We start from the raw sequence: 51838 nt of genomic DNA, 5'->3' as shown, positions 1-51838 counted from the left end.
CATCATCGCCATCACCATCATCATTATCATCCTAAAAACTACTTGATCAATACACTCCCCTCTTTGTAGCTCTTTTCATCACCACCATCATCATCATGGTGGACATCGTCACCATCATCGTCTTTTTTGTCCTTGTCGCCCGTGTAGCCGCTGTCATGACGTGACACGATGGCATAAGTCAGGTTGAGTAAGTATGGACAGTTTAAAGCTGTTTGTTTGTTTGTGTATGTGCGTGCGTGCATGTGGATGTATGTGTGTGTATTGTATATATACATATATATATATATATATATATATATATATATATATATATATATTTATGTGTGTGAGCGTATGTGTGTGATCGTGTGTGTGTGTGCGTGCGTGTGTGTGTATGTGTGTTTGTTTTCGCAAAAACTAAAATTAAATTAAATAAAACCAAAATAATACAGAGTATAAACTTAAGTTAATAAAACATTGAATAATAATAATAATAACAACAACAACAACATTAAAGCCTTATAATAATAAACGTATTGTTATTTATCTGGTGGTTTTTTTGTGTGTGGAGATGTTCCCTTCGGAAACAGCTCTTATGTGCTATCAAAAATGAAACACACTTAACAACAACAATTATAATGAATAAAATTAATAAAAATAATAATTTTTTAGATATATAGTTACCCTTGTTATGATTTATATTATTGTTATGAAATTGTTATTATGATTGACATTGTTGTCGTTCAAATCCGGTGAATAATTCAAAAGCAGTAAGTAGGTCGGACTACTAAGCGACTAACAGTTAATCTTAAAAATTTATTTATACAAATTTTTCCATCTGTGTGTGTGTGTGTGCTGTACGTGTGTGTTTGTGTGTGTGTGTGTACTGTACGTACATGTGTATGTGTGTTTGTATGTAAGAGCGCATATGTGTGTTTCTCTTTGTGTTTGTATGTAATTGCGTGTATGTGTGTGTGTGTGTATGTGTGTGTGTGTGTGTGTGTTTGTAAGAGCTTGTATGTGTGTGTCTTTTTGTGTTTGTATGTAAGTGCCGGTATGTGTATGTTTATATATAAGTGCATGTGTGTTTGTGCTTGTGTGTGTGTTTGTGTTTGTATGTAAGTGTGTGGTCTGTGTGTTTGTTTGTGAGTGCATGTATGTATGTTTGTACGTATGTGTTTGTGTATTCATAAATGTTATCAGATTAATAATGTGTGTGTGTGTGTGTTTGCACATGTTATTTGGTTATTGGTTTTTATTAAAGTCTAAAAAAAATGAGTTATGCCGGGATAGGGATATGTTTTTTTCATCATGGTTATATTTTTGGAGTGGGTGGATTGGTTCACTGCTACTAGGATTTACCGCATGAATTTGAAATGATTTTCTCAAGTTTTAACTCTACATTGTATAAACTGGAGTGAAGAATGGCATTGAAAATCTCATGGAAAGATTCATTTGTGAGTGAAAATTGTTGATAAAAATGAGAAAAATATGAACGAATCAATGAATGAAAGAAAGAAAGAACTGACAGATGGATGGAGAATGGGCGAGCGAACAAACAAAAAGTGAATGTGATGAATGTGAATGTGAAAATGAATTGAATGAACGAGCGAATGATGAATTAATAAAAAGATGGATTAATGCGTGAATGAGTGAATGCATTCTGAATAACAGACCGACCGATGGAGGCAGAGAGAGGTAGATGGATGACTTATGATGAATTAATTAAATTATCACGTGACTTACAGCGAACAACGCTGCTCAAAAAAACAATCCAATCCACTTTATTAATGTGTTTGTGAGTGTGTGTGTATGTTTGTGTGCGTTTTAGTTTGTTTGTGTGTTTGTGTGTGTGTTTGTTTGTTTATGAGCTTGTATTTGTGTGTGTATGTGTTTTTGTTTGTGTGTATGTGTTTGTTTGTGTGTGTTTTTGTGTGTGTTTTTTTGTGTGTTTTTGTGTGTGTGTGTTTGTTGGTTTGTTTGTGTGTTTGTATTTTTGTTTGTGTATGTGCTTTGTGTGTGTGTGTGTGTTTGTTTGTTTGGGTGTGTACTTGTTTGTGTGTGTGTTTGTGTGTGTATGTGTTTTTGATAATGTGTGTTTGTGCGTGCTTTTGCGAATTATATTGAAGAATATACGTTAGAAAATGCAATTTAAAAAAACGATTAAAATTTGATTTTATAAGTTTAGCAGATGATAGGATTTAGAAAGTAATGCAACAGAATAATTTTTTTTAAATTCGTTAAATATTTATTAACATTTTATATTTATATTTATTTATTTTTATTTATTGACATTTATTTTTAAAACGTCAACTGATTTTTTCATCTCATTCAGCTACAAAAATTTTTTTCCAAATGGAGAGAGGGACAAGCTTACATGAACCAATCCATGAGACAGATGACTTGCTTGGAAAGGAATAAAGATTAATCACTTAGGACCAAAATGTTAAAAGTTGAAAAAAAAATGTAAAAAAAACAGTTTATAAAAATATAAATAACATTTCGGAAGATAAAATTCAATACATTATGTCTTTTGAGGTTTCAGGTTGTCTGATTAGTGTGTGTGTGTGTGTGTGCGTGTGTGTGGGATTTTTGTATTTATGTGTACGTGTGTTTTTGTGCAAGTGTGTATATCAATTTTTAGTTTCGTTTTTTCATAGTTTGTGATATTAAAAATGATTCAACGTAATCGACTCGGAAAAATGGAAAAACTGGAATAGTAAACTGCTTATCTCTTTGCCCTGATGTTGAGAGGAAGTCTATATTGAAAGGACATTATAAATCAATATGTATTTCGTCTTTTTAGTTTCCACTCATTCCAAAAATTGTTTTTTCCATTCAATACACTAGTGTATGTTTTAATTCAGCAAAAGTTATTCAAAGCTGTTGTTTGTAATTCACAGTATCAAAACACAATGTTGTAACCTTTGTTATGGAAATCAAATTCCATAATACTACACTTTTTGATTGTTTTTATTAATTTTGGTACGACGGGCCATGTGGTGTTGACGAACTAGAAGCCACACTGAACCACACCCCACAAAACCACACCACACCGAACCACACCACACAGAACCACACAGAACCACACCACACCACACATAATCAGTTGCTGCCTTCAACGTTTACCACAGAGCCAATCAGAGCCAACCGGAAGCCATCATCATCATATCATCATCATCTCCATCATTTCACCACCACCATGGTTTGATTCTGCATAGGTCCGTCTGTAAAAAGCTTTGTGAAGGTGATATGAAACAAAACAAACCAAAGGATGATAATTTGAATTTCTGTTTTTTAGGAATGAATAGACCACAACAACATGTATATGTTTTTGTATGTGGTTTATACACTAATATACAACAAACAAACAAACAAAGAAATAAACACACAAAATAACAAACAGGCAAACAACAAAAACAAACAAACAACAAACAAATTAAGGAGACATACAAAGATACATTCTTGTCATTCATTGCACAAGAACAATTTTTAAAGCTTACAAAAAATGATCGTTCACTTCAAAATAGTGAAGCTGTATTTAACCAACTAACATTCTACGTTTCTACATAAATCCTTGTTTACATACAAAAACAAACAAACAAACAAACGAACAAACGAACGAACGAACAAACAAACAAACAAACAAACAAACAAACAAACAAACGAACGAACAAACAAACAAAAACAAACAAACGAACAAACAAAGAAATAAACACACAAAATAACAAACAGGCAAACAACAAAAACAAACAAACAACAAACAAATTAAGGAGACATACAAAGATACATTCTTGTCATTCATTGCACAAGAACAATTTTTAAAGCTTACAAAAAATGATCGTTCACTTCAAAATTGTGAAGCTGTATTTAACCAACTAACATTCTACGTTTCTACATAAATCCTTGTTTACATACAAAAACAAACAAACAAACAAACAAACAAACAAACGAACAAACGAACGAACAAACAAACAAACAAACAAACAAACAGACAAACAAACGAACGAACAAACAAACGAACGAACAAACGAACAAACAAACAAACAAACAAACGAACGAACAAACAAACAAAAACAAACAAACGAACAAAAACAAACGAACAAACAAACAAACAAACAAACGAACGAACAAACAAGCACACACTCATATATAACAAAAAACTATATTTATTCATAATTTCATATCTATGTCACGTAAGAATTGCAATAGCTTCTAGAGAGAACAAAAAAGTTACCAATGGCAGCACACCTTTTTTGTGTTCTTATCTTTGGTTTAAAATTTTTCAGCCAGAAAAATATCAAAAAAACATAAAGTTATATGGCATTGAAGAGAATTGAAAATAATTAATTACATAATTAGTATCTAGATGTTTCAAGAAAGTTGAGAATGAGTTTGCTAGTAAATTTGAGCACACAAACACACACAGTTGCACACATAAACATACACAAGTACACGCAGTTATACACACAAATGCACACAGTTACACACCCGCACACACAGTTACACGCACAAACACACACACACACACACTCACACAAACATACTCTTACAAGGGCAACATATACAGGATTACGTTCCAGCCAAAATCCTCTCGCTTTAGTTTTAAATTAAAACCTATGAACGCAATGTTATAAGAATGACAAGAAAGGTGACGGCAGAAATTTACAGAAGAAAATTCATAAAACAATCCAATAATTTTTATCTTTTTATTATTTCTAATAAAAGAAGATCCAATTTTCCAGATTCTCAAAATTTTTTTTATAACCTACACACTTTCCATACTTTATTTCATTTCTGGGGCGCGTGTGGAAGACAATAAACTATTTGCCTAATTTTATTCCTTTATTCCAATTTTCTTTTTTCATTCATTCATCATTTATCTACTTCTTTTTTTATTCATTCTTCTCCACCTATCTCTCTATCACTGCTTCATAAAATTTGGTTCTTATTACTGCTCCCTATTCGCCACATTTTTCACCTTTCTTTAACTACTCTCTCTCTCCCTGTCATCTCTTTTGTCTCTCTCTCTTTTCTCTCTCTCTCTCTTCCTCTTTCTCTCTCTCTTTCTCTCGTTCTCTTTAACCTTCTATCTCTTACTTTTACTCATTTTTATTCTCTTCTTTTTCAATTCCTTTCATTCATTTATTTATTGTCTTCCAGCTTCCATAGATGAATGTTTGAAAATATATTCAAAAGTTAAAGTCCTTAAACGTCTTTTCTGATGATAGCGATGGTGTAATGGTTAAGATGACTAGCATTGATGATGTAGTGTCCGGGTTCGAATGCAAGGAGATCCCCGCCTATCACATGCAAAAGTGTGTAATGCGCTGATTCCCGTGTATTTATGCACTGTGGGTCAGCAATAGTAATAACAATAATAATGCGCTTTTGCAACTTGCCACGGCTCTAAATAAAATGACATTATTATTATTTTTATTATATTATTATTGTTATTGTTATGTGTGAGTCAGTAATGGTAAAAATACCAATGATGATGATGATGATGAATGTGAGGATGATGGTGATGGAGAAAAAAAAGAAAGAAGGAGTAGAAGAAGAAAAAGATGATGATGATGATGGTGATGGTATCAATGATGATGATAATGTTCACGTTGACAAAAACTGTGATTACAAGACTTGATGGTGATAAATTGACGTCATTAGTTTGGGCGAGTCAGATGTAGCCACAGCAGCCAGTCTGACCGCCATCAGCATGGTCTCGTTGTTAGCAACATAATTAATGTGGCGTAATTAATTATCAAAGTGTTGTCTTCAGTTATATAAGCTATATCACACGTTTAGACTCCTAATCGTTTACTCCAACTGGTTTAGAAAATATCAATTTTGTTTCAAATTATTTTAATTTCCGTCAGCAACAACTTCCATTTTTTTCCCCGATAATAGACAATCAATAAATCGGAACGATAATTAGAGAAGAGTTTCATTTTGTTCTTCTACAAACATAGACAGACAAGTTAATGCAAAATCCTTGAACCTCATACTTACCAGCAATAAAAAACATTCCTAATCACTTTTGTAATTCTCGCTTTCCATAAGAACATTCCTGTTTGTCTAAAACATTTTCTACACAGATAAAATAATATCCCAATGTCTCGAGGCATTTATTTCATTCATCTATACCATATCTATATCATATCTATATAATTTCTATACCATATCTATATAAAATCTATGTCATATCTATATTGTATCTATATCAAATATATATTTATATAGATATATATATATATATATATATATATATATATATATATATATATATAAATCCATATCGTCGTTATGACAATTTTTATCTATAATTTATTTGTTTATTCCTAACACATTAACTTATATTATTAATTTCACAGATTTTTATTCATTGCTAATATACCCAGTATAATAATCATTATTAAATGATTGAAAATTTTCAGAATATCGTCATCACCAGAATTATCATCACCAGAATTATTTGTTCATGATTATAAACATGGTTGACGTCATCATCGTCGTCACCATCTGTTTTCAATTTAAGTTTATCTCTTTTCGTCCTTATCACCAGAGTCATCCATCATCACTGTAGTAATGACATTATCATTCATTGCCATCATCATCGTCATCCGTTAACGTTATTTTCATTGTCGTCATTCCATTGTCATCATTTCAACATCATTTTAACATAACATCCTCACTAAATATCATCATTTGCCATCCGCAGAGTGTAAAAGTCGAAGATGGAGATTTTGACTGAGTCGGAATTTTTCGAAAGACCGCAATTGAATACTTCAGATCAAATTTTTTCTCAGACTAGTTTTTACTATTTAATGAAATTAAAGATACACGAAACGAAACGAAATGAAACGAAACGAAATTTTTAACAAGAAATCAACGTTTCAATGTTATATTAGTTCTCGAAATTATATATTGACTTTGTGTCATCATTTTGTTAACGATACTGATAAAGTTTTGGGGATAATGAAAAAAGTTATTCTAGAAAAAAAGATGAAGATAATGAAGGTGATATCAATAATGATTATATTAATGCTGTTTTTGATGTTGTTGTTGATGTTGTTGATGATGATGATAGTTGTGGTGTTGATGATGGTGGTGGTGCTGATGATGATAACGATGATGATTATGTTATCAATCTTTTATAATGAGTATGACAAAGTCCAGTTCAGTTATAAATAGCGGTAGAATCTGAATCAGACCTCTTTAAATTTGAAACAAATTTGTGATGTGTACCTGCTGGCACGTCGTTGGTTGAACAGCGAGTGTGCGTGCAAACCTTTCGTGTGATGTGATGTATGACATTTTTTTTGTCAGATCTCTCATTTCGAATTTATTTTTAAATTACAAGTTTATTCATCAACAAACAAATAAAAAATTATTAGTTAAGAGATAACAGAACAGAAGAGCAATATCTCTAACTCATTCTCTAATTGGTTTTCAATTATCGCTAATTAATTTGATCAATTCTATTAATTGAACAATTTTTATCAGTAATAAAGAGCACATTCAACAGGCTGTTGTCAAAAGCGCAATAATAATGTCATTAAGATAGAGCAAGGGGAGAATAATTTTGAGAAATTGCCTGAAAGTTAATTACAAGGTGCCGTCCAAGACACGTGTATGATTAATTTAAGTAAAGGAATGAAAAATGGATAGATGGATAAAAGGATAGATAATTAGATGGATGGATGGATGGATGGATGGATGGATGGATGGATGGATGGATGGATGGATGGATGGATGGATGGATGGATGGATGGATGGATGGATGGATGGATGGATGGATGGATGGATGGATGGATGGATGGATGGATGGATGGATGGATGGATGGATGGATGGATGGATGGATGGATGGATATATGGATGGATGGATATATGGATGGATGGATATATGGATGGATGGATATATGGATGGATGGATATATGGATGGATAGATGGATGGATGGATGGATGGATGGATGGATGAATAACTCCACCAACCTTCGTATAACAGCAATATTCTGTTTTCATCGCCATCGTCACCACTTTCATCGTCGTCGTCATCATCTTCGCCATCATTTTCATCACCTTGATCTTTATTTTTATCGGCGTTCGGTGGTGGTGAGCGTGATGACGACGACGATGATGACTTCAGCGACGATGATGATGTTGATTTTAATGAGTTAATGGTGTTTGAGTTCTGGCTATGATGGAGTTTGTATGTGCTGATGCGAGCAACGAGCTTGTTTGTTTGTGATCTGAAGAGAGGGATGAATAAATTTTGTTGTTGTGGCTGTTGTTGTTGTTGTTGGCGTTGTCTGTTTCGTTGATTGTAGTTCTTGCTCAGTACAACAACATGTTCAGATGAATAATGATAAAAGTAGGAATTCTTGACTTTCATGTTGTTAGCGTTAATGTTGTTGGGGCTTGAGCTGAAACTAATTATGCGTTTATCATTATTGTTAGTGTTGTTGTTGTTGTAATTGCGGTCTATGATGTCGATAATGTTGTTGTGACAAAACAACATTTTAGTTTCATGACCATGGGTTCCTGGCTTTTGTTCTGAAAGTGATAATTTCAGCAAACAGTGATTGTTCTTTATGAACTCCGCGCTAAAATCATCATCGTCGTCATCATCGTCATAATTATCACGAAGCTTGATGTAGTTTTTAGTGTTGTTGTTGCTGCTACTGCTGATGTTAGTCCTTGCGATGATGTTGATGTTGTTTTTATATTTTTCATCTTGTCGTTCATGTTGTTGTTTGGTTTGATAATAATTTTGCAGTTGTTGTTGTTGGTGCTGTTTCGGATAGAATTGTTGTTGTTGGTAGAAGTGGTGGTGTTGCTTGCGCGGACGAACAAACACAAACCCTCCGAGGTTGATATGCTGGCCAGCGGCAACCTGTAAATATTAGAAACAATCTTTTCTCTCTAGCTGATTTATAATCTCTGCAGAATGTAATAATATATTGAGGCTAAACAGACCAACAAATATATATCATGAAAAAAAACATGATTGATAATAGTAATAATAATATATAAAAAGAACAATTATTATAAATTAATAGCAAAATTATAAAAATGATATATGTTATTATTATTAATTAAGAGCAATTTGTTAGCGCTAATTAAAACAGTTTCACGAGCGCTCAAAGAAATGTACGTGACTAAATGTGAAAAACAAAGTCCAGATCTCCTCATCGCCGGTGGAAGACCATTCCAAACAGAGGGTCCATCAACTGCAATGTCTCTTGAACCAATTTGCAAACCTGCAACTGGCACAGACTGCAAATTCAAATCATCCGACCTGAGATGAAAAGTCAATGGGGCTTGTTTTTTGGCGAATTTACTTGTCATATGTTCTGGTGGCATGCTTTCGACGTTTCTTCAGCTAAATAATTCACCGATCAAATAATTTATTTTTACTCTGTGAAATTTTTCATGGCAACAAACGCGTTATGAATATTCATAAACACGTCCAAATGGCCAAGAATATGAAATATTATAACTCACTTTCACTCTACAAAAATCTACCCGAACCAACAAGCTTAGAATTAGCGAGTGCTTCTCAGACACAATCTTCGAATGCAAAGCAGTTTCAACTCTGCTAAAAATAAAATTTCAGATATTTGTTGTTGTTGTTGGTACTGTTGCTGTTATTGTTGTTGTTATTGTTGGTACTGTTGCTGTTGACATGTCGTTGCTGCTGGTGTGTTTTGTTCATTTTTTGTTTTTACATTTTCTCGATTAGTTTATGCATTTTTTAATGAGTTTTGTTTTATACAATTTGTGACAGTAGGCATGCCATGAATCTGCAGACACACGAAGGCAATAAACCACGTATTAACTCGCGTAAACATTCCACTCTGATCATTTGTTGCAGTTTTCATTTGTGATTTTTATTTGTTTTTTTTTCTCTACGACGTTTTATTTATTGATTTTTTTTTCCATTTTTTTCTTCAACCACTAATCCGTCTATCTATCCTTGCCGATTCAATTCAGTCGTTTATTTTTGTTTTCCTTCTTGAAATCTTTTTTTTCTGCTATTATCTATTTATTTGTTATAATTTCGAAATTACAAAACATTGCAAAAAGATTACAAGTTATTACGAAACGTCACAAAAAAACATTACAAAACATTACAGAAACATTACAAAACATAATTATTTGAAGGCATGTAATGATACCAACAAACACAAACAAAACAAAAACAATATCAAAAACATCAACAACAACTAAAACGACATTAAAAACGACAACAAAAACGTCAACAAAAACGTCAACAACAAAAACAACAACAACAAAGACAACTACAAAACCCAACTCGGTGAAAGAGTGTGGGGGTATCTACTCCCCGAATACCGAATGCTCTCAATAGGGCAACATACAGGCCTACTCTCCTCTCAATTTCTTGCCAGATGTTACGACCCTCCCATCCATGCCATGTTCTCGTGACGCAAAAACACCCACTTTTAAAAAATGAAAACCATGTTGACGTCGAAATGGACTTTGTCAATAAAATCCGTCATGCCGATGTTCGAAAGCCATGCTACACTAAAAACAGCTTTAAAGTCACTACATCAAATGGCTGCCAAGTCCGTCACCAAATCGTACCACGCCACGTTCTCTTCAATGAATGGTCTCTACCAATGCTTTCAATGGATAGCTCAAAGAAAACCCTCCCTCGAGCAACAAGAAAACTCTGGCAAGACTTCGATCTGGCCATTGTATCTTCTTCGGCAGCTGCAAAGGAAAAATCCACAACGGTAACAGAAACAACTGGCCTTCCCTCCGTTCGCATGGTGAAGATGTTCCCCCACTTTTTAACCACCCTGGCAAGTCGCACGGTCTCCACTACAATAGACCGGGGGCGAAAGCCGACGCGGTTTGCTGATTGGCTCGGGTCCGGCCTGAACCGGATAGAAATTGGCTGATGGGGTAACAACAAAACAACTACAACAGCAACAGCAAAATCATCAGAAACAGTACCAAGAACAACAACACCACTACTACCACCACCAAGAACAACAACATCAACAGCAGCAGTTCCAACAACAACATCATCAACAAAAACAGCAACAAAGACAAACTAATAACATTGAACTAGCGACAAGCCGCCACTACGCAACACACCCATTGATTGATGCTTTCTATCCGTCTTACTTTGTTTATTTTTTGAAAAAAACTTTTTGAAAAAAAAGAAAAATATGGAATGATAACAATGCGATTAAAAAAAGTTATTTCAAAATTATTTGCCAACGATTTTTAATCACTTTCATCATCGTCGTCATCTTCATTATCATCGTCGTCATCGTCGTCGTCATCATCATCATTGTTATCATCATCATCACCATCATCATCATCACCATCATAAGCATCATCATCATCATCATCACCATCATCATTGTTATCATCATCATCATCACCATCATAAGCATCATCATCATCAACATCATCATCACCATCATCATCATCATCATCATCACCACGATTATCAAAATCATCACCACCATAATCGTCATCGTCGTCAACATCGTGTTCAACATTTATCCATGCACTTTCCTAACACATCCCTCAAGTTAATTTCATTTGAAATTCAATGACCAACCAGCTGACCGTGCGATGATCATACTATTTACATCTGCAATGGAGTGCTAACTGATGCTAATGAGGTCCTGTCTATCTATATATCAATCATTATCCCTCTGCATATCTATCGTTATCTTTCCATGTATCTATCTTTATCTATCTTTATTTTTACCATTCTTGATCTATCATTATCTAACTATACAATATCTATCGGTATCTATCTATAAATCTTTCCTTATCATTACACTTATCGTTGTCTCTCTTTATTTATACCATACCATTTTAAATTTATTATAATCTAGCTGTGTATCTAAGTTATCTATCTATATATTTAACCTTATCTTACTATACATCTATCTTTATCTATCTTTCTATATATCCATTAATATTTATCGGAATTACTATTATTACTGTATATCTGTATATCTATCTATATTTTCCCCATATTGAATATATCATTATCTAGCTATATATATATATATACCTAAATAACATTTTCTCTCAATATATACCATTCTAAATCGATGCAATCATAATATTTCTATAGACATTTGTTATCATCTATAAACAAAGCAATGAATATTTATTGTTTTAAAATCCGCAGTATATCTTCTTTGATATTTTGATATACAGTTTCTACCTCTCATCATTCATTTGTTCGCGTATATGTGTATTGCTATCTATTGGTAGTATTAGCGTTTTACTAAATTATATCTCAGTTATTTACTCAATGATGTACAGACAGACAAAGTTAAATTGCTTCACTCCAAGATATAAACTTGAAAATAAAATATTAACATAACACAACACATTCTTACGAATCATTCAAAATGAATTATGATTCAGATGAACGCCCGAGGTTTTGTTTTAGGCGCAAGGATGATTTAGTTTGATTGATGGTACGATAGTTGGATAGGTTAACTGTCCGCCTGTTCAATCGATTATTCATCTAATCGATTGCCCGGTTGATTTAATTGATTGCCCGGCTGATTTAATTGATTGTCCGGTTAATTAATTGATTGATCGATTGATCGAATAAATGTTTTATTAGTTATTATTTTTGAAACTTTCATGTTTGACGTTAAGTAAATTTAACTAACAAAGTCACAAAATTAATTTCATTAAACTGCTGGCTAATTTTCAATTTATATATTTATTTTTTAGCAAATAAAAAATAATAAAATTATTATTAAAATTAATTTCATTAAACTTCTGATTAATTTTCAATTTATATATTTATTTTTTTTAGCTAATAAAAAATTACTTAAATGGATCGATAACGTGAAATCAACGCGGAATTGCTAATGAAAATATGACGGAGGTACAACCTCAATCTTCCAACTGCAGAAGTTCATCTCGTTCCTGCTGGCATCAAAGAGCTGTGAAGAAGAGGATGACAATGGAAAGGATGATGACAATGATGTTGGTTGAGAGGGAGATGGAAATGGGATTACTAAGCCGCCGTCAACGTTCAGTTGTTTGCTATCGACGCTCCTGCTCGTTTTGTCATCTTTTCGCTTGGAAAAAATTAAATGCTGATTATGTTTGTTGTTGATGTTGTTTATATTGTTATTATTGTTGTTGTTGTTTTTGTTGTTGTCTGTTATAGTGTAAGGCGGATTGCTTGACGCGGATGTTGTTGTTTCAGACAACGACGACGTCCAGGATGATGATGAGGAGGATGAAAACGTTGATGAAGATGACGATGAAGACGGAGATGCACACAAATTGTCGTTGCTGATGTTGTTTGATTTGACGAGTTTGTCGTTGTTTGGCCAGAAAGACGCTAGAAATTGGATGTTTAATTAATCTGGCTATCTATTTAATGGAAGATAAAAATTTATGGCACATAAACGTTAATCAATTTTTTTAACTTTAATTTCAAGTGAAACGTGTTACAAAGTTTATGAATGCATTGCGTTGAGCTGGTCAACTGACCAATTAACCAGTCAACCATCCAACCAACCAACCAACTAGCCAACCAACCGACCAATCAACCAACCAGCCGGCCAACCAATCAACCAGCCAACCATACAACAAACCTCTAACGCAAACAAACTCCGCTTCTAAATACGGCATCAGTTCTTTCGGACAATCCTTGAGACTGCGATGCAACTCACCGTTGGGAACGGAACTTCGACAGCTCTTCCTTCCCGAACACCTGTCATGCAAAATGGCCACCACATCCGCGTAGCAACCCACTTTGCCGTGGTTCTCCCTGACGCACCTACTAAAATTCATTCTGCCGTAGCGAGCTGACGTCATAAGGATGACGTAATCCGGCTGGGGACAGCTGGCTTGGAAGGTTTCCCACTGACAGTATTCTGCACCTAAGTTTCAAACATAATGTACAAAATAAGCTTAGTAAAAATGATTTTCCGAAAATAATATTCAAGGTGAATAAACAAACAACAGTCAATAAAATTAACAATAACAATATTGAAGATTATTTTTCAAAACAGTTTGAAAGCAAAAATAACAAAAAAAAACACAAGAGCACTGGAATAACTTGTTACTCCACATCACCCATCCTCTTTTAATCTTTCACGCACATTCTCCGTGCCATCAAGCAAATTATTCTGCAAAGAATTCGTCCAGGTATGATGTCCTTACACTTTCCATTGATGAACAGGTGTTAAAAAACTATCAAAAGTCATCATCGTCGTCATCTTCATTCGCTTCATTATTACCACCATCTTCATCATCGTCTTCGTCATCAACTTTTTCGTCATTTTCGTTACCGTCTCATCGTCCATTATGCATTTAGGATCATATTTAGAATTATAATTTATAATAACGACTTCATTATTGTATCAGTTTTAACCATTTCAACCATTTCAATCATCATCTTTTTTTGATACGGGCGTTATTATTATTATTATTTTCATAATTTTCATTATTTTTATCACTATTATTACTATATTTATTATTATTACAAATCGGTGTAAACAAGTCCAGAGAGTATTAGCAGTGGAGATGTTTATTTTGATCGCCTGACCCCGAACTTACGTTGCTGGCATTCTATGTGCTGTACAATCATCTAACAAAAAATGGGTTGTGTGTATGTGGTGATTGATTGGGCTGATTGGTCGGTTGGTTGGTTGACTGAATGGTTGTGTGATTGAATGGTTGGCTTATTAAATGATTGAGTCATTGAATGATTGGTTGACTGATTAAATGATTGAGTTGTTGATTGGATGGTTGGCTTATTAAATGATTTATTAATTAAATTGTTGGTTGATTGATTAGATGGGTGAGTGTTTGAATGGTTGGTTTGTTAGCTGATTGTTTGGTCTGCTGGATGGTTGGCTGATTTTATCTTTAGTTGATTAGAGACTTTTTGATTTGATGAATATTATCTGGTCGTAGGCTAAGTGACTGAATGAGTATGATTTGTTGGTCGATTGATTTGTTGTTAAATCAGTTGGTTGGTTGGTCAGTTGGTTGGATAATAATTTGGCTGATTGAGCTGATTGATCAGTTACTTGGTTAAATGAATGAATGTTTTGTTGAAAAGTAGTTTACACATTGATAACGATTTTATTCGTTAATCACAATCACGCAAAAAGCTTTTAAAATTAAAATCTCCAATATATATATCTCAATAAATTTAAAAAAAATTGACAGTCAAATAAATATTTTCAACGAATATTGAAATAATCTTCCCAGTGAAGTTTAGTTGATTGAATTTTTAGTTCAATAAAGAGAAACTCACTCGTGTTGAAAAGTAACTTATGGGAGTGAGCTCGTACTAGGCTTACAAATACGCCAATAACAATAGGCATGTGCCAATAAATTTTTCTCCTCAAAGTGAATCAAACAGAAAAATTAAAAAAATGATGTGACATGCAAGTCTACAACGAAACATATAACGAGACAAACAACAAACCATACAAAGAAAGAAGCAAACAACAAGACATACAAAAAACATACAATGAGACATACAAAGAACAAGACATACAAAAAACATTCGATGAAACATACAAACAACAAGACATACAAAAAACATTCGATGAAACATACAAACAACAAGACATACAAAAAACATTCGATGAAACATACAAACAACAAGACATACAAAAAACATACAATGAAACATACAAACAACAAGACATACAAAAAACATTCGATGAAACGTACAAACAACAAGACATACAAAAAACATTCGATGAAACATACAAACAACAAGACATACAAAAAACATACAATGAAACATACAAACAACAAGACATACAACAAAACATACTATGAGACATGGAAATTAATACAAACAATAGAACAAACAACAAGGAAGACACGCAATTAAATGGCAACTAACGACGTTTATCCTGACACTCAAGGTTCATTCCCATTCAAATTACCGCAACATTTACAAATTTCTCATTTTTTTATTGTTGATTTTATAATCATTAGTTTTGTTTCATTTTAATGATTTTATTTACCAATTTCTACAAGATATCTTCTATGTGATACATAATTTTGTTGTTGTTTACACTGATGTAGTTCATGTTATTGTTGCTGTTTATTAGTGTGGTTGATTGTTTAAGCTGTTGTTGTTGTTGTCGGCGTTGCTTACGTTGGCCAAGTTGTTTAATGGTGTTGTCAGGGTTAGTCGTCTATGTTTTTGTTGTTTGCGTTTTCTATGTTGTTGTTTATGTTGTCTATGTAGTTGTTGTACAAAATGTGTATGTTATTTTTAGTGTTGTTGTTTATGTTGTTGTTTATGTTGTTTTCGTGTTTCACGCAAGGCGCCAGTAAAATCTTTTTTTTACAATTTTCATTTATTATTCAAAGACAAAAAGCCACAAAGAAAATCTTCCAGCAAACTAATGCCGGGTCATACGTTCATTTAACAATTCATCCGTGCTCGAATTTGTCTTTCTGCTTTCTCATCAATTCCTCCATCAATCTCTCCATCCATTCATTCATCCATTCACCCATCTGTACATCCATCCGTCTATCCATCTGCTCATTCATCTATTTGTCAATTCAAAATTCATCCATATACTCTCATTCATTTATAATTATTTTATTTTCCAAAGCATACACACGTGTATGCTTTTTTGTTGTATTTTATTTTCCGAAATGAGTTAAATGTTCAACAGCTAAGCAAGAGATAATAATTGACAAATTTATTAAACTCAATAAAGACACACACACACACGCAAACAAACAGATTTCAATACAAACACATACACACACAGACAAACACACGCACACTCAGACACAGACACATTTCACTACACACACACATACATACAAACAAACGTATTTTACTACACACACACACCACACACCTACAAACAAACACACTTAGAGAGAGAACACGCACAACTTTACGTAACCGGTTTTGTTTCTCCTACGTTGTTCAAAGCAATATTACGTATAATTGATAATGCTATGATGCAGTTGAACGAGATGAAGAATATTGCCTTCTTCTCTACCTTCACCGTATTATCATTGCTGATGTAGTTCCCAACATGATCATTTTCATCATCTAAATCCACATCACTATAGTGAAATTTCTAATTATCATTATTATACTTTATCTCTTACTTCACTCAACTCAGCTTAATTCTCAGCTCACTAACGCCAAAAATTATCGCTTATCCACTATTATCCACGTTGAAAAATTTTTAACATCTCCTCAAGACCGATTGTTAAAGTTGATGTGGTTGTGAAGTTTATTTACATTTTGGATCTTTAGAAATGTTTTTGGATTTTGTCCTTTTTATTCAGTTAGTTAAATGTCTTCATTGATATGGTCTTTATTGATCTGTCATTTGCGAGTATGTCTCAAGTACATTAAATTATTTTCGATATTTTTCTTCCACATACCATGTTTGATTTTCACGACTTTGTTGTCATTTTCTAGCTCCAGCTGAATCATTACAAATTTCATTACAAAAGTTCTAAATGTCTTCACAGTAAAACCTTATCAGGTTTTGATTTTTAACCATCATCAACATTGCAACGTTAAGTTTAAATTGTGTTGATTGTAGTAGTAGCCGTAGTAGTAGTAGCCTTAGTAGTAGTTGTAGCAACTGCATCAGCTGCAGTAGTAGAAGTCGTAGTAATAGTAGAAGTAGTAGTCGTAGTAATAGTAGAAGTAGTATTATCAAGACCACTTACAATAGGGAACTGCATACTTTTGAAATTAATAACATTAAGATGATCAAAACTTTTCTCTATAGTTGTAGTCATGATTATTTGTTTTTGTTATTAATATATTATTATTATCATATTATTATAATAGATTGTTATAATTATTTTCATCTAAAATTATATTATTACCCATATAAATTTTATTGTCGCTGTTATTTATCTTAAACAAAAAAATGTGAGCCAAGGGAAAAAGATCCTATCGTTAGTCCATCTATAATTTCTTTGTATTATTATTATTATTGTTATTGCTATTATTATTAATATTATTATCATTATTGTTATTATTATTGTTGTTGTTGTGGCAGCAGTAGTAGAAGTAACCACGGTGGTATTTTCATCTTATTATTTTTTTATTTTCGAATTTCAAATTTAATAACCACACACACACACACACACACACACACACACACACACACACACACACACACACACACACACACACACACACACACACACACACACATACACACAGAGTTTTATTGTTATTGTTATTCTGCTATCTCACATCACCAATCCAGTTATTTTGATTTTTTTTCATTAATCGTGTTCTCCGGGAAGTTTTTTAATATAATATTTCTACCTTGGCTGCCATCCAAATGAGTGAGGTGATGATGATGTTGGTGGTGGTGGTGATTATGATGATGATGATGACGAAGAAGAAAAAGAAGAAGAAGATGATGATGATGATGATGATGATAATGATGTTGAGGGGGAGAAGGATGAAGGAAGACTACAGACTTCGGCAGACTAAGCGATAATGATTAAAATATAAATTGGCAAACGAATAATTAATAACCAGTCGGTCTTATCTGGAAGAAAAATTCGTCAGCTCTATATCAACTGCGCTTACTTTTATCTCCATCTCTCGCTCTTTTTCTCTCTCTTTCTCTCTCTCCCTTTCTTTCTTTCTCTCTTTATTGTTTTATTTTTGTTTTATCTCTTGCTCAATGTTTCTTTTTTTCTGTTACTCAATTTGTTTTTTTTTTGTTTTTCAACAATTCTTATTGTATTCTTAATTTATTATTTGTCATTAATCAACTAAAACTCAGCTATTCTTATTTCGCCGGCAAATATAAACAAGGCAGAATTTCCATTTACCTGTGTTATCATTAGAACAAAACAGTTATCAATTGAAATGATCTCAGTTATACCATCATCGTGATTATCATCAATGCTATTATCATCATCATTCTTCTTCTTATTATTATCATTCTTATTTTTATTGTAATCGTGTTGACATCGTCAGCATCTCGCCATTATCATCATCATCATCACCACCTGTAACATCATCATCATCATCATCATCATGTATCATCATCTATATCATCATGTATCATCATCATCACCATCACCACCATCATCATCGTCGTCATCATCGCATTGCCATCATCATATTTGACTGGATTTTGTATTGATTCAGTGCTTGCCAGTGTAAAAGGCTTTCAAGTGAATACTAAACAATCGTAAAATGAAACTTATGCTGCCGATATCACAACAACAACAACAACAATAAAGCCAACAACAACAACAATAATAATGGTAATAATAATAACATTAATAACAATAATAAAACGATAATAAGAACGAACATGAACAACGACAACAGTAAATAAATAAACAACAATTCAAGAACGACGACAAGATGAACTATTAATATTACTACTTTCACAACTACTACCACCATCGCTATTACTACTACCATTATTATTATAATTACTATTACTACTACTGCTGCTGCTACTACTATTACTACTACTACTAAACTACTACTAATGAAAATAAAACAACAACAACTACTACTACTATTACTAATACTACTACTACTACTACTACTAAAGCTAATGCTACAGCAACTGCTTACGTGTCATTCTATAACTTATGATTAAATTTTCATGCCACGATGGCGGCTACACCATCCACACCACACGACGCCCGTGAACGTTATGAAGCACACGCAAGTACCGCATCATACGCGTATAATGGTCTTTGAGTTTGGGCAGATGGTGGGCAGATGGTATTTGTACCAGGTCACCGCATAATAGCAACACGAGGCATGGCGCTTTTACTAACTGAGCTAACTCGGTGAACGAGTGCTCTAACAAATGCATTACTAAAAATACATTGTCAATTTTCAACGATTAAAGTTAGCTTGAAATAAATTACCCATTTTTAAAATTCAATTTCAATCTCAATTTTATCGAATGCTTATCAAATTTTAACAGTGTTTTAAATTCATTTAGTCAAAAGCATTTATGCTAATAATTTATAAAAAGGCACTTCTGTTTATTAGAATATCAATATACTTTTAGGACCATGTTTTTTGAATGGAGGAGATGCATCTCCGATTAATGTGAAAACACAGAAACTACGAAACTGTACGATTGGTTGGAAAATTTAAAGTTAAAAATTTAAAGAAACTGTTTGAATGTTGGTACTCCAAATGATGATAACATCTAAAAAAAATCAATTTATATTTTTGAAATCATTCTATTCGGAGGTAATAAAGAAATAAAAAATTTTAGAATCTATATTTTGCATGCAAACTTGTTAAAACGAAAACAATGTTTACTAATAACAAGTTTCTCTTTTTAATATTCAAGTGTTCGTTTAGAAATTCAAACATGACGAACAGCATGATGAATTGCTTCCATTTTACAGAAAACGCTTCCACCTAATGGAAAAAATGGAAAATTTCATCTTGATCTAGCGCGAATCTTTTATAATATAACAAAAGCGGCAAGAGATTGGCCGTTTATAAACATCACATCTTATCAAATTTTCATAAAATGTCTCGCTCATTTGAGCCAAGGAAGAAAGAAAACTGTATCGTGTTTAAGAATAGTTATGCTATCTAAGAGCACTGTTTGTGTGTACATGCACGAATTGTTTTCAGTGCAAAGAATGATTGAACTCTTTTTGAGTAGATGAGATTAGCACGAAGCTGGGAGAGCTGATGAAGGATGGACTATTGTTACTTTGCTATTGTTTATCGCCTCGATAGTATACAGATAACTGGATAGGTTAATTAAAAATGTATTTTTTGAAAAAGTTGTTCTTAGTTTCAAGACGAAAAGTTTTAGCTGATTAAATGATACGGTTTCCTTCAATAGAAGTGGAAATTCAAATGTAAAATTGCTTTTTTTCTTTCAAAGTTTCGAGATTCAATGTTGAGATTTTATATTTATTTTTGAAAAAATATATCAAAAAGATTAATTCTTTTTTAAAATCGATAAATACACTTTAGACATATACAGGTATGACAATTCCAAATAAAAAGAAATAAAGTCTGTAAATCTCACAAGCGGCTAATTGACAGTGAAACGCTTGGATGAACATTTGCATTTAAAAAAAATTTTCCATCTGCTTTCGAAATAACTCTAATGTGATCTACTAAAATTGTTTTGTTAGTTAACGTCAATTTTAGATTAGAAAATGCAGTTAGCAAAAGGAAAAATAATTATTGAGGGGATGTCAACCCTAAGTTCTTCAACATTTTTTAACTCTTTAAACTCCTCTTAAAAAATCACACAAAGTGCCGTGAAAGTTGATCATGTTTTATTTCAGTATCTCCTCTTGATAAAAAAAATGCGTTACAGCTCGCCAATCTAATTAGTGCATTAGCATTGTTGAATGCCATTATTCAGCTTTCCAAGCAGTGCACGTAGGTACCAACAGAGTCTACCCCTACATACATGCGGATAGGTTTTTGCATGGCTGGACGGCGGCCGCTGCAGGCTTCCACACTCAACAAACCAGCATGCACGCGCACAATGCACGTGATAAAGCAACAACTTTGAAATGATACGTTCGTGGATAATTGATTCATCTCAGGAAAATTACTATAAATAATGCTCATCTGCTGAAAATTTATAAGGAATTAAATTTTGAAAAGCCGTAACAACATGTTTGCTGGTTCGTAATTGTTTGAATAGGTTAATTCAAAGCTGTGAAGAGCGAATGTTGTGTTAATAAATAAATTATTAATTATCAATTGAATGAATTTTATTTTGTCATTATCAAACTGTAAACCTACTAATGAGTTTTGTTTCTGTAGAGTAACTGATACATAAAAATCTATTTTGCCTCACCAACTCCAACAAAAAGATACGAAACCGAATGTAAAAAAATAGCTATAAAAACCGCAATTAGCCATCAACTCCTTGTCGTCTATTGTTTCATTGTGTTCTCCATTGGATTTATTGACAATTGCCTTATTGACTGCTGCGCGAGTTCATCGAGTGATCAGGATGACGTCATTATCAGGAGCGTGGAATAAAATTTTTTGGTACTAGAACATTCCCGTGATCTATTGTACGAATGCTGCTTGTGCTCGCTCAAACAATAAAGATTTTGTCGTTGTTGTTGTTGCTGCTGTTCATTTATGTCATTGCTGATTTTATTATTAGTTTATAAGTTATTATTATTATTTTTTTTATTTTTTTATTGCTGCCATTGCTACTGCTACTACTGCTACTGCTACTGCTACTACTACTACTACTACTACTACTACTTCTAATACTGACATCCATCCATCCATCCATCCATCCATCCATCCATCCATCCATCCATCCATCCATCCATCCATCCATCCATCCATCCATCCATCCATCCATCCATCCATCCATCCATCCATCCATCCATCCATCCATCCATCCATCCATCCATCCATCCATCCATCCATCCATCCATCCATCCATCCATCCATCCATCCATCCATCCATCCATCCATCCATCCATCCATCCATCCATCCATCCATCCATCCATCCATCCATCCATCCATCCATCCATCCATCCATCCATCCATCCATCCATCCATCCATTGTTACTCTCTTGTTATGCTTTTTATACTTCCATCTATTGTTCCTTCGTAATTGATTTTTGCTGTTAATCGATTAATTAAAAATTTGTACTTCCCCAAATGTGTATTTATTCTACTTCTACTATGTTTGTTTGTGAATGTCTCGGTGGTGCGATTTTGTGTGTGTGTGTGCGTTCATGTGTGTGTGTGTGTTTATATGTGTGTGTGTGTTCATGTGTGTGTGTTCATGTTGTGTGTGTTCATGTGTGTGTGTGTTGTGTGTGTGTGTGAAAGAAAGGTGTGTAAAAGTGTGTAAGAAAGCGAGAGATAATAAAAGAAAGAAAGAAAGAAAGAGAGAGAAAGAGAGATAGAAAGATAGGATAGGTTAGTAAGGGCGGTTATTATTGCGGCCGTTAAAATTTTTATCGTTGTATTAAATACCATCGACATCAGAACCGTGTTTTTTATTTCTGGTATTTCTTGTTTTGTGGTTTGTATTTGCTTTTGTTGTGGTCGCTGTTTTGATTGCTATCATTTTAATGAGAAAATTTTTAATGAGAAAAATAAAACAGAGTTATAACTCATGCGAAATTTAAAACCATCACGAATGACAAACAACTACACACAAACTTAGTATTAAAATACTTAGAGCTAATGCAATCCAAAAATTTATTTCCAGACATAATTTAAGAATAGAACCATCCAAGAAATAAAAAAATGGACACGTCTTTCCCAATGACCAACAAACGCCGAACACGATCAAATTCATTGCGCTCCGTACGTGTCTATTCCTTTAAAAATGCTTGAAAAATTGCGAACAACTGTAGCATATTGGAAGAGATAAAAAATAGTGAGATTTACAAAACATGCTGGTCTGCCTATCAATCAGTTTCCGAGAAGGTTTTAGTAAGAACATATTGTTTCACGTCTGAGTTTATTCTTTGAAATGAAAATGTCAACAATTTGTTGATGAAACTCACTCATGGCTTTAAGTTGAAAACAATTTGCATGGTCAGACCTGAAAAATGATTTGAAACTTTAAAAAAAAAATTCAATTTTCGTTTGTTTCTTGTTAAAAATTTGAAAGTGTCATTAAAAGTATCTCAACTTTCACAAAAAATCTTTCACCTAAATTATCATTTTGAACTCTCACTAATTAAGAGAGACCTGTGCAAAAGTTTCAAGATGGTAGTCCAACGCCAGGACCTGACTGGCATAGGCAGGCATGCAAACGTCTGTGGTCGTCAACATCACACGTTGTTTTGTACTTTCGAGATGTTATTCAATGACGTTGGTCGTTAATTGCAACACTAAAATGAACATTGCCAGTGAGATAATTCAAGAGGGCCGGGACATGACAAATATTTTGCCCCCAGTCAAGTTAACCATTTTAAAAATTTTGGTCTAAATACAGATAATGTAGATCCACCATTGGTCAAGATACAGATAATGTACATAGATCCACCACTGAATACAGCCAACATTAATATACGGCATGCAGTTTTAAGAGAGCAAATAATGATGACAACCCTAAAAGTTTTCTCATTTTGAAAGCTTTCTTCAAAGAAAAAATAACGTTTGCAATTTATTTTCCGCCGTGTTTTTACAGCATTTCACAAAAAATGCGATGAACAGAAGCGTAAGGGCGGGTAACATCATTGAAACCGCCCCTCTAGGTATACTTCTCCAATTACTCAATGGTAAGCCAGTCCACAGCATTGAACAAGAAAAGATGTTGGTGATCTCACGTACTGTTGTTTGTGTTGTTGTCTCTGTCTGTTTATTTTTGTTTAAGTTTTTCTTCATCTCGTTGTTGTTTCTGCTACGGTTTATGCTCTCTGTGCTGCTTGCTATTGTTAATGTTGAAGCTGTCGTTTATGTTTATGCTTTTTTTTGTTTGTATATGTTTTTTGTGCTGTTTTTCATGTTGTTGGTTGTTTGCGTTGTTGTTCGTGTTGTTGTTTGTGTTTATGTTTATGTTGTGTGTTGTGGTTTGTTTACGTTTATATTCGTGTCGTTGTTTTATTTTGTTGTTTATATTGCGCCGCTGTTGATCTCAATGCAATTCTCCAGTCATTTATTGCTTGTCACAATTTCGATGGAGTGGATGACGACGACGATGACGATGATGAAGATGATGATGATGACGATGGTGATGATGATGTTGATGGTAATGATGTTGTTATTGTTGATGATGATAATGTTGTTGTTCATGATGATGATGGTTATGATTGTGATAATGAAAAAGAAGGCCTCCTGATTGTGATGATTTTGTGCTATAATTTAATAATGAAATATTTGGAAAAAAAACTTCCAAAATGCTTATTCTGCAATTTATAACCAAGATGCAAAAAATTATATCGTTATATTCTGTATTGTTTTTAACATTTTTAACTCCACATGAATCAAACTAAACGTTCAAAAATTTGTCAGCTCAATTGGTTACGCCATTCATTCTATCAATAAATTTTGTATGAGCGTTTTATTTCTTCCAATATTATTAATTAATGACGTCTTATAAATAATAAATATATAATGGATTTCTGAATATTTATGTCTGTGTGCGTGTGTGTGTAAATGAGTGTGTATATATGTGTGTGTGTGTGTATGTGTGAGTGTGTGTGAGTGTGTGTGTAGGCGCGTGTGTGTGAACCATGTAATTAATGTTCGAGTGTTTGTGTGTGAAACTGCTACGCGATTTTTGAATATTTTTAAATTTTTTTTTATTTAAAATGAAGTTAATCACTAATTTTTCTCGCATAAATTGTTCAAGCGAAAAATTTTATTTCAGATTTTATTCTGGTACAATTTTTGGTGCTCGGTTTATAAATGTTGAGCAATTTAAAGTATTTTTTGCTAATAACTTTTCAATAAATGCAACTGAAATGTAGTAACAGTAGTAGCAGCAGCAGCAAAAGATGTAGTAAAAATAGCAGCGGTTGTGGTAGCAGTAGTAGTTGTAGTAGTTGGTGTAGCGTGATATTGGAGCCTAGCTGCAATGTTTTTTGGCAATAAAGCCCTGATGGATGGTATTATTAGTTTTATTGGGCATTTAGTTGTTGCTATCTTCGCGGCGTCATAGTTGTTTTTGTCGTTGTTTTTGTCGGTGTGGATGTTGTCGCAGCTGCTAATAAAGTAAGAGTAGTAGTTGTTGTTGTTGTTGTAGATGCTGTGAAGGTTATTTTTAATGTGCGTGTTATTGCTGCTGTTTTGTTTTAGTTCCCACTTTTGTTTTTTGTTCTTAATGTTTTTAATGTTTTTCGGATATTGTTGTTGTTGTTTTTGTTGTTGTTTTTGTTGCTGTTGTTGTTAATGTTTATCCAGTTGTGGAGGTTGTCCTTTAAGTTTGAACAAATTTTTAGTAGAGAAGTCACGTCAGGAATGGCGATGATTGCATTGAAATGCGTTACTGCAACCGGTTCGAATGATTTTTCGGAAATGAGCCAAAAAAGAAATTTTTTTTTGTCAAAATAACATCAACAAAAACTGGCATCGAGAATATAATTATAATTATTATTTTAGTTACAATTATAATTAATATTATTATTTATTATTATTATTAGCAACATTCATCGCAATATATAGTAGCAAAATGAAACCAACAAAAAAACGAAAATGAAAAATAGATTTTCATCATAAGATTTATAAAAAAGAACATTGTAATAGTTTATTCTATTCTTGTCAGAAATTCTTTTTCAAAAATAAATACAAACACAAATTCGTTGCGTCAGCTATATCTAAATGAAAATCATTTATGATTTTAAAACCTTCGTTTTTATAATGATAAATTTATTAAATAATATTTTATTCTTATTATTGCAAAAAAAATTTATTAAATTAATACACCATAATGTATTTTAAATAGTTTGAATTTAGATGCTTCTCATGTTACTAAGAAATGAAAACTTGGAAAAAAATACTAAATTATAAAAAGGATTAAATTTTTATAAAACAAATTGGAAGACACCAACATATACACGCGCCCAAACAAACGAACAAATTCCCACATATTCATACACGCACACATACACAAACACACACACACACACATTCATGTTCATACACATTCACACATAAACACACATAATCACACATTTTCGCAATCACTCTAACACTCATACGGTAGACAACAAAATAAAAACTTTTAAATGAATTTAGATTTTTTTACCATTTGTACTACCATTAGAGTCTCATTCTTACGTGGAGAAATATTCTGAATGACACACACACATACAGACACACACACACACACACACACACACACACACACACACATATACACACATACTGACACCCACACACACACATACACACACATACAGACACCCACACACACACACACATACACATACACACACAAACACGCAGTCATAAAAGACGAACCATGAGTGGCCGATGAGAGGATGAACAAAAGGCAACAAATGTTGCTCATCACAGTGCCATCGCCAAACAAATTGGCACTACATTTAAGAAGCATTGTCCTTGGTCTTGTTGTCGTTACTTGTGCTGTCTTTGATGTTGTTGATGACGTTGCTAATGTTGTCGTTGTTGTTGTTGCTGATGATGTATATGTCGATGATTTTGTTGCCACTGTTGTGTGTTTGAAGCGGGTGTTGTTGTTGTTTTTGTTGAATATGTTGTTGTTGTTACCGTTTGTTGTTGGTTATAGTTTTAGTATTGTTGTTGCGATTCAAGATTTTCAACTAAGGTAGATTACAATGTTGCTGTGTTAAACGTTGACTGTGTAGTTGTAGATGTTGAGGCTGTCGTTGCTGTGGCTGTTGCGACTATTTATGTGGCTGTGGTTGTTCTTTGGTTCTTCAATGCTTGAAAAAAACTGCCGTTGTTTTGTAGTTATGCTGTTGGTGGTTTCCATTTCTGGATCTGGGGAGAGCAACGTAGGTTGAATTTCAATAATAAAAATATTGTAGAAATGATGACAATTCCTATAAATCATATAGACATACAAAGTTAAATAGTTAATGAAAAATTTAATTTCTACACATATATGGTATTTATATATTATTAATAAAAAATAAAAATTAATAAAATTATTAGTTAAAAATTTAATTTCTAAAAATATATGTTATTTATATATTTATTTCTATACAGATGAATGTGATATGTAGTTTTTCATTCGTTTATGTTTCACTGTGGAACGATGATAAAAATTCTAAGGTGTGGCTTGAAAAATCAATCCTCTTGTCCTAGGATGATATTTAGTGGGTGAATGTGTGAATGGGTGAATGAATGAATGGGTGAATGAATGAATGAATGAATGGATGGATGAATGAATGAATGAATGAATGAATGAATGAATGAATGAATGAATGAATGAATGAATGAATGAATGAATGAATGAATGAATGAATGAATGAATGAATGAATGAATGAATGAATGAATGAATGAATGAATGAATGAATGAATGAATGAATGAATGAATGAATGAATGAATGAATGAATGAATGAATGAATGAATGAATGAATGAATGAATGAATGAATGAATGAATGAATGAATGAATGAATGAATGAATGAATGAATGAATGAATGAATGAATGAATGAATGAATGAATGAATGAATGAATGAATGAATGAATGAATGAATGAATGAATGAATGAATGAATGAATGAATGATTGAATGAATGAATGATTGAATGAACAAACGAACAAACGGATAAATGAACAAACGAACAAACGAACGAATGAACGAACAAATGAAAGAATGAACATTTTAACATACCATAACTTAGATGCCCATAAAACACAAAAGATTTTATTAAATTATTAATGAGAAAATCAATTGAATAACAAAAGTTATAAGGACTGAGACTTTTACACACACACACAAACACAGACAAACACTCACGCACGCACACATACACGCACACAGAAAAAACATATAGATACACACACATAGAAACGTAGATCAAAGAAGACTATCAACAGTACAATTTGTCAGAAGTCCAAGCAACTAAGTTGATACCGATGTATGTTGGTTTAGGTTCATAAATTTTGTCTTTCTTATTTCTATTGTGTACATTTGTTTATTTGGTGATTTATTTATATGTATATATGCGTATGTATGTATGATACGTATGTATATACGTATTAACATGAACGTGCATGTGTGTGTAAATATATGTAAATATATGCAGGGCATGAACAAACCATTTTGGTTAGATAACTTGTGGTTTGTTTTTATAACATTTCAGCGTCATTTCTGTACACACAAACAATTTTGATTTAAAATTTCTAAATGAAATAAAAAATCGAAAAAGGTTTGCAAACTATAACAAATTTTTGAAACTCGTGTAAATTTTAAGGCCCATACCAAATGACTCTCCGTCTCCAGCCCTGACCTGCATGCTTCTTTTTAAACTACGGTGTATTTAATCTATTATCCATTATTTATCCATTTATATATTTTTATCCTATTTTTTTGTAAAACATTTTCTTTAAAATCCTTTAAATCCATGCTGTACAAAGATAGTTAACCTTTATAATTATTATTGAATTGAAATCTATAAAGACGCAATTATGAATGAGATAAAATTGTGAGGACAAAGTCGAGACGTAAAGCTCCACCACTTCGGATCACCACGGATCACCACCGATCACCACGGATCACCACGGAGTATCACGTTAAATGTCATTAAAAATTTTTTAGTGGTCATGGAAATTAAGTTTTTTTTCGTCGCTGGATTGGAACTCGTGCATTTGCTGTTTAGAATGATGTTTATGATGTTGCATGCAAGTCTAATTATGACTGCCTGTCATATGAAACACTATTTTTGTCATATCCAAATTAATAGTTTGTTCTTCAGTTAGTTGGGTTTAGATTTTAAAAGGACCGAATAATTTAATCAATGTCAATTGAAATATTTTCAATTGACATTAATTATCTCTGTTAACTCTGGCAATGGTTTGTTAAAAATGCTCAATGTATGGATACAATCATCATTTTTAGGGTCACCACAACTCAGGTGCAGCAATCTCCAAGCCTGGCACAACCAATGAAGATTTAATAAACAGCATGAAAAGGCGTTTTTAGTGAAATGCTACAATGACGACTGCCGTTTTATTCCATACGCTGGCTACATCGACTTCGAAACATCTTCTCAACCATCTCGGATATATGAACACTCTAAACTTTCTATGCATACGTTATGTTATTGTTGAGGTTTTTGAAAAGGAAGACATGCTGTGTAAGAGTGTTTTGGTTTCGTACATCTTCGAGTAAAATTTTTTACGTTCGAATGTCAATATGAATCTGCGTTTTAATTTAAAATTTGACTTTGTGTGTACAAATAAATGTGCATGTATGTCTGTATGTATGTACAGTAAAGTGCAGCACATCTTTTCCACTATGTCTTGTACAACGTTGTGCGAGTTTAAATGTTCACATTGCATTTGTGTGTGAAAACTTTAATGACTTTCAATAAATAATGACGTAGCAAGCGAAGAATATAAAGGAGATTTTACGCTTCTCTGAATGTGGCTGCTCGTGCGTGTATCTCCGTCTTCTCCTTTGCGTTTACAGATTGGACGTGTGTGTGTGTATGTGTTTGGATTATACAATACATGTGTGTGTATGTATGTGTAGGTGTGTGTATGTGTTTGGATTATACAATACATGTGTGTGTGTGTGTATGTGGTGTGTTTGTATGTGTTTGGATTATACAATACATGTGGTGTGTATATGTGTTTGGATTATACAATACATGTGATGTGTGTGTGTGTGTGCAGATTGTACGTGTGTATGCGGATTATAAAGTACATGTGTGTGAGTCTGTGTGTGTGTGTACGTGTGCGCGCGCATGTTTCTAGCTGTACGTAATATGGGTAAGTCGGTTTATTTGTGTCTCCTGGCATTTCTGTGGAATTACGCGCAAGGTTTTGAATTTTCGAAAAATTAAATATATTGATATGTAATTTTGTTTTGTTTTTGTTAAAAAATATTTATATTCCGATGTTTCGATCATAACGTTAACTTACTTATTTCGGAATACTTGGATACATTTCTGCAAACAAAACTTTCATTGTCTATAACATTTTCCAATCTTTCTATGCCTGTCTGTTTTGTCTTCTTATGTCTCTCTTTATATTTGTACGTATATCTGTCACTATGTTTGTATGTGTGGTTGTGGTTGGTTAGCGAGTATGTTTGCTTGTTAGTTGACATAAAGATTTTATTGTTTATATGAATATTTCCTTTAACTCCTTCATGTTCTGTGTTCTACACTTGTTCAGCTTTTTATATAGATTTATTTCAGCAAGGCATGTTTTTATACATCTGATGGGATGTTTTACAGTCAACACTTTTATGCAATCCATATTTCAGTTCGATTTTCTTCTTTTTTGATTTGTTTGCCTGTTTGTTCTGCATGAAATTTACTTTTTTCATAGTGGATAATTTTTATTCTTTTATTTCTCTGGTAAACATGTAGCCAAAAATAATTTTTACTAAATTTTTTTTTGTGTATGTAATATTAATTGTAGTACACATATTCAAACACATACTTATAACTGATATTCATCCACCAGTTATAGACCACACATCCGACTACTCACATGCATATTCATCTGTATTGTACATCTATAAAAAAAACACAGATTAAAACATAGAAAATAAACAAACAAAATTCATGTTAGTTGTACAATCTGAGTAACGTAAAGCAAATTTTATATTTTAATGATTCGCAAACAATTTTAATTTTTTGTCTTTGTCGGTTTAATTTTTTTAATAGTTTTTTCATATATAAAAATTTTTGAGAAAATAGAACCCCAGTGCAGATGAATTCGTCACTAGGATGCAGCAAAGACCGGCCTGGCAGACACACAATTTGATTCCACTGTTGGTTTATAAAAGAAAATGTTCAATGGAGGAATTTTATTTAAAATCTTTCTTTGTATTTTTATTTTTACTTTCATTTTTACTTTCAACACATGTCTGTCCTGTCAGGGTTGATCTAGACAACTTTGATTGACGGAGGACAAAAAATTGAAAATTTTGACGGATAAGCCAAAAACTACCAAAATGTTCGTTTATGTCGCGAAAATTTGGCTGACAACGACCTTTTTTTGGCTAACTTCAAGCAAATTATCTATTCAAAAATCTATCTATTTAAAATTATCTATTCAAAATGACGTTTCCCTATGTAATAACTGAGTTTTACTGAAGTTTAATAAAAAGCTGCTTATATGCCTTCTCCAGTCCCTGCCCTGCTAGATCCGCCGCTGGGCTCGCCCTTCGTATATATTGAATTAGGTTTTGTTTAGAGAAAATTTTAATAATTAGATAAGAAAGTTGATTCGTTGAGTAAGGCAACGATCATCTGAACTCCGTTCTTCCCATAAAATGCATTTGGCATCCATCGTGTATTTGCATTTTATTTACTCAACTCAACACCTCAGTTTTTGTGATGTGCGCTGGTTTTCAAATTACTAATTCCCATCTGCATAGTCCTAATTATTTCAAACGAAAAATGTAGAGAAATTTTTAGCATTCTGCCAGAATATACACACACACGCACTCACACACAACATACACACACGCACACACACACAACACATACACACGCTTGTACGTATATGTGCAATGCATTTGTGTAAATATCTGTATATATATATATATATATATATATATATATATATATATATATATAGTACGCATACTTTATGCATGTGCACGTGAGAGTCTATTTGTGTAATGAACTCTCTGTAACTATGTGTGGAGAACTTCATCAATAAATAAATAAGTTGCCTTTCGAGTAAGCAACGATGATGATGATGATGACGACGACGACGATGATGATGATACTGATGTTAATATTTGACGATGTAAAATTAGATGATGACAATGGTGATGATGATGATGATGTAATGTTGATGATGATGATGATGTAATGTTGATGATGATGTAATGTTGATGATGATGACGTCAGCTTCTCTAGTGATTGATGATAAAAACGGATGACGTCAGCGTCCAGATGACGTAATTAATAGTGGTAATCATGACAAATATTGGTACATGGATTTATTATTTCACACGAGTAACTCAAAACGTTACATATTAAGCACTAGGACATCAATAACAAACTTCGTCATCACGTCAAAACATCATCCGAAGTCAGAGGTAAGTCTATGACAAATTTCAAAATTTTTCCATCAAATCATCATCATCCAGCTTTCCAACGTTTTAACACATATAATTATCACGCAACATCCTATAATTACATTTTAAAATCATAATATCATAGCGACATTCTATCACTACATTGTGACATCATTACAACGATACATCTTTCTATCATTACATTGTGACATTATTACAACGATACATCTTCTTATCATTACATCATTACAACAATACATCATTCTACCATCATACCAGTAGAACACACTAGCACATTATCACCACATGACATCAACGACGCAACGACGATTCATTTAATGTGATAAATTCCTGCCACTGTAGTTTCAGTTCATCCGCACTTAACTATCAGTACGGTTTTTTGAAATGATTATCAGCCTGTTTGTCAGCCTGTACGTATGTTGTCTGCTACGTGTGTGTGTGTATGTGTGTGTGTGTGTGTGTGTGTATGTATGTTCGTGTGCGTGTGTGTGTTTTGTATGCTTGTGTGTAAGTATGTGTGCAATATGGTGCGTGCAAATGTGATGGAGCAGCACGCATGCATGTGTGTGTTAGTTTGTGTGTGTGTGTATAGTGTGTTAATTTGTGTGTGTGTGTGTGTGTGGTGTGTGTACGTGCCGATGAAACATATTTAGTATCGTCTGTCTGTCGGTCCGAATGATTGATGGCTAATGTTTGTAGCACGCTAGGATATGAATTAGATGAATTGTATTGATTTCTAATGCCTGTTTGCTTGTTCCCGGCTCTATGCGTGTGTGTCTGTGTTTTTGTTTATGTGTGTGTGTTTATATGTTTTGCGGTTTGTTTGTATGTATGTGTGTGTGTGCGTGTGTGTGTGTGTGTGATCTTACATTTTTGACACACTCAAAAATATATGCACGTGTATTTACTTGTACGTGTTGTATGTGTGAATGTCTGTGTGCATAGTTTTTTGGGTAGCTCGTTGTTTCTATGGTAAAGCTAAAAAAACGTGTGATTTGATATCTTAGGTAGATAATGATGACGTTTTGAAGATGATGACGCAAATGATGACGATGACGTCATAATGAGACGAATCGTAATACTAGAGAAGTGATCATGACGTCATCACGAATGCCAATGTTGATCACAATCCATGCGGTGTGACGATGATATTAACTGATGTAAGTATGACGATTAATGCAATGTTGACAATTAATGCGATGATGGTAATTGATGTAATGGTTATAATTGTAATGTGAAAAATTAACTTTTAGTGACAATAATTGTGATAACAATAGAAGTGATTAAGAAAGAAAATATAAAATAGTGAATGATAAAAGATTTGATAGACACAGATAAGAGGTTAGGTACTTGAGAATAAAAAATACATACAGACATTCAGACAGACAAACAGTCAGACAAACAGACAAGCAGACAGACAGACAGACAAAAAAGTTGGCAAACATAAAGATAAAAACTCAGACAGACAAGTTAATACACAATTTAATAAGACAAACAACGTTCGTTCGTTCTTCATTGTTAATGCTACAAAGTCCGTACGTATGTAGAAGTAAAAAGAAAATTTTGCATTCGTTTGTCACTGCTTGTTTATGGGTTTGTATGTGTGAGTGTGTATTTGTGTGGCTGTCGAGATGTTTACATCTGTGTTTATGTCTTTTGAGATGTTTATGTTCAATGTTGTATGTTTATCTCCGTGTGTTTAAGTTTGTTTTTATGCGTACTTCAATGATTAATACTTAAACAATTATTACATTGTTTATACGAGAAAATTCAAAGCAATACCAAATGAACTAAACTGAATAAACTATGCAAATAAACAACCCAAAAAAAAACAAAATGAAAATAAAAAAGACCAAACAATGGTAATAAAAAAAACCATAGCGAAAAACATAATCACGTGCTCATTAAAAATGAAACAACATCAATGACGTTAACCACATCAACAACAAATCAACAACAACGCCAACAACACCAACAACAACACCAACAACAACAACAAAATCAACTTTATCAATAAAATCTGCATCATCATCAGCATCAGTGAATGTAATTGTGGCAAAATTTTTAGGCGCCTCATCAAAGAATTCGGAAGCCCGCGGAGCTTCACGTGACCGGAAGTTGATGGTAATAAATGACGAGGAAGAAGTCCATGGTAATGGAATAAATGATGGTGGTGGATGGTTATGATGATGATGATGGTGATGGTGGTGGTGGATGGTTATGATGATGATGATGATGGTGGTGGTAGTGATGTGTAGACGATGATGGTGGTGGTGGTGGTGATGTGAAGATGATGATGATGAGGGTGATGTGGGGGTGATGATGATGATGAAGATGGTGATGTGAGGGAGATGATGAGGATGAATGAGATGATGATCACAAAAGTTTTCTTTTGTTCGTTAAGATTGTTGGGATAAGACATAACAGAAGCAAAAAAACATAACGATGATGATGATGATGATGATGATGATGAAGATAGTGATAATGGCGATGATGATGATGACGACGATGCTAATGATAAGGCAATTACAAAGATGATGACGATGATGCGAAGGCGACAAAAAATGATGATGATAAAGATGAGAAAAAAGATGACAGAGATGATGATTATTATGATAAGAAAGAAAGTGGCGACAATCTACCATCAACATTCATTAATCAACGTCCACTTTTAAACATTATTTCCATGCTGTTCGCTTCTCTATACCATTCCATTTGTGCTTCCATTAAAATATATATGTGGTTTGACTCTGTTTCTTGTTTATTGTGGCTTGGCATGTCTCAGTGTTGTTTGCATTTTGCTCCTGTGGGCTGCTAGCTTGTGCTTTTTTTGTCTACGTGTGTGTGTTTGAGTAGCTGTGTGTGTGTTTGATAGTGTGTGTGGTTGTGTGTTTCTGTGTGTGTGTTTGTATGGATGTGGTTGTGTGTGTGTGCGTGTGTATTTGGTTGTGAGTGTGTGTGTGTATGTGTGGTCTGGTTTTTGTAATGCACATGTAAGCTTTATGTCTTTTTTTCTTTCTTTCTTTCACTCTTGAAAGTCACATTCAGCTTATTTCGCAAACATTTCTATGATTTATTTGAATTAATTTTTTCATGTGAATATAAATATATGATTAATGTTATTTCATATTATATATATATATATATATATATATATATTATATATATAAATATTATATATATATATAAATATATATATTATATATTTATTTATATTTTATCACATGTACATTTATTTAAACTATCCATCCATGCATTTAGTTACTAAGAAAAAATATTTTTCTTTACCTTCATTCATTTTGCATGTACCATTCGATCAACTTTTTCGACAATGCTTGGGCAAAATTATCACTTGGTTAAATTTTTAAATTTTCTTCTATTTGTCAAAAAAATCTACCTATACTAACCAACTAACTAACCAACCGACCAACCAACCAACCAACCGATCAACCGACCAACCAATCTACCTACCTCTATCTGTTTGATAATCTATCTCATTTTGTTCGTCCAATTACACAATTACATTCATTTCATTACTCTTATATATCTCCATTCATCTTGCATTCTTGAGTAAACAACTTTGTATGATTTGTAAAAGAATATCTTTCTCAAGTAACCTGATATCTTGCTTCTAATTGAATGCATTCAATCACTTGATAATTGTATCTGTAGAAAATAAAAACAACTGAATCTATCAACATTCAGTTTCATATTTTTTATTTGTTCATTTCAATAGTTAAGCATGGATTATTTTATTTTGAATTCTGGTACAAAAATTCTATTTTCAAATTCTTTTTGCCCTTAAAATAATTTTTGTAATTCGTTTTCAAGAGCAATACATATTTTCCTTGAAACTCAATTTAAAAAACTAATTGTTTGAAAGAAATTCTTACAAAACTCCCAAGTTTTTATAATAATTTAACATTTTTTAAACTTTATTTTGAGCTTTTATTGCTCGTAACGCCGGGCTAACAGTTTTTAATAGTTGCTACGTGCCTCAGACAACAAAATGTTTCTTGCAATTACAGTTGTCAGCAGGTTGGTTGACTTGAGTGCCTCAGTAACTGCGCGCACATCATTCTACTGATGCGATGCAGCACGTCTCACTGGCCTCCAAACATCTCAACGAACTTCTACTTCTAACCATTTAATATCTCTTAAGAAGGCTCTAATGTTTCTGAAGCGTCCTACAGGCTGTGAAATTGCCTCAGAAATTCTGTTTATGCTGTTTTAACTTTTGAATGAGGTGACTTCATTTGTTTTACCTATTGAAATTTTAACAAAACTAATTGTTGCTAAACAAAAATTTCTTTCAATCTTTTTTAGAAATCTTTTGCTATTAATAATTACGTCAAAGAATAAATCTTTTAATATAGTGAAGTTACTCAATTTGTTCTGTGGCGATGCTTGTTCGACTGTTAACTGTTCTCAATCATGTTGCCTGCGCCAAACCATTCAACTCATTTGAATTTATGTTTTCACAAAAGCGTGCATGGTTTTGTAAATTTTTATTAATTTTTAAACACTTGAAATTTTTTAAAACATCAACTTGAAATTTTCTAAAACATTGATTCAACTGAATTTTTTGCAGCATTTCTTTCATTTTTCAAATCCTCAACTACGTTTCAGCTGCACCACTACCAACGTGCGAACGGTGTGATGTGTTTTGTATCTGGGCAATAAAAACACGACTCAGTGTGGAACATTCACATCCTGAAAAAATTCACCAACCTCTGAAAAAGCNGGTCATTAGTAACAATAGCTAAAACTATTTCATTGAAGGAACAAATTTTGTGCTGATAAAAATTAGCAATGCATGAAAGCTACCAGACTGAAATACATTAGGCACAGCATTCTATTGATTTGAGGTAAATAGGAGTAATATACAATTGTATATAAGCTACGACTATGAAACAATTTAGTCTGAATGAAAAAAAATCATTTGATGTAATTGGTAACAATATCAGTTTTTATAGAATTTATTAAAAATGAATTATTAGTTATTAAAACAAAAATAATAAAACTTCTGATCCGTAATATTTTAAAGAAAATATTTCATTAGTATAAAATTTCATAGAAAAACGCAGAAATTAAAATATAAACAAGTCTCTTCAAACGTCATCTACCAGAATTATTCTACGCGCATTTGAACTGAAAAATGTTTTCATGATTGAAGTTTATTTATGAACGGCACGATGAAAGTTCCATAAAGCAGAAAAAGTAACTAGAGAATTAATAACAAAACAAGTCCTACGTGGCGAGTTTTACGATGAAAAAGTTGAAGTCGTTCAACTGTATAAGTAAGTAGCGGGTAGGCATGCCGACATCATTGAGAATCTCAAAATGAAATTGACTGCGAGATTACAAAAAATTGTGAAATTTTTAGTTTTTTTTTCTAATTTCTTATAAAAATTAAATTAATTATTAAATATATATATATATACTCAAATTTATCGATTGGTGTTTTGTTTATTATCATTATACAAAGTTTTTTTTCAATCTGTTGAACGTAAAAGTACAACAAAAACGTTGGTACTCAATACAAATGAAATAAAATTTACTCATTTTTTTTTTATTTTAAAAATGTGTACTCTACTAAAACTCTTGTGAAACTACTCTCCTTCATCAACTGTTGATTCCTCTCCATAGCATGGGACGTTCATGCGATGATTTATATCCATGAACACGAACTCATTCAATGCTGGTTGTCTGTGTACGTGCACGTGTGTGTGTGTGTTTGTTTGTTTGTGTTTGTGTGTGTGTGTTATTTGTACAAACAACTAACGACGCGACGAAAGTATTTTAAAATGAACAAAAAATCATTCGAAAATCTGCCCTCCTACCCTTAGTGTGATGTCGGTTATCCAGTGATTAAATTACATTCCTATTTGTTCATTTACTTACGTGTACCTATACGTTTCAAACCAAAGTGAGCAACTGAAAACTCCAAAAGCCCAGCGGATTTTGCAGGTTGCCGCATAATTTTTATAAAACTGCTTGTACAACGTAAAATTAATGAAAATTTTTAGAAATAACTTTTTGTATTTTTTGTACATTTAAAAATTTAATTTTTTCTTTAGACAAAATTTTACAAATTTTAATTACTGAAGCAATCAGGATTGGCTGAAAATGTCAATCTGGATTTTATGGATTTTTAAAAGTACCGTTTGAATGTTCCACTAACTTGTCTCGCAGTGTTCCTTATTTTAAACTTTATTCCTGAAACTAAAATTGCAAATTACGATTGTTTGTTTTTGAAATGTTTGTGCAGATTGGAACATTGCGGATTAGGACGACTGCGATTATTTGGAAAGTCTTGTCTGCGTAAGTCTCAAGTCGATAGTGGGGTCGATCATGTAATTTCGCTCCTCAAAATTTTCAATACATTTTTGAGCAACGTTCAAGAAATCTCCATTGAAACTTCGCTCAAATTTTAGGATGAAATTGTTGAGCCTTACTCTCAAGCTCCATAGGAAAGTTGCACAACATGAAATGTTGCCATTACTTTAAACAATTTTTCGCCCCTCCATTAATTTATCATCCAAAAAATTATTATCAAATTTGGCGCCAACATTTGAACGTGTCTGTATGTGGCGATGTAGAGTTATAAAAATCCACACGTGCACTCGTGGTGCTCAGTGCAATCGTCTGCCGCACACGTTTCCCTCGGCATTTAATTTCCTCGGCGTTGTGTACTTAAACTGAAATCAAACAAATATTAATTTATGATGTCCTCTTGTACAGGCTGAAGAAAATTAAATGTACGGAGACATTAAAACAAATAACTACCAAGACAAACGAAGACAAAATATCAGATAGAGAAACATGAAAACACACCATGACACGTAGTAATATAGAGGAGCGCTCACAAATATAAAGACGCAGCACGAAACATCATGCAGATAGTCGAACGAAGAAAGAAAATCAACGAAGCGATCGTCACAGCCGCTCTATTAATCTTGTCAGCAACGTCTTATTTTTTTTGAAGATCAACAATTCTGTTGTGCACACATGTGTACACACACATCCACATAAACAAACTCATACTCACGCACGCACGTACACATACATTTTTCCAAAATTTCGCCCAAGCTAAAACAAACAAAGACACACACACGTACATGCTGGCAAAATCGGTAAGACGTTTTAAAATAATGAAAACAGAATAATGCAATTGTTTTCAAAGTTATTTCTTTATGAAGTATTATGTAGGGTTATGTTCATTACTAAAATTCAAATTACATTTCCATTTTCCAAAGAATACTAACTACTCAGCAATACCTGAAAGCATTAAGAAACCAACGATAACACAGTCAGCATGTTAACGACCAAACAAAGTAGCAGCACCTCGTATAAAAATCATTCATAATTCAAACTTGCAGATAATCAAAAAAATAAAATATTCCTGAAAAACACGCTATCAAGCAAACAGCAAACATGCGAATGTGTAATAATACCCCTGCTAATACAACCGTAAAACACATCTACAATAAAAAGTCACAGATACACGCACACACACATAACCGTGCAAATGTACGCGAACAAAACCAAACCCACAAAAAAAAGAAAGCAGACCAGATTGCGTTTGACTGAAAAAACACGCAAACACGCTAGAAAGGAAGAAACTTCTGGCTTCTAGATAGAATTAAAGATATGCGCGCGGGACGAATTTGACGCTGCAAAAATATAAAACACAACCTTAAATTACGAAATAAAAATTCAAAAGCCTAATAAAACAAAGATAGAAAAATACTGAAAAAATTGAACAACGAAAAACAAAAAAAAATTTGCTTGAATCGTTTGAATGCAGACAAAATTTAAAATTTAATACAGGCATAATCTGTTTAATACGGCTTTCATCCCATATAAAAAATAAACATAAGACTAATCTCGTTGATACCTCTAATACCCACGTATCTTGACACGCATATGTTAGTTCTAAGAATAAGCACAAATTAAACTATACTACAAAGTTTTTTAATAAAAAAATAAAAAAGATAAAATAAGAAAAAAAAGTTAGATAAACCAATAAGATAAGGCATTTCAGGCAACAAGCAAGTGAGTTGCATTGTATTATCTTAGTAATTTCTGGACTGTAAATTTTTTCACCATAAAAGCCGACGCTCATTGCCGCGTTAACTACTTCCTACTACAATTACTACCTTCATTTCTACTACAACTAACAACTACTAAATTTACAGTTAGTGTTAGTAATGGTACCTCTATAAACTCTACCAGTCTTGTTGTTCTTTTTTCCAAAAACTTCTTTCAAAGTCAACTACATTTTTTTATTGCATAAACAACAACAACAACAAACAAAATCTACTGAAAATACTACTGAAAATACTACTGCTACTATACTTGCTACTACCACTATTGCTACAACTACTGGTATCACTGTGACATTTTCAACCTCTGTTATCGTGAGATCAGCCGTTCCGCAACAGCCTATTTCTCAACCCCGACACCAACATTTGTTTTCTATCGATTTAATTCATTGCTATTTTGTTACAAAGTCTGGAAATAGCTGACTTTTTTTCAAATTTCTTAACAGTCAATTAATTATTTCAAATTTGCTAAAAATGCATCGGTGCTAAATTTCTTTGGAGGAACAAATGAAATAATTATTTAATTCTTTTTCAATGGTATATTCATCATTTTAATATCTTACAATCTTTTCAATATTTCATCTGTCTCTTATATCACCATTATGTTAAGATTAATTTAATTGTTATAAATTTGGAATATATTTTGGTTATATTGTCTTGGCTTTACATTCTCTTTTCATATATTTTGTTGTTTTTTATGTTATCTATGGCGTTGTTTTACTGGACGATCGGCTAACAAGCTTACTACTGAATCTCTGCCAGTGATGAAGTTTAATCACTCCAAGCATTACCAATATTATCAGTAATTTTTTACATTTTGAAAGTTTTTATGGTCTAACAAATTCTGGCCATTTTATTTCAGGTCAAAATATAGGCAAAAATGCGTCTAAGCTGCTCAATCTTCATTGTTACTACTACAAATAACATTATTGTTAGTTCGATTCCCCTAACAACTATTAACTTCTGAAATATTAATACTACCTCCAGTACAACAATAACCTACTCCATACCACTTCAACATTACCAGCATCACAATAATACTTATATGAATAAGATTTGTTATTATTATTGTTGTTGTTATTATTAATATTGTTTTATTAATATAAAGAAACAGTTACTTTTTAAATGGCTAGATTTTTGTTGTTGTTGTTGTTGCTGCTGTTGTTGTTGTTGTTGTTGTTGTTGTTGTTTATCGTAATACTCGATCCGCAGAGAGTTAGAAAAATGTGTAACTGCTCTTCGGAGAATAAAAAAATATAAATGTAATAGAGAATTTAAAGTATAAAGATGAAAAATAATGGTAGGAAATTAAATAGAAAGAGATAGAGAGTGAGAGAGAGAGAAAAAGAGATAGATAGAGAGAGAGAGAGAAAGAAAGATATTTTATAGCGTATACAACATTAAAAATGTATCAAAAACGAATAAAATTATAATAAAAAATTGAATGAACGAAGAAAAAGCATTGATGAGGGAAAGAGAGAGAGAAAGAGGGAGAGAGACGACACACATACAAAAATAAGCAATAGCTCAAATAAACTTCATAAAATGAATAAAAAAGAAATAAAATTTCAAAATCTTTAAGATAGAAAGAGTGAAAGAAAGAAAGAATGAAAACTAGGAAAAGATGAGATTATCGTGAACAGCAGCAGTTTAATACAATGACGCAACTGCGCGTCCTGTGTTGATGCTTCTTCACGTTCGTGGCAACAATGTTGGTGGCAACATGACAACAATGTTGACGGCAACATAGCAACAATGTTGATCGCAACATGGCAACAATATTGATCGCAACATAGCAACAATATTGATCGCAACATGACAACAATGTTGATCGCAACATAGCAAAAATTTTGATGGCAACATAGCAGCACTGCTGATGGCAGCATGGCAACAATGTTGATCGCTACATGACAACGATTAATAAGAGTCGTATTTGAGCTGTTAATTATCGTTGCGTATTTTTAGCGATTTTGGAGCAACTATTTAAATTAGTGAACGTAATTGGGGTGCAGTAATAATATTTTTATTAGCATTAACACCTGTGAAACAAATGTCAATATGTAGCCCTATTATTATTATTATTATTATTATTATTATTAGTAGTAGTAGTAGTAGTGGTGGTGGTGGTAAAATTGTTTGACTAATGCAAAGTTGGCCGGAGTATAAATATAAAATAAAATAAACCGAATAAGATTCCATCTTAAAAATTTTAGTATAATTGCTATTAAAAATATTATTACTATTAATTATAATTTTAAAAAATAAAAATTTTGCTATTATTTTTATCATAATTTTTATCCTTTAAATTTAGACAATAGATTGCTATCAAACGAATAGACTGGAAACGTATGACTTCTTTCAAGTTAAATCTTCATCATCCGCATGGAAGATTGGCTATGAATGTTGTACTAGCACAAGAAGTTTGTTTATTTTTTAATAATGTAAATGTATATTCATTAAATAAAGTAGTAGTAGTAGTAGTAGTAGTGGTAGTAGTAGTAGTGGTAGTAGTGGTGGAAGTAGTATTGGTAGTAGTGGTAGAGATAGTAGTAGTAGTAGTAGTAGTAGTAGTAGTAGTAGTAGTAGTAGTAGTAGTGGTAGTAGTAGTAGTGGTAGTGGTAGTAGTAGTTCTAGTAGTAGTTCTAGTAGTAGTAGTAGTTGTTGTTGTAGCAGTAGAATTAGAAGTAAAAGTAGTAGTATTAGTAGTACTATGTACTTTAACACAAAGCTCTGAATCGGAGACAGAATTTATGGTAATAGTAGTAGTTCTAGTAGTAGTAGTAGTTGTTGTTGTAGCAGTAGAATTAGAAGTAAAAGTAGTAGTATTAGTAGTACTATGTACTTTAACACAAAGCTCTGAATCGTGCGAACATCGTTCCTTACTTGGTTACAATTAAATTTTTGTGTCGCAAAGGCCGTGGATGTGTGCATCCCACCACACGGCACATGTTGTACACACGCATTGGTGTACAACGTGTATCAATGCAAACAACGCATTACACACAAAACGTATAAACAGTCTTCTGCATTCGGACAGACGGCATTCGAACCAGGCTAATGCGCTACAACAGTAACGCGAGACATAGCGCTCCTACCGCCTCAGCTAACGAACTCTTGCTATTGTTGCAGTAATTAAAAATTTTTATCATTCTTGTTATTTATCAATGTCATTTTACTCTTGTTAAAAATAACTTCAATAATAACGATACTAAAGTATATTTAATTTTAAAATGCTTTCAAGAGTTACCATAAATTCTGTCTCCTTACTTACAAATGTGCAATGAATGAATTTCAAATCATTACGGTAACGAAACTAATTAAAAAGAATGTAAAAAATAATCACATTTTCTCTACTAGCCTAGCAAGTCAAACATTCAGTCTGATGCTGAATTAAAAATGTCGAATGCTTACGTAACGCTAATGATGTTTATAATGCTAATTATCTTTCCTCTCTCTCTCTCTTACACTCTCTCTCTCCTTTTCTCTCTCTTTTTCTTCTTCTTCATCTTTCATTCTCCGTAATGATGTATTCTTATGTGTATGCAAAATGGCCGACTGGTCGTTTGGTAATTGCTTTAAATATACTACTTGTGGCACAGCCTGGTAGTTTAATGTTGTTCGTGTGGCTGTGGCATTTGTCGTTTTGTTGCTGTGGTTGTTGTAGTTGTAGTTGTTGTTTGGGTTGTCGTTGTTGTTGGTTGTGTTTGTTGCTGTTGTTGTTGTGTGTATATTTGTCTAGTTGTTGTAATGTGGGAAGTTAATATTTTTTTTGTATTTGGGTGTTATTTGTTGTTGATGTTGTTGTTGTTCTTGATGCTGTTGTTGCTGCTGCTATGTGAATTTGATTATCGCTGTTTTACTAAACAGTTGTCGTAGTTTAGGAGAAAATTTTTCACACGTGTGTAGTTGTAAATAGATTTGTGTTGTTCATGTTGTTGTTGTTGTTGATGTTGTTGATGTTTTTGAGTGATTATAATGTTACGTCGTTGTTGTCGTCATTGTGGTTTGTCATGTTACTATATTTTGATATGATGTCATTGTTGATTATGTTTTATGCTCCGCTGAATTGTAGTTTATGGATATTTTTTGTTGCGAATGTTTTGTTGTTGTTTTTTCACCTACTCTTAAAAAATATTGGTGAAAATTGAAAATTTTATGTTTCATTCTAGTTTAAATAATTTTTTCTGTTTTACGAATTTTAACAGTAAAAATTTTAGTGCACTAAAGCTAAACATTTTACTTTTTTCTTCGTTTTAAATGGTAAACATCTTGGAAAGTTGTATCTGATTATTTTTTTGGTTTTTACAATTTATTGACATTTTTTGTAATGTAAAATGTTAATAATTGATATTATATAATGACAATTTTTATAAAAAAGTTGAATTTTATTTGATGTTTGTGATATCTTAAACCAACCAAATTCCCAAGAATACACTTAAATAAAAATCTTTACTTACTCTTCGATGGATCAGTCGCTAAAGAACTTCACAGATTGTTAAGCAAGTAATATCCAAGATTTATTTTTATTTCGGTCAACCCAATGATTGAGATTTTGATTTTGCAAATTTGAAAAATTTATTGTTGAAAGTCTGCAAAATGAGATCATTGATTTTAGATTAAATAAAAAATTTTCAGTTATAAAAACTTTTAGTAACAGTTTCATATGGAAATGCGAACAACAACATCTAAACAAGTCATTTTTATTACTTAAAAAAATTAGACAATCAAATTATTATTTTATTTTCATCTTTGTATTATTATTATTATTATTATTATTATTATTATTATTCTTGTTGGTAAGTAGTCATCATAAGATACTTTGAAAATTCAGTGAGTTTGAAGAAATTTATTCAAATTGGAGGAAATAAGAATAAAACATTGAAAACAAAAAATTAATCATTTATACGCTGCGTGTGTTGTTAAATAATGCCGTCTAAGCAGGGATGATTGCACCAGAACGGATGACACCTCTGCGTTCCATGCATGCATTGGTGTATGTCTTTGTCTGTGGGGATGTATGGTAGTATGCGCGTATGAACTTATCAATTTTCTTCTTATTTCGATACTTCTACAGGTTTTGCATCAAAAAGAATTAAAACGATTTCATTTACAATAAATTTTAAATGAATAAAATCTGTTAAAAAATCTGTTACTACAATCATTCCAACATAAAAAATTTCAGCAGATTCGAAAATGCAATTACACTCACGAGACATAACCGTGAAGCACCATTATTTGAAACTGCTCAACAACTGAAAAACGGTTCCACAAAATGGCAAAGAAAATTTTTGATCTATTGAACTGCCAATCAAAGCGATTGTTCGTTCATCTCCAGCTTCATGCAAGTGGTTACCAAACTGTCACATATCCACTTCCAACGTCAAATGTGGCCATTGTTGCTGCTCATTTTGTTTGCTATCTACAGTTCAGGCATCATTGCATTTTTTTTTAATTTTTAACAAAATGAACACAAACATTTTTTATATTCATACTTTATCGTTCTTTGTATTCTATTTAGGCTCTTTGTCAATGACTTCTATGTCATAACTCTTCTAACTATTTATGTTTGTAAATGTGAGACCATACAAAATAGGCAAGATTTGTTAATCAGAAATAGTCATAAATAAAAAAAGTGTCACTGAAACTTCATAAACATTCAAAACGAACGATGAAATAATAGAGTTAAAATATAAATAACTTCATTTTTACTAGCGGGTTATGTACTTTCTAAACTTATATAGGGTGGGTATGGGAAGGTAGGTAGGTAGGTAGGTAGGTAGGTAGGTAGGTAGGTAGGTAGGTAGGTAGGTAGGTAGGTGAATAGGTAGGTAGATTAGGTAGGTAGGTGAATAGGTAGGTAGATTAGAGTGCTACTTGCTTCCTAATTGTTTTATAGCAGACTCAAGATGACCTGTTTCGATAAAGTCCCTGCAAATCTCAATCATTATTTATGCCCTTTTATGCTTTGGTTGAGAGCAAAAAGGTAATTTTTTTCGTTTTTTTTCGTTCGAAAATTTTATTTTTAAAATAAACCTCCAAACTAATTTAAAGTTTAAATTTTAATTTACTATGGTTATATGAAGTTTATTTTTTACTCAAGATCAAGATAATTTCACGAAATGAAGGGACTTCTTCGTATCCTTTTAAGTCGTTCGTCTTCAAGTCAATTTTAATGAAATACATCGTCAGAATCGTTGAAAGGATTGTGACGGTTACTACAAACAACTTATAAAATACTCAAATTTATTTTAAAGAATTACAACATTCTTAACAATTAACAATGTTTGTGCACAAACGTCAGTTCAAATACAAGTATATGAAGGGACTTTTAACTAATAAAAACCTGATAGGATACAACAGTATATTTTCATTTGGTATCTTGTCAGTTAATGTTGATGTTGTTGTTGGTGTTGATGGATGTTGTTTTTGAATGCTCTTAGATCATGCAGTTGTTGGACTTTTATGGTTTTTGTCGGCTGAACTCTAGAATGAGGTTAAAACTGAAAACTATTTGATAATATATTGTTGTTGTTGTTATTGTTGTTCATGTTTTAATTTACCAGTTGGAATGTTGTTGTTAACGTTCCGTTTTATTAAATGTTTAATGGTCGTATTCTATGTTTACCTAATTTTAAATCGTTATTGCTACGACTATAAATGCTTCAGGTTTGTCTAAAATTTTTGTGATAATAATGCTAAACAAATATATGCATATTGTATTTTCATGAATATTTTATTCAGTTTTTCATATTTGAAAGCTAAATTATCAATCATACATATAAACTCAAACGACATTTACGAATTAATGTCTGTTGTTCGTACACACGATATCACAATACAACGTGCACTTTATGAACATACAAAATTTTCTTCGCAACATCCTCTGCGTAGTCTCAATACCTGTTTGAAAAAATCGAATTTCAAAAGCCTTTTTGTGGAGTTAATTAAAATATTCAAAAAAAAAATTATCAGTTCGATTTTTAATGCCTTCAAATTAAAATGCCCAGCAAGCAATTTAGTTATTCCACTTGTACATGCACACGCAAGAATAGAGGAACAAAAATATCTACCTCATCGAAGGCTTCATCACTATAAATAATGAACAACAACGTATTTAAAAAAAAACAAACATGAAATTTTAATATTTTAATAAAATATTTAACTGACAACAAATTTATAAAAATTTGAGAAGAACACCAACAACAACATCGACATAAAGAGCACGAAGAACAACGACAGGAACAATAAAAAGCTGAGCAACAAACAAAATCCAATTAGCTTTGGAGACTGTTAATTAATTTAGGTGCCCAACTTGATATGCATGAAACATAAAAATCTTAATATCATCACACCATCCCGGTCCAAAATCCATCCATTGTATGCACGACAACGTTCAAGCGCTTACATATGTATAAGAAGAAGATGCACACACTTCGAAATGTACAAAGATCGGAATGGAAAAAAAATGAAAAACTAAGAATAATTTGAATAAAATTAAATTTACATTCGATAATTGAAAAGATGGATGAGAAAAAACTGGACATTCATCGGGCATCTGCTGACGAGTTTCATTTTTTTGGTGTGAAAAACCGTATCCAAATTAATTTCTAATTAAATTACGTTTACAGGATATATGAAGCAACATACACACGTGTATGAAATTAGTTAATTAATCAATTAATAAATTAATAAAATAAATTAATTTAATATAGAATGAAGAGTTGTTAAGTACCGGTATTGTTCCGCCGATATTTTTCAGTACTGACTTCGGCAATGACGACACACTCGATGCCACTTCGCTGAAAAACAATCACCACTTGGTATTTTTGAACGCCATGAAGATATTTTTTTTTATTTTAAAGTTCAAAATTCAGCGCGTTTTCTAAGTGGAAAATATATAACTATGAATTAAGTTCTGTCGTCTTTTGCCTGTCTGTTTTTAAACGCTTTTCTTGTCAACGTTGTTGTTATTGTCACCATTTGATATATAAAATGGAAATATTTGCACTGATATTCTGATTTTGCTGTCGGTGAGGATGTTTTTTATTTTAGAATATGCATCTTTCGCCATAGCTATCCTTCGTTTGACATCCCCACAACGTTTACACCTGAGGTAATCAGACTTCCGAGATAATAATTGGAGCTGCTGACTTGTTTCGCCTGTTCACCATTATTAATTATGGAGCAGATCGGAACGGTTTTGCTTTTAATGATAACCATGTACTCTATTTTGTCGATCGTCCATGTACTACAGTTTAAAAAATGCTAGGTATTGTTTTTGGTATTTTTGCAGATGTTTTCCAAAATGGGTATCGGTGTTCATTTTGACGATACATTTAAAACCGGTGTTACTATTATGATACAATTTTTGAGCTTTCGCAACCGTCACGGAACATAATCAGAATTAAACACGCACATCTGTTATGTATATATATATATAAACTATAAAATATAATATAAATAATATAATAATAAATAATATATTAATAATATATTATATATAATAATATTATACGCATAATAAACTTGCCGGGCGAATCATAACTTCATGAAACATTTATGTATGCAGTAATGTTATGAATGAGGAGCATGCAATCGTAAATTCATTCCAAGTCAGAATAGGAATGTATAATTGAAGCCGTAGAAGTGAACATTCGTTCGTTTGTTTGTTTGTGCCTGCTTGCACATCATCCGATTCATCGCCACTAACTATTTGAATAATGTGAAGCGTTTTAAAGTGGAAGAGGCGGCCTTCAAATGCGAACAAAATGCACGCACTCGCACATCACAACATAAGTTTCTTGTAACATCTCACGCACACGTACAAACACGCACACGCACACGCAAACACACACATCGTTGCGTACATTAGTTTGATGTACAAGAAAAGTCCTAAATGTATATACAGTACATTACACCTACTTATGCAAACAGTCGTAAATTTATGCATTCATCCGCACGAACAATTATGCACAGCCACGTACACACACTCAACGCCACGTGTATTCGTAATATTATGTACGACGCAGTGCACACTCGAAGCTGCCTGTGTTTGTACGTGTCTGTACGTGTCTGTGTGTGTGTGTTTGTGTGCAGTGGTGGATTTTATGTACTTGTGCCCGTGCGTGTTTGTGTGATCTGTTAGTGGAGCGTGACTAATTGTAAGACTGCATCTAAATTGCATTATGAGCATGTACATCGGCGCTCCCATTTATAAGCGGCGCTTAGGCAGCAACAAACTTTATCCTTCTAATTACAGATGCGGAATTTATTTTCGACGTCAATTTTTGTAAATTTATTTTAATCAAAAAGTGTTTTTTAGTAAATATCGCTAAATTTATGAACAATTTATAAATAATTCAATTAATTTTGTTATTCAGCGAGCATTTTTATTAGAGCAAACCGAGCTCACTTCACACGCACGCAAGTAAGAAGCTACGAATAAACCCACCTACACACACAAACATGCACACACTCGAATAAACCCACCTACACACAAAAACATGCACATACTCGAATAAACCCACGTACACACACAAACATGCACACACTCGAATAAACCCACGTACACATACAAACATGCACACACTCGAATAAACCCCCTTTGTATAACAGCACACTAACGGGAGGAGGAGAAAATGTGGTAGAAGAAATTCTTTAAATTATCAGCAAGTCAGAATCATTTAGACACAGCTCATTCGTCAAGAGTTTCTGCGAGACGTGATGAGCTTTCTCATAAGAACATCGGTGCGAGCAAGAAAATTTTCATGTTTTTGCTTAACAAAAATTGGAATACAAACAACTATTTTATTTGGGAACATTTTTACAGATTATCTGCAAAGATCTTACATCCTTTGAAGATGAAGAAGTTTTTTTTAGAAAAATTTAAACTTCAAAATTATTTGCTAGTATATATAAATTATTATTCCAGAAATTAATCGTACAAAAAACTATAAAACGTGACTATTGTAACTTCATTTTTTAATTTCAATATTTACAATTCATGTGAGAACTCATAGCGACAAGTATAATTTCATTTTTTGTGGCGTTTCCTACCAAAACTAACATATAAATGAAACTATTGAGACTTTCCGTTCATTTTGTACTGTTGAAGAAATAAAAAATAAAATGTCATGCCGTGCTTCTGGTAGAATGCTGAAGAAAAATAAGTTAAGCTTTGCCTCTACTGCTATTCATTCTCTATCTCCTCCACGCATACCAGCCTACCTACAGCAACTAAATAAATTATGTGTGTGTGTGAGTGTGTTTGTGTGTGTGTGTGTATGTGCGTGTGTGTGTGTGATTTTGTGTATATGTGTATATTTGTATATGCATATTTATCATTCTTATGCAGAGAAAAACATACAATTGTAAATGTGTAAGTATTGTGTGTATCTATTTATATAGTTGCCATTGGGATTCGGAATTTTTCTAAATTATCTAATAATTTGATATTAATACAATAACAATGATAACAATAATAATAATAATTAATCAATTAATCATATGAATGTAAAATTCGTTTATACAACATGGTGACATCATTTAGATAGATTATTTACGGATCATTCACTTGAAAACATTTGACGGTTTTAAACTTTGTTTTTTTTTTACGTCATAACATCATAACAATAAAGCTTACTGAATTTATTTTATTTTTTACAAATTGATGAGGCTCTGTCTCTAACTTTTTATATTTAATTTGTAGAAAAATAATTGTTCAAAATTATGAAATTATTTTAAACAGTTTTTTTTTCAAACCGGAATAAAAAGTTTTTAAAAGACAATTAGCCATGCGACAAACTGAACTTGATTCCATAGGGAATCGGCGTGAATTAATTTTTTGCCTGTCCACTGTGAATTTGAATACACTTTGCAATTACAGGAAACAAAAACGTAAGTGGCCAACGGAAAACAAAATTGAAAAAAGACTTCAAGCTGATGGTAAACCCAAAATGTGTGGTTTTAAAACACACCTCCCTATAAAACTTACAATAAAAAATCATATAGATGTATGCGACCAAATTGTAATAAATGGAGCAAATGCTTGTCAAAAAATTTAAAAA

General features: G+C 32.5%; 2 protein-coding genes across 2 annotated transcripts; one reads left to right on the top strand and one right to left on the bottom strand.

The window, feature by feature from the left end:
* Positions 1–12862: 12862 nt before the first annotated feature.
* On the bottom strand, positions 12863–17463 carry HELRODRAFT_177209 (hypothetical protein; the record flags this gene model as incomplete). The annotated part of the gene is made up of 5 exons (XM_009025411.1): positions 12863–13298; positions 13621–13891; positions 16138–16177; positions 16925–17058; positions 17400–17463. 5 exons carry the CDS (start codon positions 17461–17463, stop codon positions 12863–12865), a joined length of 945 nt encoding a protein of 314 aa, XP_009023659.1.
* Positions 17464–41897: 24434 nt separating this feature from the next.
* On the top strand, positions 41898–43904 carry HELRODRAFT_177208 (hypothetical protein; the record flags this gene model as incomplete). Its single annotated transcript, XM_009025410.1, has 3 exons — positions 41898–41987; positions 43084–43192; positions 43792–43904. 3 exons carry the CDS (start codon positions 41898–41900, stop codon positions 43902–43904), a joined length of 312 nt encoding a protein of 103 aa, XP_009023658.1.
* Positions 43905–51838: the final 7934 nt, after the last annotated feature.

This window comes from Helobdella robusta, assembly GCF_000326865.2.
Source record: "Helobdella robusta unplaced genomic scaffold HELROscaffold_41, whole genome shotgun sequence".
In the NCBI taxonomy this organism is placed as follows: Eukaryota; Metazoa; Annelida; class Clitellata; order Rhynchobdellida; family Glossiphoniidae; genus Helobdella; species Helobdella robusta.
Note: the sequence above shows the minus strand (reverse complement) of the source record. Positions and strands in the feature narration are given on the sequence as shown.